Raw genomic sequence first — 52,588 nt, 5'->3', positions numbered from 1 at the left:
GGCGGTGAGAGCCGGCTGCTTGACAGGGGAGTGCGGCGAGGCACCGGCGACTCTGACGGAAGATGCGGCGTCTTGCCAGAAGTGGAGCGCGTCATGGCAGCAGAGGCAGGGTAATAGGCGACTCGGACGGGCACCCGGCGATGCACGGCCGCTGCCGCGGCAGAAGAACATCCGCAAGGCGGCAACGGCAGCTCAGGTGACTCGGCGCAAGGGCAGGAGGCGAACGGCGGAGCCTGCGGCCCAGTTCGTTTCCGGGTCGTGTATTTTTCAAGTCCACCTTCGCCTCAACCTCCGGGTCGTGGCCCTTCTTTCCTTTTTTCTTTGATGAACCCTTTCAGGCGCGTGCTCTGCAAGTTGATGCACTTGTGCGTTGGCGTGGAACAAGGAGCAATAGTTGGTGAGCAAAACCACCCGGAAAGCCTTGCTTGAGATCAATTTATGGTAATGATGGCCCAGGAATCTGTCCCTTGGAAGGTTTACTTCTCCGTGTAGCAAACAGAAGCTAGAAAACTGATTTGGAGATGTCAAAACATGAGTAACCTTCGGACTTGCTTTAAACCCGCGAGTAGACGATTATGCGTACGCTGTCTGTCTGCGTTTGACTGTTGCGGCCAAAAAAACTGGTAACAGCCCCGGCAGAGATAGAAATTTTTGTTAGTCTCACGCGGCTTGCCGTAACGGTTGTAGCGGAACATCCAGGTGGTGTCGACGACTTGCGGCGGCTCAACCAACAACCAATGCAACCCTAATTTTCTTAGAATCTTTTAATCTCACAAATCATAAATCTGGACAGATGAACTTGATGTTGATGTGGATCTTTCCAGACCGGCTCTTTTTCATCTAGATAATTGCGAACTTCCTCAACCCCTGAGAAAGATCCCTCCAAGAACTCAACACCACCGTGCGTCCTGCCCCACGGTGGGCGTCAACTGTCGTGGAATTAACACGTCAGATGTCCTTAGTGTCAGGACTTAGTCGTGAGGCCAACGCATCTATGTGGTAGCTTGAGAGGGGTTGAGCGGAATCGAGAGACGCAACACAAGACAAGGATTTAGACAGCTTCGGGCCCCGGGAAACATCATCCGGTAACAACCCTACATGCTGTTTGAGGCTAGGTCTCATTATGATCACGGGAGAGTCGCCGGGAACCGGCTCTCGGTGTCTAGCCCTAGAGATTGTTTCTTGTTACTTGTCCCTCTTTGGGATGCCCTGCCCCTCCTTATATAAGTTAGAGGGGCGGGTTACATGCGGAGTCCTAATAGGACTACAACTAGTCTATCTTCTCTTACAAGTTGATTACAAGTCCGGGTCTTGCTTCCTCGTAAAGGAAATATTCGTCATCCCTTTCCTTTTAATCCGGCCCATCATAACGTGAGCTGGCCTTCTGGGCTTTGGGCCTTGTTGTCCATCTGACCCGCCCGCCGGGTTACTAATGAGTCGCCAAGATCAGGCAGGTTATCTGTGAATCGCCAAGCTCCGGGCGGGTCACCAGTGAGTCGCCAATTCCGGCCGGGTCATACCGCGGGGTATATCCCCGACATTAGCCCCCAGTTTGATTTGGATTCATCCATGTTAAACTGATCCTATAAAATAAACACAAGAACAAACTTGATAGGTTCTGCTCCGGGTTAAATTTTTGTAAGCCGGCACCTGATCATCTTTAAATCCTTGTCATTTCCTTCTTGATACATGCCCATGAACTCATCGCAAATCTCCTTTAGTAGATATGTTCAAACTTTGTGAATGCAAAAAATCCAGATACTTCTTTTAAGAAATCCGGGTCAATAGGCCAGCTTCAGAGTCAATTTGCTGGCATTGGTCTCTTGTAGAGAAATATTGTAAGAAATAATCCACTTGAGTCGGCCTTCAATGCTCTGACTTGACAAAAATATTGGTCTTGAAATATTCAACTGATATTCAGCCGGCTTAAAGATGTAGATCTTGCCGATTTATGATTTGCAAAATCACCGGGTTATAAAAACTGATGGTTCCGGGTCATAATTGTCACCGACGCCGGTTTATGATTTTTGCAGACACCAGGTCAATCTAATTTACTCAAAACTGAGAATTTGAAGATATTTCTCCCTTATATCCATATTACCTGTAGCCCCCAAGGGCCGGTTTAATCAGCATGAATAAGCCGGGACTTATCACCATGGCTTTAAATAAAATCCAGTTGTGTAGCCCCCATGAGTCGGCTATAGTCATAGTAGTGTAGCCGGGTCATCCTAGAATTGTCTTGAATTGTTGCCAGGAGCAATTGGTAGCCCCCAAGGGCCGGCTCATTACGATGTGATGAGTCGGGTCTTCAATGAAGTGAGCAAAAAATGACTTTGCATTAGCCCCCAAGTGCCATGGTGCATGCTGGCAGTGACATGGGACTTGCACATTTGATGTAATCTCAACTTGAATAATGTAGCCCCCAAGTGCCGGGTTGTAAGCCTACAGCGACTCGGGACTATTCCTATCATTGTAGAATAAATCATATCCATTGATAAAATAATAGCCATTGCGCTGAAGCGACTTTGAAAACCTTAATCATAATATTAGTTTCTGATAACCATAATAAAAATCCAGCCATGTTGGCTATTAAAGATTTGACTAACCCGGTTTGAAAACCTCAATCATTCAAATCATAATGAAAATCCAGCCAAGTTTGGCTATTTAAAGATTTCAAATACCTTATCTGTTGACAAGTAAATCCGGAGTTTAAATACCCGGCGGCTCTTGGCCGATGGCGATTTATTACGCCTTCATTGTAAGCCGGAATTTTTATAACCCGGCTATTTATAGCCTTTGAGAAAATCAAGAATTGATAACCCTTTTGAGACACCAATGTCAATCTTTCAATGATGGGCTTGAACTGAATCATTTATGTAAGTCATAGCTCTGTAAATCCTGCACAGAGTTTAAATAACATATGCCCTGGCGACTTAACGTCAAAAGCCAGGGCGGGTAACCACCCGAATGTAGTCTTACCCTGCACACAACTAGATCACAAGATCCCTATGATCCCTTGAATGATACCGCCGGTTTATGTGACCCGGACAGTGAGGGTGAGAACCCAATGCTGTAAAAGCCGGCACACATGATATTTGTGACAACTCAAATATTTGTGATTACCAAAACTGTATGAGAAACAGATAAAATTTTTGAGGCTTCTGATTCGAATACGATCAGTAAACCGTTCCAATGGGGTTAAGCTAAGATTCGAATACGATCATATAGCCCCCAGTGGCGTTGGCGTTGCCGATCAAAGTGGGTATCGACAGCTATGTTCTCTTTGGTTCGAATACGACCTATGTTTGAACAGGAAGCCCCCAAATGACCTTAAGAGTTGTTTAGCGACGCTGATTCGAATACGATCCACGTCGATTCCCAAAGGGGTTGAGCTATGATTCGGATACGATCAAGAAGCCCCCAAATAGGTTCAGCAGTTTGCCAATCAAAAGGGTATCGACAGCTATGTTCTCTTTGGTTCGAATACGACCTATGTTTGAACAGGAAGCCCCCAAGTGACCATATAAGTTTAAGCATTGCACCGATCAAGAGGGTACTGATAGTTATGCCCAATGAGCAGGAAGCCCCCAAGTGACCATATAAGATAAGCCGTAAGGCGGAATACCTATGTTTGAACCGCGCATCATGGCAGCCAGTTCTTTTTGGCAACCTTTAATTTTTCCTGAGAACTCGAATCTTGCGAGAGATTAATTCTTTTCGAACCGGAACTTTGAACCGGATTTGAGAGCTTAAAAACTTTGTAAGAGACAAATTTACCTTGAGCCGGATGTTTGAACCGGATTTGAGAGCTTCAAAGCTTTGCGGGAGAGAGATGTCTCTTGAACCGGATTTTAAACCGGAATCTTTATTTTAAGCCAGATATTTTTCTGACGGCCTTTAAATTTGCATCGATAGAGTAGTAAACTCCAGGGCCGGGTTATTTTTTCCTCCAATGACCCGGAATTCTTGAGCCTGCTGAAGCTGGCACGATTTGTTGAGTCATGTCATTGTAGCCTCCGAGTCTCAAGACGACTCAAGGAGTTGGCTTGAGATTCTCCATATTTGACCATAGCAGAAGGTGTGTATCATTGGCGTTGATAGCGCGATGTGAATCCACAGAACGTTGAAAATGACTGTGGTGGGTTATAAATGATCCCGTATGAGCTGTGTCAGCAACTCGGCCAATGGTTCCTTCCAACTGGCTGTTTGAAGTTAACCGAACTATAGTGGCGGCGATTTGTGCGCCTGCCCATTGAACCATGCAGTGCAGACGGCGGCTGATAACATATGATAATTTGCCTCCAATTTGTTGGAAGAAAACCGGGCTTCCCAAGTAGTGACCTGCTCTTATTCAATACACAGCTCATGCAGACAGGTGCAGCTCGGTGTGTTGATGCTGACCAGGCCGCGAGAGGCGGACGGAAAAGGCGACCGCAACATCTGAGGCGGCACAGACAGATGAACCGGCCGTGGCGTTGTAAGCCGGTGCGGACGGGCAAGTTGTCCTCCTTGTTGTAAGACGGCGTGGTCGCAAGAGACGGCCACGACATTGTAAGTCGGCACGGTCGCGAGAGACGGCCACGGCGTTGTAAGCCGGTGCGGGAGTCCGTTGAGTAACGATGACCATCTGTGCTCAAAAGATGTTGGCATGCCTCCATCTCCGCGGTATAATACCACCTTTTATCATAAATAATTGCCCTGCATAAACAATATTGCAGACCAAGGCAAAGATAAACTTGTCCTTTGACAACAACGACATGTGCTAATAAAACAAACTTGGATGGATATCGCTTGATTTGTTTGGACGACGGATGATCCGTTTATCGCGACAGAGGTGGCTCAGGCAGACCGGCGACTTAATATAACCCCGGCGGCTCAAAACGGCAAGGGCGGCTCAACGCGGCTCCGGCGGGTTGATGTAGATTAAGCTGCACGGGCGGTGACTTGCGCACACCTGTTCCATCAGTAAGCGGGCGCAGACGCCGGTGCGTGATGGTGCTGACGTACACTTCATAGGCACAATATGGCACCACCTTTGCTGCACATAAAAATATACAGACCAAAGTAATTGTTCCTTGATGAAAACAATATGTTTAATAAAATATACTTAAACGGATAGATATCACCTGATGTATTTTGAACAGCAGACATGAAATGTCCGCTAGAATCTGTCTAGGATGTCTTGTACTGTGATTTCAACCTTTGAACAGACAAAGTACTACCAGTACTTGGCCTTATGTGGGATGCAGCAGTAACTTGGAACGGAGATGAACCAGTAACAGCGGCATGCGGCGGAGCGCGTCTGAAGTGGCACAAGGCCGTGGCGGGTCGTGGCCACGGCGACAGGCTACAGCTGAAGCGAGCGTTGATACTGCAGAGACCCAGGTAGTTACTGTAGCAACGGCGGGTTGAGGCTGGTGCTACAGCTGCAGAGGGGCGTCGGCGGCTCGCGGCAAGTGCGGCCCGGCAAAACGGGCGGCTCTGCGGCTGAGAGGCGCTGGCCGAGACCAACTTGGTGGCAGACCCGGCAGTAGCCGGCGCACGCGGGCCCGGTAGGGGTGGTGAGATGGTGGCGCGGCATGGCAACCGTTACAGTGGGTCGCGGGCGGAGGCTACTTGCTGGTAGCAGTAGTGGCGAGGCTGGTCACAGAGGCGGCGGCTCGAGGCCGTGGGGATTTGTAGGTGGAAGCTCACGATTCGCTGCTCGTGGTGCGGCGGTTTAACGGCGGCTGCGGGGCGGCTCTCGGACGACGCGTCGACAGCGGCTCACGGCCGGGGTGCATCAACGGTGGAAACCGAGGCGCGGTGCGAGCCGACGCATGGATTATGGAAAGAGCACACGGGCGGCCCCATCTGCGAACCGGCGGGCACACCGGTGGCTTAGAGGCGATTTGGAGTCCGAGAGGAGGCCGGGGCAGCTTTGGTATGGCTGCGGGCTGGTGTCCCGGCAGAGGCGGAGGCGAGTCACGGCAAGGGCGACATGAAACGGCCGGGCGGCTTGGCGCGACCCCAGCAGTGGTAGTAACCCCAACGGGGCAAGCCACGGCGGCGGGAGAGTACGGCCGTGCGGGGCGGGGCAGGACGGAGCCAGCGTGGACGGATCACACACAAAGTGAGGCAGCACGCTGCAGAGGCCGCAAGTCTGGGGCGGCTCAGCTCCGGCGGCTGATGCGATGTGGTGGATCAGGAGGCCCGCAAAGAGATGGAGTGATCGATCGGACGCGGTGGGAACGGTGCCTCGAGGAAACCCCTCGGGAGGCGCAGTCCGGCTCGGAGCCAGCAGGTGGTCGGTGCAGGTAGCCAACGGCAGCAGCAAGTCGGAGCAAAGTGATCCACGGAAAAGAGCGACGCGGGGAGTCGCGATGGAGGAGGTGGCGGCTCCTAGGTGCGTCCCTGGCGGTGAGAGCCGGCTGCTTGACAGGGGAGTGCGGCGAGGCACCGGCGACTCTGACGGAAGATGCGGCGTCTTGCCAGAAGTGGAGCGCGTCATGGCAGCAGAGGCAGGGTAATAGGCGACTCGGACGGGCACCCGGCGATGCACGGCCGCTGCCGCGGCAGAAGAACATCCGCAAGGCGGCAACGGCAGCTCAGGTGACTCGGCGCAAGGGCAGGAGGCGAACGGCGGAGCCTGCGGCCCAGTTCGTTTCCGGGTCGTGTATTTTTCAAGTCCACCTTCGCCTCAACCTCCGGGTCGTGGCCCTTCTTTCCTTTTTTCTTTGATGAACCCTTTCAGGCGCGTGCTCTGCAAGTTGATGCACTTGTGCGTTGGCGTGGAACAAGGAGCAATAGTTGGTGAGCAAAACCACCCGGAAAGCCTTGCTTGAGATCAATTTATGGTAATGATGGCCCAGGAATCTGTCCCTTGGAAGGTTTACTTCTCCGTGTAGCAAACAGAAGCTAGAAAACTGATTTGGAGATGTCAAAACATGAGTAACCTTCGGACTTGCTTTAAACCCGCGAGTAGACGATTATGCGTACGCTGTCTGTCTGCGTTTGACTGTTGCGGCCAAAAAAACTGGTAACAGCCCCGGCAGAGATAGAAATTTTTGTTAGTCTCACGCGGCTTGCCGTAACGGTTGTAGCGGAACATCCAGGTGGTGTCGACGACTTGCGGCGGCTCAACCAACAACCAATGCAACCCTAATTTTCTTAGAATCTTTTAATCTCACAAATCATAAATCTGGACAGATGAACTTGATGTTGATGTGGATCTTTCCAGACCGGCTCTTTTTCATCTAGATAATTGCGAACTTCCTCAACCCCTGAGAAAGATCCCTCCAAGAACTCAACACCACCGTGCGTCCTGCCCCACGGTGGGCGTCAACTGTCGTGGAATTAACACGTCAGATGTCCTTAGTGTCAGGACTTAGTCGTGAGGCCAACGCATCTATGTGGTAGCTTGAGAGGGGTTGAGCGGAATCGAGAGACGCAACACAAGACAAGGATTTAGACAGCTTCGGGCCCCGGGAAACATCATCCGGTAACAACCCTACATGCTGTTTGAGGCTAGGTCTCATTATGATCACGGGAGAGTCGCCGGGAACCGGCTCTCGGTGTCTAGCCCTAGAGATTGTTTCTTGTTACTTGTCCCTCTTTGGGATGCCCTGCCCCTCCTTATATAAGTTAGAGGGGCGGGTTACATGCGGAGTCCTAATAGGACTACAACTAGTCTATCTTCTCTTACAAGTTGATTACAAGTCCGGGTCTTGCTTCCTCGTAAAGGAAATATTCGTCATCCCTTTCCTTTTAATCCGGCCCATCATAACGTGAGCTGGCCTTCTGGGCTTTGGGCCTTGTTGTCCATCTGACCCGCCCGCCGGGTTACTAATGAGTCGCCAAGATCAGGCAGGTTATCTGTGAATCGCCAAGCTCCGGACGGGTCACTAGTGAGTCGCCAATTCCGGCCGGGTCATACCGCGGGGTATATCCAGAGTGAGGAAGTACGAATAAAGCTCAGAGTGAGGAAGTACGAATAAAGCTTGGCAAGACTATGGTACCTTTTCACCGATAGATTTCTATTCAAGACCAATGCTAGAAACCAATACTAAAACATTTCCTACTAATCCTATGCACAAATGGTCAAACATGAGAAAAATTGCTCAACCGGTCGGTGTGAACAAGACCAATTCAAAACAGTCCACGAAAACGAGCTCCAAGATATACAATCGAACCGATCATGGCATTGGTCAGGACTAGACTTTGTTTGGTACGGGAATTACAAAAACCATAGCACATGCTATACTAACACGACTTTTTGCCCGGTAAAACCTGTTCCGCCTCTTAATCTCTATTTCCACATATCCCGCGGCTGCCCATCTCGAAATGGGAAGCATCCATAGGCAACACGATTCTAAAAATTACACTCTCTTGCAATATTTGTGTATCTTACTAGGATGGAATATTTGCTTCACTGCTACATTTGTTGCGAGACATGTGCAAATGTAATTGCACGCATAGAGCATGTCTTTTCTTTTGAGGGGTGCATAGAGCATGACTAGGAGGGGTTAATTGCTAAGATCAAAGTGCTAGCCCAGGCCAAATAAGAAACTTGTTTCCTATGGCCCATTATTTACTGATTTTACTGGACCAAATAACTATGTTTCTGCATGGGAAGACCAAGGCATCGCCCAGTATGGTCCCCATGAGGCTCTGCTCGGCGTAGGTATGTTCTTCGGGCGCGCCTATACCTTGCTCACTGCCAGATGAAGCGGAAGCTCGCCTCAGGCGCCCCCTAAATGGGCCGACCCGGCGCGGGAGCAACGCTGGCTCTCTGGCGCACATTTTTTTATTTTTATTTTTTATTTTATTACTTTTACTTACATTTATAAATAGAAAATTATTTTACTTACATTTATCAAAAGTTCATAGCATGTTCAAAAAAGATATTCGTGTTGCAAAATTGTTCTTACAACTTTAAAGAAATATTGATAGCATAAAAAATGTGCGTGATATTTTAAAAATGTTCACATGTTTCAAAAAATTGTTCTGGACATTTTAAAAAATGTCTATATAATGCAAAAATATTTTCTTAATTCGAGAAAAATATTCTGTACCATTAAAAAGACTGTACCATGACATTTAAAATAAGTGTTACAAAAATATGTTCGTGATTTATAAAAAAATGCTTTTACAATATAAGAAAATATCGGCGTAGTTTAAAAAAATGTTTCATGCCATTTAAAGAAATGTATGTGTGTCCGAATTTTTAACACATATTCAAAAATATGTACGTCATGTGCTTCAAAAAGTTCAACGTGTATCATTTTTTGTACGAGTGTATAATAGAAATTTACAATATGCATTGAAGAAATAGAGATGTGTTAAAAAAGACAAAGAAAATAACCCAAAGGAAGCCAAAGAAGAGAAACAAAGAAAACAGACACAAAAAACAAAATAAAAAGAAAAGGAAAAAAACTAAGAAAAACCGATGCAAAACGGCGGAAACAGAGGAAACCGGTACTACAATACTGGGTTGGCACAAGACACTAGGCACCAGAGGCGAGACTACCTTAGAGCTCATGGTAAGCGAGGAATAGCTCTCGCGATGTTTTTTCGCGTGCTACAGCTAGCGGTGTTTTATAGAGAAGCAGAGGTGTTGGATCCCCGGAGCAAAGCTGGCCAAACGGGCTGGGATAGCTGGGCCGGCCCGGTAGCACGCCCGCACGGCACGGCACGTCACGACACGTGCTAAATAGGCCAGGCCTAGCACGCGTCATGCTAGGGGCCGTGCCTGGGCCTGAAGGCTGAGCATGCGGGCCGGCATGACACAACCATTTTATTTATTCTATTCTTATTTAGGAATTTATATATATATATATATATATATATATATATATATATATGGCTGAAAAAATAGCCTAATAGGCTGAATTTGGCCCCAAAACAGCCTAGCAGGCCGGCCCGCATGGCTTCTGGGCTGGAGGGGCAGCCCATGGGCCGGCACGGCACGGCCCAGCTAATAATCATGCCACGGCGGGCCAGGCCATGCCAGGCACGATTACGATCGGCTGGGCCGTGCCGGGCCGGGCCGCTTGGCACAAGGCAGTGAGCCCAAACAGACAGTTTGATCTCTGCCAGAATAATGTGATTATTATTAACGTATATACGTAGTAGTGCTTATTCGATAGCAGCAGATTGGGTTTTAGTAACTCTTTTAATAATTGTTCAAACGTCACTTTGCGTCCTTTTGGACTGGTCACATCCATGATCCATCGACCGTAGCATTGTCGACCCTCCTGACAATCTTTGAGACCCATTCTTCATTGCACAGTTCTGGACCACTTTTTTTTTTGGCAATAATTAATTTGGCAGTGTTTGCGTTGTGTGTGTCCATCAAGAGTTTCCCGGAGAGGTTGAATCAGGGCGATACGTGAGAGTCCTCTTTTTTTTCTTTCGAGAAATACGTGAGAGTCCTCGTTGCTGAATTCAGGTCAAACATTGGGAACCCAACCTCATCCGAACCACTATGATCGCATCGGCATGTTCAGGCAGCACGCATGCCTGACGACGCAAAATCTGCCGGCAGGCGGAGGGGCTGGCTGCCTCTGCTCTGCTGCGTGGTGCGTGCGGTCTTCGGTCACCCAAACGTACGGGCATGTCCTTGAGTTGAGCAACTGTTGAGCAACCAGCAAAGACGCAAGCAAAATGTGCAATCCAAACCAGCCTTGCCATCGTTGTCTTGTGAGGCATCTCGACTCCTAGAGCCATGGTATGATAACCTTCACCTCACATCAAGCATATTATTTAAGTAATATCTAAGGTCACCGTCTTCATAACCCAAGCATATAATTTTAAAATGTTTGCAAAAGTCTAAAAGATAAGCTAACACAACATCGATGTATGTTGTCACAAAATTTCATATGAAAATCTGAAACATTGCTTGAGATAAAAAATGACATATTTGACATCATTGTGATAATGGGCCAAATCTAAAAGCCAAACTTATTTCATGTACTATTCAATGTCGAACTTGTCATTTTTGTTTTCTAGTTATGTTTCAAATTTTGGATTCGAAATTCTTAGACAACATACATTGTAGTAAACAGTCGGGAGGTCATCGTGCTAAGGCCACATAGGACCAGCGCATCAGAACAACAATTGTCGCCGCTGAAGAGTAGCGTAGATCGAAAGGATCCAACCTGAAAACACACGAAAGTAGACGAAAGACAAACAGATCCGAGCAGATACCCTAAAGATAGATCCGCCGGAGACACATCTCTACACGCCCACTGATGATGCTAGACAAACCACTAGAACGGGGGCTAGACGGGGGAGGCGGGGACCTTATTCCATCTCCAGAGAGCCGCCGATGTCTCACCTTCCTGAATAGGACACAAATCCCACAAAACATAAAGTAGCATCTAAAAACGAAGTCCTCCCACCACAAGGGCCAGAATCCATCATGCCTCCATGGCCCTAAGGCCACAAAAAACGAGGCGGACCGGCGACGGCGGCGGGAGGCAGAGAAAACCTAAACTTGAGAAAGGAGGCGGTGGCTACTTGAGGCGAGATGGATGGATTTAATATGAAAAATTAACTTGCATCAAATAAAAAATCACAAATAGCCGAGTACTCACCAGTATGTGAGTATGTGAACTAGCTATCTTCCTGAACATAGACTAATCGTTCGAGAAGTGCACTTTGGCCATCACACGTACGCTAAGGGCATCTGCAACCTAACATAGCAAATATGATCCCTTAAATGTCCGCGGACGCGCCTGATCAGAGACTGGGCGTGTCCGTTCTAAGCCCCTATTTATTCATCCACGCAGCCATAGTCCTCATTTTTCTTCTCATATGTCCAATCACTTGCACGTGATTAATAGAGATGAAGAGAGAGAAATAAAAGAATGAATAAAAAAAAGACAAAATGTGGTCTGGGGTGGGGCCACGTCCTATGTGGCGGAATGCCCGGACGCATCCGCGAGCCCTCATATCCTCCCCATATTTGAGATGGATATGTGGGTTCGCGGGCAGCCCGAACTTATAGGGATGATATGAGGGATCCGGCTGGGTCACGTTTTTCCTTCTCTCTCATGTCCGATCACTGACCGGGCGCGTCCGCGGGCGTATGAGGGATGGATTGAGGCGTCCAGCTGTAGATCATTCGAAAAAAAGACTGAATATATATGCAAAGTAGTAGTAGGGCATGTGCTAAACCGTGGCGTGGCAGGGGTACGGATGGTGATGGCTCCTCCCTTCTCCTGGGTTCGGGCCGGCGGCGCGGTGTTCGCACCACGGAGATGGTCAGGACATGGGGCTCGTGCTCGGGCTGATCAAATTGGGGCCCGAGACAGGCCGAAACTCCCACTCCGGGTAGGTGATGATGGGCTCGGTACTGGTGGTGCCCGCGGATGATGAGGTTTCTCTCCTCGTAGGTGCGGTGGTTGATGGTTGTGATCGGGACTCCCCTAATTTGTCAGCAGAGCAGCGTCGAAGACCACGGGCATTGGCATCACGCGAGTGTGCTCGGCGACGACCGTTGGTAGCCACAGGGTTGTGTCTCCCACGGTCCATCCAGAGTAGGTGGAGAAGCACGCGTGGGCGGATGGTGGTGGCTCCTCCCTTCTCCTGGGTTTGGGCCGGCGGTGCGGTGTTCGTGCGGCAGAGATGGCGAAGAACTAGGGCTCGTTCTCGTGCAGATCAGATTGGGGCCCTAGGCGGGTCGAAAGTCCCGCTTTGGGTAGATGACGGTGGGCTGGGTCCAAGTGGTGCCCGCGAGCGGTGAGGTACCTCTCCTCGCGGGTGCGATGGTCGTTGGCGGTAATCGGGACTCCGCTAGGCGGAGCAGCGTTGAAGACCATGGACATGTTGTCGTGCGAGCGTGCTCGGCGACAACCGTCAGTTAGCCACGGGGTTGTGCCTCTCCTTGTCCATCGAGACTAGCCGGAGAAGCAGGCATGGGCGCCTCCTACCGTTGATGCGTCGACCCAAATATTCCTTTCCCCCGGTAGAAATTCTTTGGTTCATATTCCGTTTCAATTTCATTGGTTCATCTTGCGTTTTCCCGGGCTAAAAAATTGTCAATTTCTTTGGTTCATATTCCGTCCCCCCCGGGCAGAATTTATCGATCGGCTTACCTCCTTGTCAAAGATCGGGACGGTTGATGACTGGTTCCAAATGTTTTTTCAGAGGTTCCCGTCAGATGATGGCACTGATAGCTAGATCGTGGGCCGAGACGACGATGGTGTGGACAAGAGGACCTGCCTGCTCCATTCCCATAAGCGAAGGCCCGCCATTGGAGGAGGATGAGCTGGGTAGTAGCTCACTCAAGCTGTGGAAAGACACTAACATTGAAACCAACAACAACCAACATACATTGCCTTCGAAATTTATTCAGCCTTTGTGTAACGATCTGTATCACTGATATTGACATGTTTTTATACTAGATCGGTTCATATGGATGGTTTCCGATATCGGCACCTTCCCCTTTCCTTTTCAGTGGAAATCAGGGTTCATATTATATGTTGAAGTTCAATTTAATGTGGATCAGGGTTGAAGACTTGTACGACGAGAAAGCTAGTTTGATCTTTATGAATTGTGATGGCATTTTTTTTTCAACCGGGCTCGCACCCCTTTCAATTAATTTTGCAATCAACGGAAATACAGTGTTCCAGTAGTTTTCCAAGACAACAACCCAAAAAAAGACTGAAAGGGGAGGAGCGAGCTGGAGCATCGACAGAAAACCCACCGCAAGAAGACCCTAAAACGGATCAACCGCCATGGGACGAAAACCTGACGACACTGACTAGCCACTACCCTAACCACAAAAGATAATAGTGCGAAATCTGAGAGGCTACATAGCCTACTCAGGGCATAAAGAGATAATCCTCCAAAATCATAGATCACTCCAGGACGGGCATCAAACCCCAGTGGACTGGAAAACGAGCAGGTTAGCCGATCTGGATCCCATCTCCATCCTTCAAAAGCATCACACCTCGCGAGTGAGACCTGTCCGCCAGAGCTGCTGCCGCATACGCCATTCTCTTCACGCCCGCCTGAAACTTCGACCTATCTTCTTCTTTCACCAGTCCTGCCCAATACAACATAAAAGAGCATGCACGGAAAACAACCTCAAGTGGAGTACGAGCATTATATTTGTTAAAAGTGACTTTATTTCGAAGACACCAGATCCCCCAACACAAAGCAGCAATAATCATCATGTAGAACTTTTTTCCACCTGGGAAAAATTTATATAACCACGCCCAACTTTGCCATAGAGACCGTGGGCAACAGGATGCTCCAGCCGTGAGCCCCAGGGTCCCCCAGACTGTTCGAGCAAGAGGACATGTAAAGAATAGATGGTTTGCAGTTTCTATGTTAGTGCAGAAAGAGCAAACAGGATTCCCGGGCCAATTCCTCTTCCGCAAATTATCCCGAGTAAGCAGAGCATTTTGAAATAGCTGCCACAGAAATATTTTGATTTTCAATGGGATACTAGCTTTCCAGATCCACTTATAGTTAGGACCAGCTAAATCCCTCTCCAACCATTCATACACAGATTTAGTGGTAAATCTTTTGTTCTTGCAGAGATTCCAAAACACAGTCTCAGGGGTAGTGTTTAAAGCATATTTTTTTGCCTCAGATACCACCCACTCCCACTGATCATTAACCTCCCCAAACAACCTGCGCCTGAAGCCCAGCTTGTAGTTTTTTGCCACAAAATCAGCAATAGTCCCATCCTGATCCTGACATATGCTGAACAGGATAGGGAATTTTTCACACAAGGGCGCAACATCTAACCATGGGTCATGCCAAACCCTAGCCAAGTTACCACTGTTAATCTTGACAGCCCTTCCTGTCATATATGTCTCCTTAACTTTCATAATCGCTTTCCAGCAAGGGGAATCCGAAAAATGACTACGAATATTAGCCACAGTTTTGTTTTTGAAATATCTGGCCCGAATAATTTGTTGCCACAACCCATCTTTAGTTTCAAGCTTCCACCACCACTTAGTTAACAGACTAATGTTCTGCTTATGAAGGTCCCTGATCCCCAGCCCACCTATTCTTTTGGACCGGCAAACTCTAGCCCATTTCACCATATGATAAGCACGTTTTTTGTTCTTTCTTTTCCAGAAAAATCTTCTCCGGTGTTTATCCAGTTTATCAATAAAAGTCTTGTTGAACAAGAACATAGACATAAGATAAGAAGGGATCCCATCCAAGCTCGAACCTAACAAGGTGAGCCTAGCTCTAGATGAAGCTGCATAGGCTATCCAGGCATCTAGTTTTTTTTATCATCTTAGCATCGAGGAAATCCAACTCTATATTCTTCAAAGTGGAGTAGGAGATCGGTGTACCCAGGTATTTCATAGGTAAAGAACCCAGCTGACACCCAAACATCTCAGCATATACTGCATCAGTCTCATTATCCCCTCCTATAACAATAATTTCACTCTTGTCGAAATTAATTTTCAATCCGGACATGAGTTCAAACTATACCTGGCCATACCTCGGGCCGGGCCGGGCCTAGCCAAGCCCGACGCAAAAAACCCAGGCCCGAGCCCGGCCCGACCCGACCGTCGGGCCTGTTTTTTTGGGCCCGAGCCCGACCCGAACACGTAAAAGCCCGTCCGGCTTCGGGCCGGCCCGGCCCGTCCTTCAGGAAATCGCGAAAACGATGGGCCCGGGCCTGGCCCGGCCCGGTCTTCGCGCTCAAAATCTAGGCCCGAGCCCGGCCCGGGAGCGGTGTCGGGCTGGGCCGGGTCGGGCTTTTTCGGGCCGGGTCGGGCCGGGCTGCCCATGGCCAGGACTAGTTCAAACAAATAAAGCAATAGTTTCACATTAACAGCTTTATCTATATCATGCTCGAAGCAAATGACAGTATCATCTGCATATTGCAAAATCCACACTCCATCCTTTATAAGATCAGAAGCCAACCCTTTGACGAGGCCATTTTTCTGGGCCGAGGTCATCATCTTAGTTAGGCATTCTGCCGCAAGATTAAACAGGAACGGAGCGTGTGGATCACCTTGTCTGACCCCTTTAGCACTCTGTATATATGGTCCTAACTCATCATTGATCTTAACACTAACCGTCCCATTCCTTAGGATCTGATTTACCCATCCACACCATTTTTGGTTAAAACCACGTTTAACATGACATTCTAGCAAAAAGTCCCAATTGACTTTGTCATAGGCCTTCTCAAAGTCAAGTTTGAGAATCACTCCTTTTTGTTTTTTGATATGAGTGTAGTGCATAATCTCATGTAGGGATAAAATGCCATCTACTATATGCCTCCCCTTGATAAAAGCATTTTGCTGTATGCTAAACAGTTTATGTGCATATTTTACAGCCCTAAGGTCCATGACCTTGGTAATAAGTTTGTACGGACAACGCAATAAACAAATTGGTCTGTATTGTTGTATTCTACTAGCATCAGTCGACTTAGGCAATAAGGTAATAATGCCATAGTTCAACCTTTGCACATCCAGTTTCCCCTCATAGAAGCATTCAAACAGAGCAAATAGGTCTGGAGCTACGACCTCCCAGCAATGTTGATAAAATTCAACCGGAATATTATCGGGCCCAGGTGCCCGGTTAGATTTCATGTCGAATAGGGATTTTTTAATTTCCTCAATAGAGAAGGGTTTAGTCAGTTCATCATTGTCTTCAGAAGATATCCTTTCCTCATGGGACCAAAGATTTTCATCAATATGACAAAGGTTACCAGGGGCTAGTCCGAAGAGATTCTTATAATATTCAGTAGCATGCGCCAGGAGGTTCTTAGTCCCTTCAACAATGATCGCACCATACTCCAGTGAGATCATGGAATTTTTCCTCCGGCGGCCATTTGCTACCTTATGGAAAAAATTAGTATTGTTATCTCCTTTCAGGAGCCATCTCTGAGTAGAGAATTGATGCCAATACAGCTCTTCCTCCACATACATGTTATTGAGCTCTAGCAAAATTTCCAGTTTTCTGGTATAGACCTGTCCACATAACCTAACAGTCTCCTCAAGCCCTTCCAGCTCTTGCAGTTCGAGCTTAATGATGTTTCTTCTGATCTTGTTGTGCCCAAAAATATTGGAGCCCCACCCTTTAAAGAATGTTTTAATTCTCTTCAGTTTTATGTTCAGAGTGTCAATAGGGTCCTCGGTATATACAGGTCTCGACCAAATTTCAGCAACCAGAGGCAAAAACTCTGGGTTATTAAGCCAATTGTTGTCAAACTTAAAGCACCTATTACCTGGTGCTCTAGAGGAGGCCAAACCCCCATTCAACAACAAAGGATTATGGTCAGATAACTCCCTCACTAGCTTACTAACTGAAACAAGAGGATACAAGTCCTCCCAGTCAGATGACATTAATATCCTATCCAACTTCTCCAGGGTAGGATTCTCCTGCTTGTTAGACCAGGTATAACACCCTCCTGACATACTGATCTCTCTAAGCCCCAGAAGGTGGATGACTGAATTGAACACCTCAGAAAAATGGGACATGGGGGTTTTCTTGTTCTTCTCTCCACTGTGCCTAAGGATATTAAATTCTCCTCCCACCAAATAAGGAATGTGGGTACTATTGCACATACTAGACAGTTCTGCAATGAATTCTGGTTTATTTTCATCCTGAGCTGCTCCATACACCACTAGCAGGGCCCAGTTGCATTTCTTACCTTTATCAAAAAGATTCATTTGAAGGACATATTTCCCATGTTTAACATTGATAAGATCAAATTTGTCTTTATTGACACCACCCAAAATACCTCCTAATTTACCCTTGGAAGGAATCCATTCCCATTTAAATTTACCTTCAGGGTCCAATTTCCTAAAATAGGAAGGATTATATGATTTTTTCATAGTCTCTTGCAGACCAATAAAATCCACATCATTGGCATTAATGATATCAATGAGGCAGGTAGACATGCCTTTCTTGCCTGCCCTCCTACAGTTCCATAATAGTCCTATCATTTATATCTTGCAGGTTTCCCCCTCTCCCTAGTAGGTCTACCAGGATTCAGGGCAGACTTACCATCCTTATTATTTATCTGAGTCCTCGTTACAGGTCTGTCCATATCATGAGGGGACAGGACCTTCACTTTTTTCCTCTGTTGAGCATGTTTCCTTTTTTGTCTAGACTGTACCAGGATATAAGGCTCATCATCGTCTACATTTTCATTATCCCAAGTTAATAATAAGGGGATATCATTACCCAGTCCATCATTAATAGTAATAGGAGGAGTGTTAGTTTCAACCCTCTTATCATGTAACAGGTTTCTAGATACTTCTAATTCACGCAAAATATCTATCGTGTCAAAGCTATCATCAGGACTATGCACCCCCATCATAGCAGCCCGAGCAACAATAGCACTATCATCCAATACAGAGAATTGATTATTCAAGTGGGATATTTTTTACCTTCAGCATCGCGCTTCTTTAGTCTGTTGGTGGCCGTCTCCTCCACACACTCCAGTTTCTGAAACTGTCTGCGCGAAGCCTGCCCTTTAGGAGCCATATTTTCATGCATTGGCGATCCAGAAGGCGATTCAACAGTGTAAACACTGTGACTATCCCCCCTTCAGTGGACCCTTCATCAAGAGGCACAATATGAGGCAGAGATGGCCACACCACATAATCTGACAAGGGAGGAAATTTTTCTCCATAAGAGTCATCAACATATTGCATAAACATCGAAGATGGAGGAATAGGAGTTTGGATAATATCCCAAGCACCTTTTTTCATATTGCCAGCAACACAAGGAGACCTTTCCATCTCATCCCCTGATATCTCATCAGTTTTTTCCTCATAAGATTTTTCAGCTGGTGATTCAGAATAAGACATTTTCTCAGCTGCATATTCTCTGGCCATAGATTCGAGCAGAAGCTCAGTATGATTTCCCTCATCGCTTTCCCCCTCCTCCTCACTTTCAGCTACTGCAGATAATCTTTGTGACCCCTTATCATAGTTTTGAGAAGAGAAATTTCCCATCACAGATGCACTGGTTTCCCCTTGCCCATCAGAAGAAGCAGGATATGAATTCATCCTGGCTTTCTTTGAGAAAGAGGGTGATGCACTGCTGTCCACAGTGACAGAGGCCTGATTTTTCTCTCCTCCGGCCATCACAATTTTTTCAACCTCATAATAAAAGTCAGAATTGTTCCCCCAACATGCCCTCAGCAGTGGGGGGATTTTTTTCACCTCTCTACATCCAAGAAGAATTCTAACGTACTCAGGTTTATGCAGAGTAGATTCATCCACCTCAAGAGTGATACCTACTAACCCTCCTGCATATGCAAGATGTTCAGAACATCTTTTCTCTAAAGGAATATTACTAACTCTAACCCATGCTTTTTCCATTTCCCTTTTAGCACCAACAGAAGCTTACCAGGGCTTTAAGTTGACCACAGCAGCCCCATCTTTCACAGGTAGACGTTTCCCATAGCAACATGCCCTCTCCACCTCACTAGCATTAGGAAATCTCATCATAAATTGATTATGACCAATGGGACGAGCTCTACAGCTCCATTTCTTTTTACCAGGCTTATGAGCAAAGAAGCCATTAAACTCAGATTCAATTTCTTTAGCTGTGGCACTCCCCTCCACAATAGAAATCACTACATTGTTCATTTTCTCATTCTTCTTAGCAACACACAAATCAGGGATATAAAAAAAGCCCTGCCCAGGGGATTGGAAACCACACAGAAAAGGTACGCATTCCCACGGCCTCAGAGTTTGACACAACTACGCCATATGCCCAAGCTTATTGCATTTCTCACAACGAACAGTAGGGCAGCGAGGAGCAAAGTGACCTGGGAGGTTGCAGTTGAGGCAGAGCTTGTCGTTGACCTTGGCAGCTGGATCTGGAGCACCCACCGCTGCCGATGAAGCCGTCTGAGCCGTCGACGTCGTCGTATTCGCCCGTGCCTTGGCGTCTCCACCCATCGCCCTTGCCGCAGCCTCCCATCGATCTTCAGTACCTCCGCCAGATCTGGCCCCTCCAGATGGTGGCGGCGGCGGATCTGGGCGTTGCCACACCATGTGGCGAGAGGGATTCGCCTGCGCCGTCTTGCGTCCCCCGCCGAATCCACCGCGCGTCGAGGAGTCGCGCCATCCGCCAGATCTGCCTCCCCCACGATCCCCCATCGATGCGGATGAAGCACCGCGCCCGCGCGCGCGAGCACCCACCACGTGAGCGAACGAACGCTCGTCGCCGCCCACCTTGCCACGCCACCACCCGAAGGAATCTCGCGAGGGGGGAGAAGAGGAATGGCAAACCCTAGTTTTCTCCCATAGGTGCCCGAAAAGCGGAGCGAGATGCGAGCTGCGGCTCTCAATAATGGAGGTAGGTGGGGGTGGGGGATATGATGCGTCTGCTCCCTCTCCGCGTCCCGCGGTCTCCCCCTGGTCAGATCTGGGCCCGCTGTGGCGGTGAGACCGCCATGGATCCACCTCTCTCGTGCTGCCAGATGTACCACATTCGACCGCTGCATGGCTCCTCCCCTCCCCCACCGGCATGCATGTCCCCACCTCCCGCATCTCCGTGCATGGCGCACTGTCAACCCTAGCCCGGTGACACGGGAAGGAAATGATCTGATCCGGCTCGATGTACTCCCCCTCGTGTAGATATCGCGCATCCACCGTCACGCCACGCGTGTCAACCAGGACCATACGAAGCGCGCCGTGCCGGAGGACGATCTTGCCGGCGGCGGCGGTGAGGACGCGTGCCGTGACGAGGTCGGCGACGTACGTGACGCGCCAGGGTGTCTCACGAGTCTCGCGTTCCATCTCCAGCGTGACGGCATTTGATTGAGAATCCAAAAGTGGTGGCCGATAACAACGTGTCAGCTTCTCAAATCTTGGTTTGGAGCTGGGTTATTGCTTAGTTTTAGCTTCTTTGGACATCAGGGCTTACTCAGCTCGGACTATCTTCTACACAAATATAATACAAAATGAACACGTCGTACTCGGGTATATCAGAAAGAATGTACTCCCTCAGAGAGAGGGCACCCCTGGACCCATGGGCATATGCACCCACTTAAAAAAATGCATTTTAAGCACATTTTAAAATGTAAAAAAAATTCAAAAGAAAATATCATGCGTGCATGTTCGCAAATGTGTGTGCGCAGCACAAAATTTTATGAAAAAATGTATTTTTGTTTTGTCTCCGCAAAAAAGACAAATTTCAGTGCTTCTAAATAGTGTTCCACGACATAATTTTTTGTCTTTTTTGTACAGACCACAAAAAGTTATTTTTCCGTGAAACTTTATGCACGCACATAGAACATGGAGACGTACCCGTGCAACTTTTTTCAAAAACAATCTATGATTTAGAAATGTGTTTTCTAAAGTGGGTTCATATGTACCCGGGTTCATCCATGCACTTCTCCCTCAGATCCAAAATAAGTGACGCAACTTTGAACCAAGGTAGTTCAAAACTGCAACATTATTATGGATCGAAGGGAGTGTCATTTTGGTGTGGTCGGGAAGAGTTTTACCGCCTTCTAACAAATTACCAGTGATCATTTGCCACACTTTCCCCACACTCATACGACCGTAGTGATTCAACAAGCCTACGGTGGCAAAAATCCAGTGGTATTATGCAACTGCACTATTACGTGTGTAGCAAATCTTCATCGTCATGGTCTTGCCGAATCAAATTAAACAATTGATTCTGATCATTAAACCGTGGCCCAACAATGTTCAGATTATGAGCGGCTTGACCCACTGTGCAAGACTTTGGCGGGGCATTCAAAGTCCCTCTGAAGACAAGTACAGTATCTCGCTGCAGCGCTAGAGGGTGACCAGCACCGTAGAGTGAGGCCGCTTGCTCAGCATGTGCCTTGGATGTTGGAAACAAGGAGGCGGACGGTCTCCATCCGAAATTCAAAGCTGCGCCTCCTAGCAAGAACCAACTTGATTTGATGCATCATTCATTCAAGCCCCTCTCCCCTCTCCTCTCTACGGCATGGCGTGCATTGCATTGCTTGCTTGCTACGATTTGATTGGTGACCCATGCATTTTTTGTATCTCTTGCAGCCTATCAATGTCCTTGCTCGTACGTGGAGGAAGAACACAGGCAAAGCAAAACAGGGGAGGGGGAGGTGGAGACAGCTTGCGAGCGAGCTTCTGTCCTGCAGCCATGAATGCGGTTCGTGGTCAGCCACAGTCCACAGTGCGTCGACGTGACCGCTCGCACGTCTAGGCTCGGCAAAATTTCCTCCCCGGGTGAAAGGATGGAAGCGAGCCCTGCCCGCCTGCCCGCCCGATGATTCATCTCCATGGCAGCCTGCTTTGCATTGCCTGGCCGCGGAGTACGTAAAGCTTCCTGAGACTGAAGTTATTGCGCCTGAATGCATTGCATGCAATGCAATGGCAAAAGCACATCTTGAGGGCCGAGATCTCGATCCCAAGTCTGAACTCCCCCGACCAACCATGGTCAGAAATATTTTTTGAACAGGAGGATGATTTCAAACCTGTTCTGCAAATTTTTGAACCGCTCATCAAGGAGAAGTCGGCAGGCAAAGAGATGACCACTGTTGGCGATCTCATCGGTTCATCGCACTCTGTCTTTCTTCTTATATATCCCTCCCTGTTTCCGCTAGCTTGTCCAAGCAAAACAACAAAAATGGACGGATATGTTTTTCCGGGCGGGCGCGACTGGTACCCAGATCTGTCTTTTTGTTTTGATCGGGCCGGAGTGGAGCGGAGTGGTCACATATCCAAACCCTAGGTAGGGTAGCACGTACTAGCACCCAGCTACGAGAGAGATCACAGGGATCACAGCGGGTGGTCCTTTGGCGATCCTGACTGAGTTCCTCATGCGTGCTGCATGCAGCTGGCTATACATGGCGCTCGCCCGTGGTGTGGCCACCGGCCGACACTGCATCGCACCGGCCGGTTCCTCCCTTGAGGAGCAGCAAAGGTATTTGCCACTGCTCCGTATTTTGTCCCCACGAAATGTGCGCCCTGTTCCCTCGCAAAATAAGGGAAATGTGCACCCTGTTCATTACAGTGCCCAATATTACGTACTGTGTGTGTATATGCATGCATGAGGTCCAGATCAGTCCATGCTCCCGTTGATGTATCGCCTCGTCTGTTCTGTAGCGCCTGATTGACTTAGATACAGCGTCATACTACTCAAATAGTTCTCATTTGTGTTTTGTGAGAGAAGAAGTATGAGTTATCTCCATTTTAGTATTTAAAGTAATATCTAGATTAAGATATGATAACACACACACACTCTCTCTCTCATTAAATAGGGTGTCGAATTTTTGCATAGAGCACCTACAATCAAAGTTGCCAAATATGACCCTCTATATGTCCGTGGACGCGTACACGGACACAAGTATAGTTCTGATTTGTTGCCATTGCAACCACAGTTTCCATTTACAAACCCTCGTTTTCATACTCTTCCATGCAACGTTCATTCCATCTACGTACTACATAACACATGAAACAAACAAGCTACATTCAAACAGGAAACTACTCGTCGTCATCCGAGATATTGATGACCCCCATGCCGGATCCGCCTGCCTCATGGCCACTGGAGGCAAGACAAAGCTCCAGCGCCTCCTCGTCGTCGTCCTCGTCCATGAAGAGTCGCACCCTCTTCACGTTGGCGAGGTGGACAAGGCGGTGATTCATCCGCATCTCCCACTCGGAGTGAATCGAGTCTAGCTAGGATGGAGTGGTTTTCTGCCACGAGTACGGGATCGGCGACAGGCACCACAAAGCTGGTATCGCCTGCTTGCTGGGCCTCCCACCATGTCATAATTAAGATATAGTCCAAGGGGAAGCATCATACTACCCTAAGCAAGCTGACAGGAGCGGCAATCAATTAAAGACAAAAGACTTCCTTTTTGCGGGGGTAAAGGCCTATGTTGTCCATGAATCCAACAGTTAGACATAGGCAAGGTCATCAACAGCAAAATGGAGCGAACCAAGCATTCAAGGTGGTTTAAAAGAGGCCATTTTTTTATTTGCATGATTGTCAAAATGGAGCTTGGACTCCGTGTGTGGTAAAATCTTCTTTAGAACGAGATGCTTATACTAGAACCGGTTCTAGATAAAAAAAATCTTAGCACCAGGGTGCTCTAATGGCTTGACCAACATTTGCCTTTATCTTAGCAAGCAATTGTCAAAAAGCCCTGAAGGTCCATGATTCCCCTCCTTCCAAACGTTTCACGTGATGTGGATGAACATCCTATTGAAACCACGATGATATGTCTTGGTTATCGCCTTCGAAGGCTTAGACAACCAGTCTATGATGTCGTCTAACTCCAAAAGCAGGTGCAACTAAGTGAGCATCTTGGAGAAGAACCAAGTTAGTACAATGGACCCAACAGAGTGTGCGAAGCTAGCTAGTGGAGGCTAAAGTGGATAACATTTCATACGCATCCAGTGATGTCAATGCTGGCGCGTATTGGATCGCCAAGAACTCGTGGAGGAACCAACTAGGGTGAAAAGGGGTACATCTACCCGAGGAAGGATGTACCGCAACCATCGGGGTTGTGTGGCTCATATTGATTGGGTGTGCCATTGTGACTTCTTAGTGTTTCTTTACTATTAACTTTTATCGTAAGATTGGGTGTGGCATTCTAGCGGATACCATGACCTAAGTTTATGCTTTTTCCCAATGCACTTTTTTACAATTCAGTGGGCATAGGAATTAGACATGAAGTTGGTGGTTTATGCTCCGCATGAAAAATGTATACCAGTTAAGTAAGCTAATGCATCTAATGTATTTTTTCCTACAAGTTGTTTCTTTCTTTCAGTATATGTTGGGGGTGGTGGAGTGGGGATGCCACTTTTTTAGGACATCGTTTTCACTGACATGCCTGCCTTAAGTGTTGGCTTCTACATGGATATTGTTTGCACTCTGATAAGAATATGAGGAGAATAGCATGATGCACGGTTATCACCTTGTGCATAAGATGACACTAGGACATCGCAACCAAATGCCTGATCATGACTACAAAATTTTCTCTTTCCTTTTCTCTAATTCACGTTCTTACTTCTTTTATTTCAATCAACCCAGCATGGATCACACTCATAGTGAAATAAAAACTCATGGTTAGGTCTTCAGCTTCAACAACTTCCTCATACGACAATGGGAGATACAGACACGTGCAAGCTAGTGTTCAACACAGTGATGGGCGAGGTGTGGCACGGATTTTGCATTGTCTTCGGTCCAATTACAGGCAACGTTGTACCATGGAGATCGAAAAAGGGAGTTCTACATCTGGATCTAAATCTGAGTCTTTCCCCATTCTATTTAGTTGTCTCTCCATTTCCCAAAGCCCTAATCTCCCATCCAAGTAGCCATCTCTTCCCCCTTCCTGGATCCGTCAAGCAACCCATCACTGATGCTAACTCCCGCAGTTCCCCTGGATAGTGCCTCTATGCGCTCCATCCAGTCAAGATCTTCTCCCCATGCTCCTTTATCTGGAGCTAGTCCTTCTAAAAGGATTGATACGATTGACTAGAGGGGAGGGGGCAAATAGGAGACTACAAATTTTAATCTTGTTTTTCAATTCAGGGATAAGCGGATAAATAGGGTTCACTAGATATGCAACTAGGTGAAAAACCTATATGACAAGCAAGCTGAAAGCGAAATATGCTCGGCAACAATCTAGATAGCAAGCCAGTGATAACCCACAAGTATAGGGATCGCAACAGTTTTCGAGGGTAGAGTATTCAATCCAAATTTATTGATTTGACACAAGGGGAGCCAAAGAATATTCACGAGTATTAGTAGTTGGGTTGTCAATTCAACCACACCTGAAAGACTTAATATCTGCAGCAAAGTTTTTAGTAGCAAAGTAGTATGGAAGTAATGGTAACGATGACAAAAGTAATAGTAGCAGTTTTGTAGCAATTGTAACAGTGGCAATGGCAAAGTAACTTAGCAAAGATCAATATGTGAAAAGCTCGTAGGCAACGGATTTGTGATGGATAATTATGTTGGATGGCATTCATCATGCAACAGTTATAACCTAGGGTGACACAGAAGTAGCTCCAATTCATCAATATAATGTAGGTATGTATTCCGTATATAGTCATACGTGCTTATGGAAAATAACTTGCATGACATCTTTTGTCCTACCATCCCGTGGCACTTGGGTCCTAATGGAAACTAAGGAATATTAAGGCCTCCTTTTAATAAAGAGCCAAAACAAAGCATTAGCACTTAGTGAATACATGAACTCCTCAAACTACGATAATCACACAAAAGAATCCCAATTATTGTCACCTTGGGGTATGCGGATCATAACTCGTAATAGGTGTCTACAACTTGCAAGATAGGATCAAGAACTCACATATATTCATGAAAACATAATAGGTTTAGATCTGAAATCATGGCGCTCGGGCCATAGTCACAAGCATTAAGTATAGCAAAGTCATAGCAACATCAATCTCAGAACATAGTGGATACTAGGGATCAAACACTAACAAAACTACTCGATTACATGATAAATCTCATCCAACCCATCACCGTCCAACAAGCCTACGATGGAATTACTCACTCCCGACGGTGAGCATCATGAAATTGGTGATGGAGGAAAGTTGGTGATGATGATGGCGACAAATCCCCCTCTCCGGAGCCCCGAACGGACTCCAAATCTGCCCTCCCGATAAAGAACAGGTGGTGGCGGCGGCTCCGTATCGTAAAAAGCGACGAATCCTTCTCTCTGATTTTTTTATCCACAGATGTGAATATATAGCATTGGAATTAGGGTCGTAGGCGGTCCAGGGGCCCCACATGCCTAGGGCGCGCGCCCCCAGGGCTTGTGGCCTCTGGGTGGCCCCCCTCTGGTTGATTCTTGCACCAGTATTTTTTATATATTCCACAAAAATTCTTCGTAAATTTTCAGGTCAATCCGAAAATTTTGATTTCTGCACAAAAGTAACACCATGGCAATTATGCTAAAAACAACGTCAGTCTGGGTTAGCTCCATTCAAATCATGCTAATTAGAGTCCAAAAAAGGGCAAAAGAGTTTCGAAAAGTAGATACGATTGAGATGTATCAACTCCCCCAAGCTTAACCCATTACTTGTCCTCAAGCAATTCAGTTGACAAATTGAAAGTGACAAAGAAAAACTTTTACAAACTCTATTTGATCTTGTTGTTGTAAATATGTCTAACTGATGTTCAGGTTTTCAGCAAAGGTTATGAACTAACCATATTCACAATAACATTTAGGTTTCACATTTACTCATATCAATGGCATAATCAACTAGCGAGCAATAATAATAAATCTCGGATGACAACACTTTTTCAAACAATCATGATATAATATGATATAACACTACTGCAAGATGCTACTAATGCGACACTACGATCAGAGACCCTTCGACGAAACTATGTGCGATGCCATAATCACAAACAGTGGTGTAAAAAACCGTCAAAAAAGGTGCAAAACATTTGCGATGGAGGATGCATCAAACACGGTTCAGTGTTTAGTTGCGTGTGTGATGCAATGCATACAGTTCAGCTCAATCAACCGTTTGCGATGAGGAGGAACAAAAGAAACAGGCAGACAGATGAAGGTGTGTGCGATGTACAGCATACGGTTCACTCGGACGAACTGTTTGTGATTAGGCAACACAAAAGAAACGGTCAGCCAGATCAAGGTGTGTGCGATGTACAACATACGGTTCACTCGGATGAACTATTTGCGTTTAGACATGGGAACAGAAACTGTTCAACTTAGCAAGATGTCTGTGATACGCGGCAAACAGGTCTGTAATCGGAAATATGTGCGAAGACCGATAATAAGATAGACGATTGCTTCTAATAAGACGTATGTGATATGCTCTGTCTACACAACATCTATTGGCCATTGGGGGACGGACGGTCATCCGATACGCCATAAGGACGCGAAGAGGCATCCTATATCAGCAAGGACTAGCTGTTCCACCAGTAGCTCATGTAAGAGCTCTCTCAAGTTAAGTGTGCTCAGGCTGTAGCAGCCATCAGATGGGTGACTGGATGAGAAGTTGTAGTTAAATTAACCTCGAGGTCCTTGTTTTTTTATTTTTTAAACACATGTTAAAGAAGGTCTACCGCATTACGATATGTGGCATACAGTTGATCCATCCGACCTGTTTGTGATGGAATAAGCCGTGTGTGTTGTGGGCAAACGCTTGCTAGTATTCAACCGTTTGCGATTGATGAATTCATCACCGACGGGTTCCCTAGTGTGGTCCGTGTTCATCTGATCATCATCTACTTCTTGTGCTAGCTCGATATTCCTTCTATGATATGTTTCCATTAATTGATGGCGTTTTATGAACACCCCATCGTTTCCCGCCATTTCCTCACCTGTTTCCCGTCATCCAGCGATATTGTGCATAAACCTAGGCGGCACGCGATGCACGGAGGCGACAAGCGCAGCCTGTAGCACATCCACCTTTTCCAAGCATGCCAACCCACCAAAGCGCCGCCTCTGCCATCAACCTCGTTGACGAGAAAAACGAGTAGGCGCCACGGCCTGTCGAGGCCGAGGCGCTCCCCGGCAACGCGATGGACGATGCCGTGATGCATTTCATCGCCAGGGTTGAGCAGACCTTTGGCGCATGGCGCTTGAGCGCCGCGGATCAAGATAGGCATGTCAGCGCCGACAGGCTACAGCTCGCCGCACAACATGATCGATGGCGCGCAACATAGCAAGCTAGGCGCGTCCACGCCGATAGGCTGTGGCTCACCGCACGGCGAGACCATTGGAGCACCGCAGAGCGAGAGGCGCGGCGCGCCGCACAGCAAGAGCGGATCCATCGGCGCTTGCCTGCTGTCGACACGGCGTGGCATCTAGGTACACGTCCCGTCAGTACCCCCATTCCTCGCCGGGAGTGGGCAGATGCCCTCAGCGCCGTACTTGCACTAGAGGCTGGCCGCGTCGTACTTGCACGGGACGCCCACTGCGGCATTCGCATGGGTGCCGCAGTTCGCCTTGTCCGCGGCCCGCTGGATGCCAACGCGCTGGTCCGTAGGCTCAACCGCCTCCTTGGCCCAGGTGTCCACCTGGGCGCAGTACAGGAACATGGCCGTCGCATCCTCGAGCTGGTGACCTCCGATGAAATAGCCAAATTGGAGCTCGAGATCACACTCCAGATGTACCGCGAGCGTGTCGACCGCTTGGACGAACGCCTACACGAGTTCAAGCAGAGCCAAGAGCTACCGTAGGCAAGGGCTGCTGGTCATGGTCTCATGTACGCATTTTATTTTGTGGAGTCGTTTCGACGTGGATAGCTATGTATTCACAGCCATCATAGTATTGCTTTGTTTATTCCTATGTTTCAATGTGTGTACTCTGTTTTCCGTTCTTATATGTTCCGTTTCAATGTGTGTATATACGCTTTCCATTCTGTATATGTGGATGATAACAACTAGATTCAAATTAGTATAGAAAAACAGATAGAAAATGGAATTCATAATATATATATATATTAATTGTTCATTAGTTCATCACAGAATATATATATATAAAAATATAATATCATCACATATACGTGATGATACTTAACTACTAGGTACAATGCATAAAATTGAAAATGAACAATACTAAAACTAATAATCCCTCCTGGGGCCAGTATTCCGGCAGCCCCTCGCCAGCAGCTCCCTGGTGCACGGCGTCTTCCAAGTGCGGAGGCAGTACTCCGCCTCCTCCGCGTCGCAACCGATCTGCCTCTTGCTGGCGGACGCGCGAACGATCTTTCCATTTCGTTGGGCGCCCACCGGAGCTCCTATGACCTTCCTCGCGAAGTGCCCGTCTTCATACACCTCCTCGGCACGACGACGCACCCGCACCCAAAGCTCCGCCCCCTCCTTTTTCCAGGCGGCATCACGGGCTTCACAGGCCGCCTAGTACCTGGCTTCCTCCTCCACCATCTCCTTCTTGAACGCTACTTGCCTGGCTTTCTCAGCCGGCGGCAGCGACTTCCACAGACAAAGATTGTACTGGCCCCAAAACCAATCCAAAGTTGGGGGTCCGGCGCAACCTCGTCAGGTGGCGCGTAGGGGTCCTCATCGCTGCTATTCGAGTGAGCGTCCTCGGGGGGCGACGACTCCTCGTCAGCGCGTGGGTAGACCGGCAACGCCATGGCAGAGATTTGTGTGTGAAAGAGAGAGGGCGAGCGAGGGGAGGATGTAGATGAGAATGCAGGCGGGACGACGTGAGCAAGGGAGTATTTATTGGCGGCCGGAATCTAGGTCGACGGGGACAGTACACACGCCGGTCGCAGGAATTACGAGTACTGTAGTTTGAATTACACACGATTCCCGCAGCAAAATCCGTGTGTGAACATAATAGTTGACGGTTTCCAATACAGAACCGTGTTTGATTAATGATCCCCGCCACTCACCTACCAAACCTCGAGCCGCGAGATAGAGTGTCAATCCTGTGGGGGGCGGTTGTCTTGCCAGATCTTTACATTTTTTGAACACCAGATATTTACATCGTTTGATGATTTTTTAACTCGCACACAAGTACACAAAAATATGATTTTTCAAACCGTTATGGTTAGGTGTTGCATGTAGATGTAGTTCAAATTTGAATTACGGTCATTAAATGGTTAGAAAATCACTTAAATGTCTTTAAAAGGTCAAATGACCCCATAAATTTTCCAAATTTTCACATGACAGTTGTATTAGTGCATGTTAAACGTAGAAAAAAAATTGAAAGCCGTAAGTGGAAGCTATCTCCCGTTCGTCATCAAACATGCATTGTTCTCTCTCGGGACCACGAACCTTCTAGTGAGTTGCTCCGGTTTGTGAGGGGTGTGTGTCCAAACTTTCGTCAAACATGCCATTTTTTACCACATCATCTTGGTGGCATGACATTAAATCAAGCAAGGTTTCATGTTTTCCTGATCATTTTTGAATTTTTTGGAATTAAAATGCCATGGCACTCCAAGCATTAGCCCATGCCCTGAGAACAATATGTTTGAAAATTCCTTCTAATTTACTGCACATGGAATTAACTCGCATACAAGTACACAAAAATATGATTTTCAAACCGTTTTGGTTAGGCGTTGCATGTATATGTAGTTCAAATTTGAATTACGGTCATTAAATGGTTAGAAATCACTTAAATGTCTTTAAAAGGTCAAATGAACCCTGAAATTTTCCAAATTTTGACATGACAGTTGTATTAGTGCACGTTAAACGTAGAAAAAAATTTGAAGGCCGTAAGAGGAAGCTATCTCCCGTTTGTCATCGAACATGCATTGTTCCCTCTCGGAACCACGAACCTTCTAGTGAGTTGCTCTGGTTTGTGAGGGGTGTGTGTCCAAACTTTCGTCAAACAGGCCATTTTTTTACCACGTCATCTTGGTGGCATGACATTAAATCAAGCAAGGTTTCATGTTTTTCTAATCATTTCTTAATTTTTTGGAATTAAAATGCCATGGCACTCCATGCATATGCCAATGCCTTGAGACCAATATGTTTGAAAATTCTTCTAATTTACTGCATATGGAATTAACTCGCACACAAGTACAAAAAAATACGATTTTGAAACCGTTTTGGTTAGGCGTTGCATGTAGATGTAGTTCAAATTTGAATTACGGTCATTAAATGGTTAGAAAATCACTTAAATGTCTTTAAAAGGTCAAATGACCCCTGAAATTTTCCAAATTTTGACATGACAGTTGTATTAGTGCACGTTAAACGTAGAAAAAAATTGAAGGTCGTAAGAGGAAGCTATCTCCCGTTCGTCATCAAACATGCATTGTTCCCTCTCAGAACCACGAACCTTCTAGTGAGTTGCTCTAGTTTGTGAGGAGTGTGTGTCCAAACTTTCGTCAAACAGGCCAATTTTTTTACCACATCATTTTGATGGCATGACATTAAATCAAGCAAGGTTTCATGTTTTTCTGATCATTTCTTAATTTTTTGGAATTAAAATGCCATGGCACTCCATGCATGTGCCCATGCCTTGAGACCAATATGTTTAAAAATTCATCTATTTTACTGCACATGGAATTAACTCGCACACGAGTACAAAAAATATGATTTTCAAACCGTTTTGGTTAGGCATTGCATGTAGATGTAGTTCAAATTTGAATTATGGTCATGAAATGGTTAGAAAATCACTTAAATGTCTTTAAAAGGTCAAATGACCCCTGAAATTTCCCAATTTTTCACATGGCAATTGTATTAGTGCATGTTAAACGTATAAAAAATTTGAAGGCCGTAAGAGGAAGCTATCTTCCATTCGTCATCAAACATGCATTGTTCCCTCTCGGAACCATGAGCCTTCTAGCGAGTTGCTCCGGTTTGTGAGGGGTGTGTGTCCAAACTTTCGTCAAACATGCCAATTTCTTTACCACATCATCTTGGTGGCATGACATTACATCAACCAAGGTTTCATGTTTTTCTGATCATTTCTTAATTTTTTGGAATTAAAATGCCATGGCACTCCATGCATAGGTATGCATGTGTCCATGCCTGAAGACCAATATGTTTGAAAATTCCTTATAATTTACTGCACATGGAATTAACTCGCACACAAGTATACAAATATAATTTTTCAAACCGTTTTGGTTAGGCGTTGCATGTAGATGTAGTTCAAATTTGAATTACGGTCATTAAATGGCTAGAAAATCACTTAAATGTATTTAAAAGGTCAAATGACCCCTAGAATTTTCCAAAATTTCACATTATAGTTGTAGTAGTGCACGTTAGACGTAGAAAATAAATTGAAGGCCGTAAGAGGAAGCTATCTCCCATTCGTCATCAAACATGCATTGTTCCCTCTCGGAACCACGAGCCTTCTAGTGAGTTGCTCCGGTTTGTGAGGGGTGTGTGTCCAAACTTTCGTCAAACATGCCAATTTCTTTACCAAATCATCTTGGTGGCCTGACATTAAATCAACCAAGATTTCATGTGTTTCTGATTTTTTATTTATTTTTTGGAATTAAAATGCCATGTCACTCCATGCATACGTATGCATGTGTCCAATGCGTGAGACCAATATGTTTGAAAATTTCTTCTAAATTACTGCACATGGAAACTCGCATACAAGTACACAAATATGATTTTTCAAACCGTTTTGGTTAGGCGTTGCATGTAGATGTAGTTCAAATTTGAATTACGGTGATTAAATGGCCAGAAAATCACCTAAATGTCTTTAAAAGGTCAAATGACCCCTAGAATTTTCCAAAATTTCACATTACGGTTGTAGTAGTGCACGTTAGACGTAGAAAAAATTGAATGCCATAAGAGGAAGCTATCTCCCGTTCGTCATCAAACATGCATTGTTCCCTCTCGGAACCACGAGCCTTCTAGTGAGTTGCTCCGGTTTATGAGGGGTGTGTGTCCAAACTTTCGTCAAACATGCCAATTTCTTTACCACATCATCTTGGTGGCATGGCATTACATCAACCAAGGTTTCTTGTGTTTTTGATATTTTTTTATTTTTTGGAATTAAAATGCCATGTCACTCCATGCATACATATGCATGTGTCCATATCGTGAGACAAATATGTTTGAAAATTTATTCTAATTTACTGCACATGGAATTAACTTGCATACAAGTACACAAATATGATTTTTCAAACCGTTTTGGTTAGGTGTTTCATGTAGATGTAGTTCAAATTTGAATTACGGTCATTAAATGGCTAGAAAATCACTTAAATGTCTTTAAAAGGTCAAATGACCCCTAGAATTTTCCAAAATTTCACATTACGGTTGTAGTAGTGCACGTTAGACGTGGAAAAAAATTGAAGGCCGTAAGAGGAAGCTATCTCCCGTTCGTCATTAAACATGCATTGTTCCCTCTCGGAACCACGAGCCTTCTAGTGAGTTGCTCCGGTTTGTGAGGGGTGTGTGTCCAAATTTTCATCAAACATGCCAATTTTTTTAGCACATCATCTTGGTGGCATGACATTATATCAACCAAGGTTTCATGTGTTTCTGATTTTTTTATCTTTTGGAATTAAAATGCCATGTCACTCCATGCTTAATTGTGTCATAGCCGTTAGACCAATATGTTTGAAAATTCCTTCCAATTTACTGCACATGGAATTAAATCGCACACAAGTATACAAAATATGAGTTTTCAAACCGTCATGGTTAGCTATTGCATGTACATGTAGTTCAAATTTCAATTACGGTCATTAAATGCCTAGAAAATCACTTAAATGTCTTAAAAGGTCAAATGACCCCTGAAATTTTCCAAAATTTGACATGACAGTTGTATTAGTACTACAAAATTTCTTGTTCATTTAAAACACCATCCGTTGCCACTTTACTCCAAATTCGTCTTTCACAGCTAATAAAAAATATCTACAACATCACACACAGTTGTTTTCTAGGAATCGTTTGCGATGAAAATATCTGGGTCTATTTAAGTCTCCCTCCTTAAGCTTCGCCGTCTCGTCTGCTCCAGTGCCGGCAACCCCCGAATCCATGAATTCCAATCCCCATTCCCGCACCCCCTTCTTGCAAAGATGACGCCGTGGAAACGCTTCGTGAAGGCCCGTACGATGGCCGCGTCCCCCCAAGAGCCGCCGCCTGTGCCGAGAGCGTGGCCGCCTACGCCGAGAGTGCCACCGCATCCGCATTGAGCGCAACCGCTTCCGCCGAGAGGGCGTCTGCGGTAGTCGACAGGGTAGCTGCAGCAGCCGAGACGGCTGCTGCGACGGCGGCTGCAAACGCCGAGAGCGCTCGAGCTGCCGTCCGTGCCGTCGATGTTGCCCTGGCCCGGGTCGAGGCCATCCATGCCAAGATCGAGGATGCACACGCCAAGATATTGTAGGCCACCTCGGACTCCAGCATGCAACCCACGTCTGAAAAGGCGGCGGTGGCCATGGAGCACCTGCTTCCTCATGAGGTCGCCGAGCGGGAGCTGGAGATGCAGGAGGCGGCGGAGATCGAGGAGCGCCAGGAGGAGGAGTTGCGCGTGGCCAAGGTCGAGGTAGAGAAGAGTCTGTCCGTCGAGGAACCGGCGGTGGAGTACCAACGCGAGCTCTGGCGCAGCCACTACTACGAGTACTACAACCTTGAGGGCGGCGCCGAGGATGAGGACAAGGACAAGGACGCGGTCGACTTCAGCAGGGGGGACGCGGAGTCCACCAACGGCGGCATGTTGCCAGGACAAGTCATCGACGTCGCATCTCACACCGGCGATGCATAGGACGGCGCGGCGGCGGATTTGTTAAAATTGTGCGTACTTAGGCTTTGTTTTTAATGCTGGTCTTTTGTTAGAGCAATGTTTAGGTCAACTGGCTCTGTTTAATTACTAAAATTTCTCTATTCAGTAAGTGTGGTCTGTCTGCTGTACGCTCTTTTGTGTGCCCAAATTAGCAAGCGATGTTAAATTATGCAAAGACGTACCAGGGAAAATTCCCACCAAAATTTGAATTATCAAACTCATCCCATGCGCGTAAAGCAGAAGAATCGTTGGCGATGCACACAATCATTCAAAGTGAATGGTCCGGCGGCACCGCGCGCAAAGTTTCCCTCCACATTTCCAAAATTTTGGCTTACCGCCAAAATATCTACCCCCGCCCCCTTCCCCCCTTCCCCCCTTCCCCGTCCCCTTTCTCCCCGACCACAAGTCACATTTCCCATGTTTCCTCCTTCCTTCCTAAGCTATAGCCGCTTCCTCGCTCTCGCCGTCTCGCATCCTACCGTCGGGGTCGCCATGGTCTTCTTTAAAGACCTCTCCATGGTTCCTCCTCCACCCGGGTATGCCTCTCTTCTCTCTCTCGGGCTATGACTTGGAATGAAGGATTTTTACCCGGCGGTCGATTTGAGTCATTTCTTCCTCTTGTAGCTCCCTAGGACCATCAGTGGCAACGAATGGAGCGGGGTGGTTGAAGATCTATCTACTCGTTGTCACCATCAATCTCCTTGCGTGAAGCTAGTTGTGTTTGAATCTGTGGACATTGGGAGGAAGTTTCTGGCATGTGCAGAGAAGGTTAGACCCTCTTTCGTTGTTACAAATCATTTGTTAGATGTGATTCAGACACTGTCACGGTCCCTACCCATTCATACCACACCTTCAACCAAACGCATCCTAAGACAGTGTCACAGTTTGTACCTAGTATCTTAAATTGTTGTCATCTCATCAGCGGTGCCATTAGAAAATTATTTGGCACCGCTTCAGCAGTTTGTGCAGCCAACTTTGGTCCACACATCCGAGCAGCCAAGCAGTAAAATACTAAAACTTTATGGCACGAAGGAATTGGGCATCGGAGCAACTACGTGCTCCGGAGTCCGGGTCCCTGATTTTTTTTTGCGGAAACGGGTCCCTGAATTTTTTTCCGCTGCATCGGCTCGCCAGTGCGGGGCACCGGTGCGAGATGTAGCAACAGTTGTCTTTACCCCAGTTTTGGCATACATAGTGGACGGCCTTAGTGCTATTAGTTCTATGTTACTAAATTTGTGCATGTACACACCTGTTAGTATCAATTTGCTGTATCCAAACACTATCGCTATGCTGTTGCAGTTATATTTACCTTCCTCATAAAATGTTCAATTTGTTATTTATTTTACATGAGTAAGAACTTGTAGCATCATTGTAGTTAATTAATTATAGCTTCCGATGTTCTAGAATTTGGTTATTGTCTTAGTAGCAATTAATTCATTTGCACATTGATCTTTTTGAGAAGATATGTCATAATTAACATGTTTCTTCAGTTTTTCAAAATAAGCATTGGTGATTTCTATGTTGCTATAAACCCATTTCCCGTACAATTGTTACTGGTCTAGTTTTAAATATTATAGGATGAACGGAAGTGTTCTTACTTGGAGTGGGTTGATCAAGAGTGGCCACAGTCTTTGAAGATGTGCCTAGCGAAGCTCTAGAGCATGTATGAGGAAGAGAACAGATGTAGGCTTAGATAAACCATTGTCAACGCTGAAGAATATTTGAAGATGCGGGATAAAAAGTTGAAGGTGGAGAATGAGCTCAGATTTTTTAAATCAGACTTTGCTAAGATGGTGTTGGCGAAGGAGGAGGCACTTTCCCAGTTGGCCCGTGTAAAACAGGTTCTTACTGAACTGAAAGTAGAGGTGGATAAGATGAGCCTGGATGATCTCAATTAGGGAAATGAATATATTGTTCTTATGAAGTTGAACTAGCTATAAGTTGTACTGTGTTGTTTTCATGTAGCTACCGTACTGTGATGTTATAATATATTTATGTGCCTGATATGAAATTGGCAAACAGCTGTTCGATATGAAATGTGAATTTGCGTAATACTGGAATTATTAATTGTAAACTAATAAACCTGCTAAATGTGTCATGGACCTTTGCAAACGGTTCTAGCAGTAAAAACGCTTGCGATGGATAGCCCAATGCCACACAGTTTTCTTCATCAAATCGTGTGTGATATAGTTCATAAAAGTAAACAGTTAACCAAGGCAGGCCGTGTGTGATAGTTACACCTTTCACACATGAGCCTACACATAAAACTGTGTGGGATGTACGTACGAACGGAAACGTTTTCCCTGGATTGACTGTGTGGGATGTACATAAGAACGGAAACATATTCCTTGGATTGACTGTGTGTGATATACATACGAACGGAAATGTTTTTCTGGGATTCACCGTGTGGGATGTACATACCTACGGAAATGTTTTTCTCGGATTACCGTGTGAGATGTACATACCAACGGAAATGATTGGGTTTCGATGGCTTGCCCGATCGCACACGGCCCCAGCCTGTGTCCCAGGAGGGCCTATCCCCGATGATTTCTGGGTCGTGTGGGAAGGACCCCCCTATCGCCCACACTCACTTGGAGACGGTTCCAAATGCCATCGCGGAAAGGGGTTAAAAACCGTTTGTTTAGGACCGACGCGCACCAGTGTAAGGTATATCGCTAGCCCTTTCTAAGACCGCAAAACATAAATGCAGAGCACCTCTGAAGATCAAGGATTAAATAGACATTATAATTCATGGCAAGAGAGATCCGGTCACACTCATACTCAATATAAATTAATAACAAAGCATATAAATGACAGTAGTGCTCTCCAACTGGTGCTTTTTATAAGAGGATGATGACTCAACAATAAAAGTAAATAGATAGGCCCTTCGCAGAGGGAAGCAGGGATCTGCAGAGGTGCCAAAGCTCAAGCTTTTAAAACAGAGATGAATATAATTTTGAGTGGTATGCTTTCATTTTTGACATAACAACCAGGAGTTCTCACTATCTTCCATGCTAGATACATTATAGGTGGTTCCCAAATAGAATGGTAAAGTTTTTACTCCCCCTCCACCAACAATCACACTCCACGGCTAGCTGAATCCATGGGTACCGTCCATACCAACAACAGTCCTGGGGGAGTTTTGTATTATAATTATATTTTGATTTGATTTCGAGCATGGAACTGGGCATCCCGAATACCAGCCACTTTCTCGTGAATGACAAGTGAATAAACACTCATCGCGAGAATAACCCACCTAGCATGGAAGCGACTGACAGCCCCCAGTTGCTACATGAGCGATTCGGGCATACAAAACGGATTATCATTTGAAGGTTTAGAGTTTGGCACATGCAAATTTACTTGGAACGGCAGGTAAATACCGCATATAGGTAGGTATGATGGACTCATATGGAACAACTTTGGGTTTAAGGAAGTGGATGCACAAGCAGTATTCCCGCTTAGTAAAAGTGAAAGCTAGCAAAAGATTGAGGAGGGACCAACTAGAGAGCGACAACGGTCATAAACATGCATTGAGATTAATCAACATTGAGTGCAAGCATGAGTAGGATATAAATCACCGTGAACATAAATATCGTGGAGGCTATGTTGTTTTTGTTTCAACTAGATGCATGAACATGTGCCAAGTCAAGTCACTTGAATCATTCAAAGGAGGATACCATCCTATCATACTACATCATAACCATTTTAAAAGGCATGTTGGCACTCAAGACAAACCATTATACACTCCTAGCTAATTAAGCATGGCATGAGTAACTATAATCTTTAATTGTCATTGCAAACATGTTTCATTCATAAAGGGCTGAATCAAGAAAGATGAGTTAATCATATTTACAAAAACAAAATAGGTTGAGTTCGTACCAGCTTTTCTGCATCTCAATCACTTCATCAAACATCGTCATTATTGCCTTTCACTTGCATGACTGAACAATGTGAATAATAATAAGAGTGCACGTGCATTGGACTATGATCACGTTTACCATTAATGCATCTACCTATGAAGAGAGAAAAGTAATGTAAAGCAGGAAAGTGAATGCTCCCTATGGTAGCTTGTGTTATGGTCCTGGTTTCTCCTACAGTGACGCTAGCAAGGAACTCAGAACAATTAGATTTACGAGGTTCGATATAACTACCCCATTGTGGAATTTTGCATGCATCATGAAAATCTTCTAGGTCATGGTAAATGATTTATCATAAAGATCAAATAAAACAGAATGAGTATTGCGTTGGACAGAATACTTAAATTGCCTCACAAAAGAATTGGTAAGGTTGTAGTATTGAGGGCACTTATCTGACACAAAGTCTGTCGGCTCGGCGTTGTGCACGTACGCATGGAATTCATCCTCGAAACCGGCACGAGACATGAAGTGATCCGACGACCATTCACAAGGTTGCACCGGGTCATCCCTTGGTGGTTCGAGATTAGGCTCACGTACCGCAGGCCTTGGGGATTTCTTCTTTGAGGATCCCCCTTGGAACACTTTCCTCAACATTTTCTTTTCCTCTGAAAAATTTCTGAAATTTTTAGTGACTCGAAATAAAAGTGAACCGAACTCAACAAAACTAATAGCAACTACTCCCATAAGTGCCTAGAGGCTATATCATGCAACAAAACTACTTTGGACCATCTAAATTTGACACGCAAGCTCAAGAACATGGTCACCACAGCAGCACAAAATTGCAATAAATAAAGCACTATAACAAAAACTAATTGGACCATTGGAGGAGTCACATACCGATGAACAATCCCCCAAAACAGTTTTGTAAATGGAGCTTTGAGCAAAGAGATCGAAAATGGCAGCAAGATGAGCAAGAACATGGGTTTGAGCAATGGGATGATTTTTTCTGGAGGAAGACGAAGTGGATGGGTGCTGGAATAAGTGAGGGGGACCCACATGGGACCCACAAGCCCTATAGGCGCTGAGGGAGTCCTGGATTAGGGGGTCCTCGGACAGCCGAACTATATACTTTGGCCAGACTGTTGGACTATGAAGATACAAGATTGAAGACTTCGTCCCGCGTCTGGGTAGGACTCTCCTTTGCGTGGAAGGCAAGCTTGGCAATTCGGATATGTAGATCACCTCCCTTGTAACCGACTCTGTGTAACCCTAGCCCCCTCCGGTGTCTATATAACCGGAGGGTTTAGTCCGTAGGACAACAACAATCATAATCATAGGCTAGCTTCTCACTACTAGGAAAAGGCTAATTAGTGGCGCACCTGTTTTGGCCATTAATGGCGCACCTCCGGTGCGCCACTAGTATCCCAAATAGTAATGGTGCGCCATTACTATCTGACTTAGTTTTTTTCAGAATTTTTTTTCAGAATTTTTTTTTTCATTTTTTTCTTAATCGTGGGTCACTATGGCTTAATCTCAGGTCAATATGCTTAATCTCAAGTTAAATCGCACTTCGTGGTCAAACTTCCCGGAAGGTCACCCATCCTCACACTACTCCAGCCCGAGCACGCTTAACTTCGCCGTTCTATCCAACCCCAGCACCAGCTCACTTCACAGGCACTTGTTGATATATCTATCATATCAATCCTATTAAACCTTGTTGATGTCTAGGACTTTGTTCATGTTCATGAGTGTGATGAAATTTTGAAAAAAAATTCAAACTTCCCTGTCATATTACGTATCATATTTTGAAAAAAAATTCCAAAAAAAAAATTCGAAACCAAATTTTTTTCTTTCTGTTACTAGTGGTGCACCTAGCAAATGGTGCGCCACTAGTAAGTTTGAAACTTTTTCCATTTTCCCCCCTCTAGATCTTAAAAGCCCCGTATCTTTCGTTCTGTTAGGTTTTTGGGGATTCTGAAAATCTTGAACAAGGTTCCCCCGATTCAATTCGAATGTAACTTTTCGAGTACATGATTTTTCATAGAAAAAACTTTTTAATCCGAGTTCGTATGCAAAAGTTATGCCCATTTTACTAAATTCCAGAGAGATTTTGCAAATAAAGTCGAAATTCATATTTGAAAATTTTCCCAACAACTAGACCACATATCACATGGGAGACTTATTTTCTTTTATTTTTTGACATTTCCATCATTTTCTTTTATTTTTTTTAAACTGAAAAGCGGTCCACGGGGGGGGGGGGGTGTGCAAAGAAAGTTAGTAATGGCGCACCAGGGGATAGTGCACCATTACTAGTTGACATAGTAATGGCGCACCTTCACAAAGTGCGCCATTACTATGTGTATGACTTGGTCAAACCTTGGTCAAAGTTAGTAATGGCGCACTTTGTGTAGGTGCGCCATTACTAAGTTTGACATAGTAATGGCGCACCTATGCAAAGTGCGCCATTACTAAGTTTGACCAAGGTTTGACCAAGTCATACACATAGTAATGGCGCACTTTGGTGAAGGTGCGCCATTACTATGTCAACTAGTAATGGCGCACTATCCCCTGGTGCGCCATTACTAACAATTTTTTTTCTAAACTAGTAATGGAGCACCACACATCAGGTGCGCCATTAGTAATATGTCAATAATGGCGCACCTATATCTGGTGCGCCATTAATGTCCATATTAGCTATAGCCTTTTTCCTAGTAGTGTCTAGGGTTTAGCCTCTACAATCTCGTGGTAGATCAACTTTTGTAATACTCATATCATCAAGATCAATCAAGCAGGAAGTAGGGCATTACCTCCATCGAGAGGGCCCGAAACTGGGTAAACATTGTGCCCCCGCCTCCTGTTACCATCCGCCTTAGACGCACAGTTCGGGACCCCCTACCCGAGATCCGCCGGTTTTGACACTGACATTGGTGCTTTCATTGAGAGTTCCACTGTGCCGTCAAGTAAAGGCTTGATGGCTCCTTCGATCATCGGCAACGATGCGATCCAGGGTGAGGTTTTTCTCCCCGGACAGATTTTCGTATTCGGTAGCTTCGTACTGCGGGCCAACTCGCTTGGCCATCTGGACCAGATCGAGAGCTACGCCCCTGGCCATCAGGTCAGGTTTGGAAGCTCAAACTATACTGCCGACATCCACGGAGACTTGATCTTCGACGGATTCGAGCCCATGTCAGGTGCGCCGCACAGTCACGATGAGCATGACTTAGATCTACCGCCAGACGGTGTTCGGAAGATCACACCTGTGGCTACTCTGGCCCTCAATCCGGAGCAGATCGTGCCATCCGAGGACGGGTGGATGGACCCCGCCACGGAGGCCGCACACTCAGCGGCGATAGAGCCGAATACCGACTTCACCTCCTATGAGACCTGTGTTGCCGGACCCTTGGATTCGTCCCCGGCCACAGGCTCCAAACCGCCTGCGTCCGTGCCTATCGAATCTGATTGGGCACCGATCATGGAGTTTACCTCTGCGGATATCTTTCAGCACTCGCCCTTGGGCGACGTGCTAAATTCATTGAGGTCTCTCTCCTTGTCAGGAGGCCCTTGGCCGAACTATGTCCGGCTTGAGTGGGAAGCGGACGACGAAGAAATTCATTCCCCACCCACCACCCACTTAATAGCCATTGTCGACGACTTAACTGACATGCTCGATTTCGGCTCCGAAGACATCGACGGTATGGACGACGATGCAGGAGAAGAACAGGAACCACCGTCCACAGGGCGCTGGACAACCACCTCATCATATGATATATATATGGTGGACACCCCCAAAGAAAGCGATGGCAATAAGGCAACAGAGGATAATCCCCTCGAGAAGCAATCTAAGCACCGGCGTCATCGGCGGCGCTCTAAGCCCCGCCATAGCAAAAGTAGCGATACCGGCACAAGAGACAATAACGCTGCGGATAGTGCCGAAGACAAAGACAATCCTCTCCAGCCAGGCTTCGAGCGGGAGGATGGGCAAGCTAGCCCTAAGGAACAGGCGATAGACGGAGAATCAGAGGATGACACTTACATGTCCCTCTCTGAAGATGAGGTGAGCCTCGGCAACAAAGAATTTATCGTGCCTGAGAATCCCGTCGAGCAGGAGCGCTTCAAGCGCCGGCTTATAGCCACAGCAAAAAGCCTGAAGAAAAAGTAGCAGCAGCTTCAAGCTGATCAAGATCTGCTAGCGGATGGATGGACCGAGGTCCTGGCAGCCGAGGAATACGAACTCGAACGCCCAACCAAAAGTTACCCAAAGTGCAAGTTGCTACCCCAACTCGAAGAGGAAGCATTAAAGCCTACACTACCAGCGTATGATGCGGCTGACCGGCCACCTCGTGGCCGAGACAAAGCGGCATATCAGCCCGAAATCCAGCCCGCACCCCGTCGCCAGTCAAACAAAAACACCAAGGCCCGGGGCAACACGCAGGACCTGCGAGACGTATTGGAAAACAAAGAAGGACATAAAAGATCGATCTACGGATCACGGGGGCGCGCCCCAACGCGTGACGACGACCGTCACGCCGGATATACAAAAGAAAATCCGGTCGGGCCGAATACAGCAGACAAGACTCATATGAACTGCGTCGTGATATAGCCTGGCACAGAGGCGCCGCACACCCCCTATGCTTCACTGATGAAGTAATGGATCATGAATTCCCAGAAGGGTTTAAACCCATGAACATTGAATCATATGATGGTACTACAGACCCCACGGTATGGATAGAGGATTTCTTCCTCCACATTCACATGGCCCGCGGGGATGATCTACACGCCATCAAGTATCACCCGCTAAAACTCAAAGGGCCGGCTCGGCATTGGCTGAATAGCTTGCCGGCAAACTCCATCGGAAGTTGGGAGAACCTGGCAGACGCATTCCTGGACAACTTCCAGGGCACTTATGTGCGACCACCGGATGCTGATGATTTAAGTCACATAACAGAACAGCCCGAAGAGTCAGCCAGGAAATTCTAGACTCGGTTCCTAACTAAAAAGAACCAAATTATCGACTATCCGGATGCCGAAGCCCTAGCGGCCTTTAAACATAACATCCGTGACGAGTGGCTCGCCTGACATCTCGGCCAAGAGAAGCCAAAATCCATGGCAGCCCTCATGACACTCATGACCCGCTTGCGTGGGCGAGGATAGCTGGTTGGCCCATAGCAACAACACAGCAAGCAACCCTGGCACATCAGAGGCCAGAGATAGCAACGGCAAACCCCGACGCAACAAACACGAGCGTCACAAAAATGGTGAAAACACCGAAGATACGCAGTCAATGCTGGATTTAGTGGCTCTAAGTCCGGTCAGCGGAAAGGGCCATTCAAAAATGACAATTCGGGTTCGTCCAGTCTGGACCGCATACTCGACCGTCCATGCCAAATTCATGGCACCCTAGGAACGCCAGCCAATCATACCAACAGAGAATGCTGGGTCTTCAGACAAGCCGGTAGGTCAGGCGCCAAAAACAAAGATAAGGGGTCTCAAAGCGATGATGGTGACAAGGAGCCCAGATCACCGAATACAGGAGGGCAAAAGAAATTTCCCCCGCAAATCTAAACGGTGAACGTGGTAAACGCCACCCACACTCCCAACCCGGACCGGATGCGCACCCTCAGGGATGTCGACTTAACGGAACCAGTCGTCCCACAATACAAACTAGGGCCGATCACCTTCAATCGCATGGATCGTCCGGTTAACACCAATCAGGGCAATTCAGCCGCACTAGTCCTTGACCCAATAATTGACGGGTTCCACCTCACACGAGTCCTTATGGACGGATGCAGCAGTCTAAACCTGCTTTACCAGGACACAGTGCGCAAGATGGGCATCGATCATTCGGCGATCAAGCCCACTAAATCCACCTTTAGAGGTATTATACCAGGTGTGGAGGCCAGCTGTACAGGCTCCATCGCCCTTGAGGTAGTCCTCGGATCACCAGACAATTACCGTGCCGAAGAGTTAATCTTCGACATCGTCCCCTTTCGCAGTGATTATCAGGCACTGCTCGGACGAACCGTGTCCGCTCGATTCAAAGCGGTGCCACATTATGCCTATCGTAAGCTCAAGATGCCCGGTCCGTGCGGCGTCATCACGGTTAATGGCAAGGCCGAACTTTCCCTCGGTACCAAAGAGTATACTACTGCTTTAACAGCAGAAGCAACGAGTGGCACGTTTCAATCGAACCTCGAGTCGACGGCCAGGCTCCCGGACACCGCCAAAGGACTCCGAACTACTTCGCGGCAGGATAGCCCGGCTCGTCCAGAGCTCAATTAAACACTCCGGCGAAGGCGAGGACATGCCACATACCGCGGCTCAACCGCTCTGCGGCACACAAGCATTTCTTACATTTTCTTTGCAGGTTCAACTTTGCGCAGACCGGGACTGGCGATATGGAAGGAGCTCGAACACGCAAGGGAATCCTTAGATATTCCCCGCGATGACCATCCGACTATACTCCGGATCCGCACACAGCTTCTTCCCCTGGTCTCAGCAGGTTCCACAGTCATATTTCTTTTTTTATCACATTACCTGTACTCATACGCATCGACGTACTATTCAAATACAACATGTGGATTTATATGACGCTTACCTGCTGTTATTTCTTATTGAAATTCTTTTGTCAAGTGGCATCCGTACACCGCGATATGCCTTACATATGCCAGGGGCTTCGTTTTACCCATAATACGGCAATAAAGTCCGAACACCTTCATGGAAGTTCAGCACCCCGAACTTATAGCATTATATGCATCAGCTCCGAATCATGTCTTGGGTCAAATGTTGGGTTTGCCCGGCTCCCATGTTTTGCTGCCTTATGTTCCGCTATATCGGCTAAGGCGGCACATGGAGAACTACTACGATTGTGTCCCGGTTCTTCTGGACGAGCACCTCAGTAGAGAAAGCCGAAAAATGACTGTCATGATACGGCGAGAGCTGGTTAGCTGTTCGAGAGGTTGTAAAATCTTTAAGGATTCCTCCCGCATAATGCCATAACCGATGCAGCGTGCGATGGATCGGCTTTTTTTCCGATCAGGTGCTTATAGAGCCCCTCGTGCGGTCTTCCGAACACCAGGGGCTGCGCCTACCTTCCTTTTCTAAAGCTCCTATGGCTAAGTGAGAGTGATAAAGCCCTATAGTCCGATTGCCTGGTTCGTTGTGCTGAACACCTCCTTCGAAGGACCCAAAACGGGGATAAAGAGTGATCAGGTTTATCCCGAACACCCCCGTACTTCCTACGTGGGGGCAGAAGCCGACGACTGGCCAACTCTCAGGATTAATATATAAAACGACCGCGCAGGAGGATAAACTTTTATATAACAGGCAATAAATAATAGAAATGACCTTGTTCAACATTACAAAGGACAACATGATTGTATTCATGGAAATATAATGTCCTTGGTGCATTGCTCCGCCGCAAGGCAGGATCCTTTCAGGACACTTTCATAATATAATTCGGGCTTGCGGTGCTCCTTCCCCTCTGGCGGTCCCTCGGTCATTAGCTTTTCAGCATCCATCTTCCCCTAGTGCACCTTTGCGCGGGCGAAGGCCATTCGCGCACCCTCTATACAGACCGAACGCTTGATGACATCAAGTCGAGGGCAGGCACTCACAAGCCGCTTCACGAGCCCGAAGTAGCTGCTTGGAATCGGCTCACCGGGCCATAGCCGGATAATCAAATCCTTCATGGCTAGCTCGGCCTCCCTATGCAGTTCGATCAGCTGTTTCAGTTGATTGGCAAAAGGCACCGGATAATTCGGTGCCAAATACTGCGACCAGAAGAGCTTATCCGCAGTGTTCCTTTCTTCGGCTCGGTAGAATTGGGCGGCATCCGATATGCTGCGGGGCAGTTCCGCAAATACCCCTGGAGAAATCCGAACTCAAAATTAGAAACATGATTTTCTCCTCAAATACCTCCTTTACATGGAAAAAAGCCTTACCCGCCGCGATCTTCCTCGCCTCTTGGATCTCCTGCAGGGCGCCTTGGGTTTCCCCCGGGGCATCGCGCGCGGCCTGATGAGCCCTGGTGAGTTCGGATTCTTTCTCCGTTAAACTCTGTTCCAAGGTCTCGCATTTCTTCACGACCTCTTGAAGCTCTTGCTCAGCTTCAATAACCTTGGCCTCGTGCTTCTCACGAAGAGCCTGCTCTGCGGCTGCCTTTTTCTCGGCCTCGGCAACAGCCTTCTTCAGAGCCTCGACTTCGATCATCGCCCCTGGCGCAAATCATGAAACATATTTTATCATACTGGAAATTCGCTCGCACTGAACGCGAACAAGGCTTGCGCATACCTTGTTTATCTTCCAACTGCCTTTTCAACTGGCCAAGTTCTTCTCTGGCCCGCTCCAGACTTTGATTCAGTCCGGAGACCTCCGTAGTATGAGAGGCAGCAATCGCTACAGACGCCTGCTTATAAAAGAAGAGAGATAAATGTCATCAAGCGAGTCTTCATGCGAACATAAATTTGATCCTCTGTCCGGTTCTTTCTTTCACCGAACAGTGTATCAGGGGCTACTATCCATACTATGACACTCTTTGTAACCTCATAAAACATACCTCAAAGCCTCTTATAAGGCTGATACAGGCTTCATTCAGTCCACTCTCAGCAGACTGAATCTTCTCAATCACCGCACCCATAAGGGCACGGTGTTCATCGACGATGGAGGCGCTCTTCAGCGCCGCCAACAAAGCATCCGACACCTCTGGTTGGACAGAGGTTGCCGGTGGAACAGGCACACCCCCTCCAGCTGAGGGAGGCCGCCTGCTTGATTCTGGAGCCGTATTGGTCTCCGGAATTGCGTCCGGCTGGGGGCCGAATTCAAGATGGCCCCCGCCGTCGACTCCCATGGGAATCTTCTCCCCCATGTCTCCGGCCCCTGAAGTTTGACCTCCAGGCGCCGCCTTCACGATCTTTCCCCCTCCTTTGCCTGGGCCCTTCTGGGACGAAACCTCGGTATTATTCACATATTTGGGGGAGGGGCCTTCGGGGGCGTCCAGCTCTCCATAGCATCCGAGCTCAGCAAATCCTCTGACGAGGATTGTTCGGTGCGGGACCTCGCCGGACTACAAAAAGTATGGCTCAGGTTGAAATATTATGCTATGATGAGTCTGGACGCATAAACGTGTTCGGATTTATATACTTACGAGTTCACCAGGGGCTGGGCCCTGGGATCCCACTCCGGGCTGCTGTCGGCGGCGGCAGTAAACTCCTCCGGAAGAGGAGTTTTTCCCCTTTTAGGCGACTCGGCCTCCAAGTATATGGAGGCCGTCCTCTTATTTCTTCCCCCCGCTGGGGATTCGTCTTCCTCCTCCTCCTCGTCCTCTTCGGAGGCAGAACGGGCATTGGAGCCTTCGGATATTGTGTCCGAAGTGCCGCGGCGACGAAGGCCGCCCTGGGTCTTTTTGGCCTCCTTCTCGGCCTTCTTCTTTGGCGCCTTGTAAGGCGTCTGGACCAACATCTTTGCCAGAAGTGGGCCGGCCGGTTCTTCTGGCAGCGGGGCCGGACAGTGGATCAGCCCCGCCTTCTTCGTCTAGCCCTAGGAGAGTTGTGGAAAACACATTAAGCATTTCCCTTGGGTTATGCGGATAAAACGTATAATGACTTACCGAGCTTGCAGGGCGGGATAGTTGGTACCCGCGGTCCTCGGCTGAGTCCGGCCATGATTTGCCGGACTTGAAAAGCACCTTCCAGATGTCTTTGTGCGAGGAGCCAAAGAGCTCTCGCAGGGTCTGGTGCTTGGCCGGATCGAATTCCCATAAATTGCAAGTCCGGTGTTGACAAGGCAGGATCCGGTGAACTAACATCACCTGGACTACATTGACAAGTTCGATATTCTTCTCTTCCATATCTTTAACGCGCGCCTGGAGCATCGATAATTCGTCGGACGAAGACCAGTCCAGGCCCTTCTTGGGCCAGGACGTAAGCCGCAGAGGGGCTCCGGATCGGAACTCGAGAGTAGCTGCCCATTCTGTGCCGCGTGGCTCAGTGATGTAAAACCACTGCTGTTGCCACTCTTTGACGGAATCATTAAAAGCACCTGTTGGCCATGTGACGTTGGGCATCTTGCTCACCATAGCGCCCCCGCACTCGACGTGCTCGCCGCTCACTACCTTGGGCTTCACATTAAAGATCTTTAGCCATAAGCCGAAGTGTGGCGAGATGCGGAGAAAGGCCTCGCACACGACAATGAATGTCGAGATGTTGAGGAAGGAATTGGGGGATAGATCATGAAAATCGATCCCATAATAATACATGATGCCGCGAACGAACGGGTGGAGGGGAAACCCTAGCCCGCGGACAAAATGAGGGAGAAATACAACCCTCTCGTGGGGTTCCGGAGTAGGGAGAATCTGTCCCGCCGTCGGGAGACGGTGGCTGATTTTCTTGGCCAGATACCCGGCCTCCCGAAGCTTTTTGATATCCTTCTCCCGGACGGTAGAGGCCATCCACTTGCCTCGTGCTTCGGATCCGGACATTTTTGGAAGACCTTTGTGGGTGGAGAAGACGAACGCTCGGGCGCTGGAGCTCGAGCGAAGGGGAATGGATGAGGAAGAAGAAAGCGTTGGTGCAAAAGGGAGTCCTTATCCCCTTATAAAGGCAGCAGGGATTCTGCGCCTCCCCACTTGCCGGGTAAACTCGCTTATTCCCCAAGCACCGTGATTGATGGTGCGGTTGTGTTACCCACACCCGTATTGATGAGAATCCCGTGATAAGGGGACACGATCTCTGCTTCGACAAGACATGCCAAGAAAACCGCCTCGCAATATGTGCAGTAGCTGGTTGAGGAAAACGGTTCGAATAATGACCGGGCCGCGGCATGATGTCACGCTATGAAATTTGTCAGTAGATTAGATTTGTGGGATATTGTACTCTCTACGGTGGTATGTGGAATTTGTTTTGCAGAGCCGGACACGATCCTTGTGTTCAAAATCTTCTATGGAGTATTCGGAGGAAGAACCTGCCTTGCAATGCCGAAGACAATCTGCGCGCCGGACTCATCGTCATTGAAGCCTGGTTCAGGGGCTACTGAGGGAGTCCTGGATTAGGGGGTCCTCGGACAGCCGGACTATATACTTTGGCCAGACTGTTGGACTATGAAGATACAAGATTGAAGACTTTGTCCCGTGTCCGGGTGGGACTCTCCTTTGCGTGGAAGGCAAGCTTGGCAATTCAGATATGTAGATCTCCTCCTTTGTAACCGACTCTGTGTAACCCTAGCCCCCTCCGGTGTCTATATAAACCGGAGGGTTTAGTCCGTAGGACAACAACAATCATAATCATAGGCTAGCTTCTAGGGTTTAGCCTCTACGATCTCGTGGTAGATCACACTACAAAAAAAGACACATCCGTGACATTTTGGGCCGAACGAATTTTTTTTCTGTCATACATATGACACTTCTATGACGATAATTGTGACAAAACCCGGTATCATCATAGATGTGGTGGGCTCCTACTTCTATGACAAAAAATCATGACAAAAAATGGGCTTTTCGTCCTGGGCGGGCCGGAGACGCAGCTGCATGACATTCTTTGGGCTGTCCATGACCGGAAAAACCGTGGTAGAAGCGAGGGGGAGGAAAATTTCGGGGAGTTCCCAGTTACGGTGGGAGGTCGGGGGCCGAGCGATGCACGTTTCTCTCGTACACGTATGCGCGTGTGTGCGAGGCGTTGGCTCTAACTGAACCCGAGCGATTTGGGCTCTAACTGAACCCGAGCGATTGCACTGCAGGCTACGCGTTACCCGAGCGATCAATCGATGGCTGTTAACTGAACCCGATCGAGCGATTCCTTCGCTACTGCTGCTAACTGAAGCCGATCGATTGGATGAACAGTGAGCGTTGCCGGGGGGGAGGGGTTGGATGAACAGTGAGCGGTGGCGTTGCCTCTGGATGAATAGGACCCCGTGGTGTGGAGGGCTAGATGAATAGTAGACGGTGGAGGGGTGCCCGTGGAGGGGTGGTTGAACAGGACCCCGTGGTGTGGAGGGCTGGATGAACAGTAGACGATGGAGGGGTGCCCGTGGAGGCGTGGTTGAACAGGACCCCGTGGTGTGGAGGGCTGGATGAACAGTAGACGGTGGAGGGGTGGTTGAACAGTAGCCGGTGGAGTAGCACGCAGTGGAGGCTGGATGAATAGGAGCCCGTGGAGGCTGGAGAAGGTCGACGGTAGCCTGTGGAGGCTGGAGGAGGTCGACGGTAGAGATGAACAGTATCCCGTGGAGTCCCGTTTTGTGGTACGCCACACCCCTCCCGATCAACAGGACCCCCGTTTCGACCGTAGCGCTCCAACACAAGTCCGTTTCCTCCTTTTTGCGGTACGCCACACCCCTCCCGATCAACAGGACCCCCGTTTCGACCGTAGGAGGTCCGTTTCCTCCGTTTTGTGGTACGCCAGACCCCTCCCGATGAACAGGATCCCGTTTCGAACGTGGCCGGTCGAACACAAGGCCGTTTCCTTCGTTTTGCGGTACGCCAGGCCTCGTTTCCATCGCCTGTTCCGTTCAAGCCCTCCCGATGAACACGACCACGCATTCTGTTCCGACCCAGCCGGTTGCCTCCCACGTGTTCCGTTGCCTCCCGATGAACACGACGCATTCCGTTGCCTCCCCATGAACATGACGCATTCCGTTGCCTCCCCATGAACACAACGACGACGACGCTGTTTCTCCGTTCTGACCCAGCAATGTACACGAGCCCTGGCCGTACGTATGCGCGAGTAGGCATTCGAGACCCTGCCCGTATGTACGTACGTGGCCGTATTTTCTTTCTTGCACCCTGGCCGCTGTACGTATGTGTACATGCTACGTGCGCGCCTCTACTACGACACGTACGCGCCTCTACTACGACACGTGCGCGCCTCTACATCGACCAGTATATATGTACGTACACGTTCGCGACCAGAATGACAACGCTACGTACGCTTCGACCAGGTGGGTCCCGACTATCAGGCACTTCCTTGCCTGCGAAGATGTAGCTGGTGGGTCCCAGCAGTCAGGGGGCGAATCGTTTTTTTTGCCCGGACGCACTTCCTTGTGTGCGAAGGTGTAGCTGCTGGGTCCCAGCAGTCAGGGGGGGAATCATTTTGTTTTTTTTGCCCGGACGCACTTCCTTGCGTGCGAAGATGTAGCTGGTGGGTCCCAGCAGTCAGGGGGGCGAATCGTTTTTTGGACGCACTTCCTTGCGTGCGAAGATGTAGCTGGTGGGTCCCAGCAGTCAGGGGGAAATGTTTTTTTCGCGAAATACGGTGGCCCGTCCGGTGGGTCCCCGCTGTCAGGTGGAGGAATAATTATTTTGCGCGTAATAAGGAGGCACTTCCTTGCTGCGGCCGTGGACCCAGCTGTCAGCTCTCCACGTACAGTCCACGTCCGATGGAAGCCATTCCTTGACCACGTTGACCACGCCGCGCCGAGAGCACCAGGGCGGTGGACGACGACGAGGCCTAGGAAGGGGATGACGTGGAGCCGGGGAAGACGCGGCAGTGGATGCCCACGCGTAGAGGAGTATGAGGGTTCACTCATTCGGCTGCGGTGTGAGGCTGCCGTCGCCGCAGAATAACAGGGGGTGTGGGTGCATAGAGGGATGGACTGGCCAGCGGTGGGAGTAGTAGGGCGATGAGGCCTCCGCGGCATCACAGCC

At 47.5% G+C, this 52,588-nt stretch overlaps 1 long non-coding RNA gene across 2 annotated transcripts; it reads right to left on the bottom strand.

Moving 5' to 3' along the window:
• Positions 1-13,504: 13,504 nt before the first annotated feature.
• On the bottom strand, positions 13,505-20,589 carry LOC120962749 (uncharacterized). Of its 2 annotated transcripts, XR_012181343.1 has the most exons (4): positions 19,327-20,589; positions 18,674-19,225; positions 18,360-18,577; positions 13,505-14,032 (listed from the first exon to the last, which is right to left on the bottom strand). It is a non-coding gene; the product is annotated as an uncharacterized lncRNA (long non-coding RNA). The 2 variants fall into 2 exon arrangements; XR_012181342.1 differs by having other exon boundaries at positions 13,514-14,032; positions 18,674-20,562.
• Between the last annotated feature and the right edge of the window lie 31,999 nt (positions 20,590-52,588).

This window comes from Aegilops tauschii, chromosome 4 (assembly GCF_002575655.3).
Source record: "Aegilops tauschii subsp. strangulata cultivar AL8/78 chromosome 4, Aet v6.0, whole genome shotgun sequence".
Taxonomy (NCBI): domain Eukaryota; kingdom Viridiplantae; phylum Streptophyta; class Magnoliopsida; order Poales; family Poaceae; genus Aegilops; species Aegilops tauschii.
The sequence above is the reverse complement of the archived record's forward strand: the minus strand, read 5'-3'. Positions and strand labels throughout refer to the sequence as shown.